The sequence below is a fragment of the Coffea arabica genome, chromosome 11c (assembly GCF_036785885.1).
Source record: "Coffea arabica cultivar ET-39 chromosome 11c, Coffea Arabica ET-39 HiFi, whole genome shotgun sequence".
NCBI lineage: Eukaryota > Viridiplantae > Streptophyta > Magnoliopsida > Gentianales > Rubiaceae > Coffea > Coffea arabica.
The window spans coordinates 44921621-44982568 of NC_092330.1; the positions used below are offsets into that span (position 1 = coordinate 44921621).

Genomic DNA, 60948 nt, shown 5'->3' on the forward strand with positions numbered 1-60948 from the left:
TCTCTTGCCAGCTTCTCGTGCATCCTCTTCTCTGCTTTTCATAACTTCCCTTCCCACCTTTCTGTGAACGACGATGAAGAACTGCATTTTCGTCTCTACTGGCATGCTCTGTATTGGTTGCCAAAGTTTGCTCTGCCTGCAACCTAATAATTTCTTTGATTTCCAAGACTTGTCTTGCCAGCTTCTCGTGCTCCTCTTCTCTGCTTTTCATAAATTCTCTATCCTGCATTCTCGTCCTTATTATTAGGCCTTTGGCCTTCTTTTTTTGGCATCTCTGCGGCATCTTTTTAGTCTTCTCTTTGCCATTGTATGTGACCTTCCTGCACTTTCTATTGCTCCTGCGTTGGTCTACCCCGTACTGATGTCCGTCCTTTGCTCGTGTTGGCGTCACCGTCGTAGCTGTTCTTTCAGTTTTCACTCTAAAAAAAACAAAAAAGGTACCTGTTGTGTTCTTTTTCCGCTTCTCTTTTAGTTCTTTTTTTACCTTTTTTTCCGCCGCTTGTATCTTGCATGCATTTTTTTATGTGTATCCGGTGCTTTTGAAATTGCTTTCCCCTCGTTTCTTTGCTATCTCTTTTTTGTTAGCTTCTCGTTTTCATTCCATACATATGCTTCTGGGTTGTGCCGGTGCCTTTTTTAAACTTAGCTTTTTCGCCACCTTCTGTTCCACCTAAAAAACTTTCTATAGCCGTTGTTGCTTAGCCCTTGTAAAGCTATTCACATTGTGCTAATGCCTTATTGGTGGATTCATATTCTGCCTTGTTGGGAAGCTCGTTGTATCTCTTGCAAGGCGATTGTGTTTTAAAGTGGTTGCCATTGTTTGCTTAGCGGTTTTGGGTTCCATGGATAGAAAATCAATCTGTCGCAAGCGCTACCAAGAAATGCCTCAACGATAGGGTTGCAAAAGGATGCTGGTTCTTATTTAGATGTACTGAGCCTGACCAGGTATTAAGATGTTTTAGCACTCTGCTGCTACTAGCATAGCTTGCCATCTGATATTGCTTCTCATGCGGCTTATATTTACATTTGAACTGCAGACTTTGGCTATTCAATTTCAAGCCCTTCTAATCAAACACCGATGTAGCCAGCTAACCATCAGAGAAGGATATAGAACATGGATTATCAAGCTTCATCGACAGTCATTTGCTGAAGGATGGCAAGAGTTTTGCCGCAGCAACATCATCAAGGAAAAATACTTTTTCTTGCTCCGACATGCTGGTCACCTAATCGTCGATGTCATCCATTTTTGCGAAGACAAAAAACAAGTATACATGCCATGGACAAATCCTCTGCCTAATATGCTACATTCACAGCTATCCCTTGAGTTAGAAAGTTAAGTGCTAACCATTTTTTTTTATCGGGCCATTTATACTTTTAAATTTGTTTCCCTCATGCAAGTGTCCTTTTAATTCCAGGTGATAAGGAGCTGAACATGATACGGCAGTGAGTGTCATCATCAATGAGGCATGATTTCGTACAAACCTTAACTGCAGGTGTGTGCTTCTATCAATTCACTGACAAACAGAATCGGCATAACTTTGTAAGTTTTATATATAGATTTATTCAATTTTTTACATCTATATATCATAGCACTCTTAGCTTTTGGTCCATGCAATGCTAGAAAGTCCCAAGGTTTGTTGCTCAGTTCGTCCATAGTAGAAAGACTCCTTCACTTACTCTGAGGACTGGAAACAAAACAATAACTGTTTCAATGCGTGAAAGGCAGTTTATGGCCAACTGGAACATCTTTGTGGCACAGCACCGATTACAGTTTCGAGAAATTTTGGTCTTTGTTCCTGAATCCATTACTACCTACACTGTTCTAATCTTTGATAGAAACGGTGCAGAAAAGCATTTCCCATGGTATGACAGCTTTCATGTGTGTTCTACCACGGGAGATGCGACAACTTAGTTTTATCCTAATGACTTTTCTAATGAACGTGTAGTTTGAAAACTCCAGCTATTACTTTGTTATCCATTTCTCCATGTACGTTGGTGGTGCACAGCATGCATTTCCCTTTAAATAAAAGTTACATATTTTACATTTATCCTTACAAATGTATTCCTTATTCATGAATGCACTTTATATAGCACCCTTTACGCTCTTTCCTATGCTGTGAATCATTAACATAATCTCTTAATTTAATCCGGCTAGAATATTCATTGCTCAATTTTAAACGCTGATTGCATAACAACAAATGTTATCTAGCATTTGATCCTGGGCATATATACAATTTACCACCGTGCGCAAGCACGGTGATCATCTCCTAGTAATAATAATGTTGAGAAGCAGAGGAGGTAAGTTGGGAAATTATGCATACTCGTTAATCTACATGTTGAGACAAAAAGGGGTAAAGGTAAGTTGAGAAATTATGTACAGCGGTTAATCTAATCTAATCTAATGCAAAAATACAAAGGGTGAGGAAACAACAACGTACTTTTTACAGGAGTGCATTTACTACTTGCAGACCTGCAGGTAGAATTATTATTGGACTCTAATGCCAAGAATAAAAAATGCTTCACAAATTCAAAACTCAAAGGTTGAAGCTTCAGAGGAGAGTGCATTGCTTGGCTGCTTGCTTGCTTACTAATAGAGAGAAGGTGTTTGATTTGATATATATATATATATATTCCACACACTTCCTTTTTCCATTACATAATTACATTCACATTCACACACACACACACAGAGGGACGGAGGTGTGTGCGTGTGTGTGCGCGGGAATGAGAATATATATGTGTTTTATTTCCTCAATTTTATCTGCTTACATCATCATTACAATTTTCAATACACCTTTTTATCTTCCCAATTATCTTTTTATCTCACACATATCACATCACAAAAAGTGCTACAGTAAAAATATTCCAAATAAAACACAATCCAAACAAACCTAGAGAGAGATGGTAGTCAGTATCATTTTTCGTTGTGGGGTGGGAACATATTTTGTACGTATAGTTTTGTATGTATGTTGAGGAGGGGGGCTTCAATCCTTATCCTGGGCCCGGTTAGGCTTTTTAGCTGAGAGAAAATTGGCTCCCATTGCTTAATGCTTAGGGGGCTTAGGGTGGTGGACAAGAGGAATCAATTCAAAACTGTTTTTTTCTTCTTCTTTGGCAGGAAAAGTGAAAAAGGCTTTTTGTTGTTGTAGTCTTTTTATTTTATGCATTCATTCTGTTGCAGTGCATGTGCATGACATAATCATGGCATAATGTAGCAGCAGTTCATATGATTTCCGGAAACCCCCATTTATTTACCCTTAACAAAGAAATTGTGCATCATTCATATTCATACTACTCAGTAAAACCCCTAATGATGCGTACTACATGCAAATTACGCAAGTTTTAACTAATAATTAATCAGGTTTAGAAAGCAAATTACGAAATCAGAGTGGAATATTTGTCCGACGATCGATGATCATACAGCATGCGAAAGAACGAGCTAATGATAGCCCACCTAAACCTAATCTTTCTTCATCTTTTTTTTTTTTCCTTTCTTTAAACAAAAAAAAAAAAATTCTTTTTGGTGACTATTAAATAGTACGTGGTAGCATACAAGAAGCACTCCCCAGATAAGAGAAGCGCTTTCATTTTGGGAATGAATGGGAGACACTCTTGTACTTTCACTTGCTGCTGCTGCTCTCTAGTACTAGTACCACATATCTTATCTTTCGTACCCAAATAAATATTCGATGATCTTCTGGTTCCCACCCACCACAATAAATAATAATAAATAATAAAAAAGAAGAACAGGGCTGATTTAATTAATTAACTCATAAGTATCGCCAGTAAAAAAAAAAAAAAGGAAAAAGAAAAAAAGGTGAATGGGTGTGGAGCTGTTAAGAAGAATATGTATGCTGCTGCCCTTGCCCAATAGATGGAAGAGGCCAATATATTTACAGGAAGCTCGGATGCTTGTGTGTGGGGGGGGGGGGGGGGGGGGGGGGGGGGGGGGGATTCTCAGTCTTTGCTTATCGATTTTCGGAACCAAACAAAGTGATACGGTCCCTTTTCAGTTACAGAAAAAGCAGGTAATATATTCACGCCCCCACCCCAGTTACCCCGGTATGAAGGATAGGGATTCTGATGGCGAAATCTCATGGGTTCTGTTCTTGTATTTGAGACGAGCGTTGGCTGGCATTTAAGCAGCCTCTGTCAGATGGCTTCGCTTAGAGAAGAAGTTAGATTGGTGATCCTCCCAAAAATTGCCCAGTTTTACAGCTCAAACGCAGGATATCACAAAAACCCACCCACTATTCCATTCTATTCTATTCTATTGAAAAACAAAAACACACACACACACAGACATATTTCAGCCTTCTTCAATTACGGCGGCCATCATTAATTTTCATCTCTCTGCTTGCCGCTAGTAGATGATGATGATGATGGTGATGATGATCAGCAGCAGTAAGATAATTACATTAAAGTTGGTGTCAAATTGGTAGGCTCTTAATCATAGTTCGAAGACTCGACCGAGACCGAGGCGACTCGGTCGAGTTCGAGACGAGATCGCAACGAAACGTTTCAGAAATACCTGACTCGTCGAGATGTCACAGTGAAGAGTTGAAACGGCCGAATTACACCGAATCATTTTGAGTCAATTTGAATTTTTATTATTTTTACTAATTTTTTTAATTATCATATTTTTTATAATTTTTAAAATATTAAATATTTCAAAAATTCGCGTCTTGCCGAGACCGCGATCGATATACCGAGACTGATGTGAAACGATTCAGGTCGCAACCGCAACCGCGACCGTGACTTTGAACCATGGTCTTAATGGCCTCCGCATCAACTTCAGCCCTCTATCACACTACTCAATTTATGTTTATGCACTTCCACTTAAATAAAGCACTCACTCCCCCCTTTTCGGTTTTGACGAGTCATACATACTAGTATGAGAATAACGTCTGGATGGACATCTTTTTCGGTTTAATTGTTCGACTAATAAAAGTTGCTCCCTCACGTAACGCAAGTCCTATATAGATATACAAATATAAATCTTGAAGGTGATTTTAAAAAAGTTTTCGAAAATTGATCCAATTCATGGATTCAATTGCTTGCTTCCGCACCTGGGGCATGCCACATCCCATTAATTCAAGAATCGAAACATTTCTTCCATTTCGCATTATTATCGTCTGTCTCAGTCTCCCCCATGTTTAAGTTTTAGTGCTGATCCTAACGACATTAGTTGCATCTCCAACCAACCAACCAACAAGTACGGCTTTAAATGGCCAAGCCTGCGAACCACTTCTTACTGTGCCCCTCTGCTTTCTTTGCCGATTTGGGATACCGAATAGTATTAATCATAGTGATGATAATTTAAAGAAGAATGAGTAGTGCATTGCTGGCACCCATCAGTAATCAGGTTTCTCTTTTTTATAATAGGACGGGACGAGGAGGAGACGAGGAGCAGCGGGGCTGGCTTGCTTGCATTTTCAATGCATTGCTTTTGCTGATGGGTTACTTATGGAGCGAGCAGGAAGCTCCCCAGACGCCCAAAACCACATTCTTCTGCAGATATCCCACACAATTCCTTTTACCTTTTCTTTTTAATCTATTACACAATTCCTCTTTTTTTTTTTTGGCTTTAGTCCTCAGTCCTTCTTGGTCAATCTCTCCCAGTCCCAGCTTCGGTCTTGACCAAAATTATTGGTCCAAAAAAGAACTGACCACCATATACCGGCAAAATAGAGTAGTGATTCTTGCTTTTCTTGGTCGGAGTACACGCACACAGTAGTGGTTTCAATGACGCACAAATACAACTGACCACCTAGGATTCCCCTTTTTCCCACTCTTCTGTAGTGTAATCTGGAGCCTGCAATAACATTCATTATTATTATTAACATATTCATTTGCCGATCGATCTTTGTTTTTGTTTGTGTTGCGGGGGGAAGGGGGGGGGTGTGATCTATATTCTACACCGGCTAACTTGTGCCGTTGCCTCAAAACTGACAATCAGTCAATTGTAAAAGTGAAGTTACTGATTACGAGCTGTCAAAGTCGAGAACTTTCAACTTCACTTTCTCTCGCGTTCAAGTTTTGGGCGGAACTTTTTCTTTCTCCAGACTTGGACTAGTAGCAGTAGCAGTAGTAGTAGTCTTTAGGTCTTTACCCTGCCTAAAGTTAAGTCATGGAAGATTACAACTGTTAACGTTAAGTGCTGTTACATTCTCTATTTGGTTATTCATCCGACTATCATCACCTAATTGATACTCTCTCTCTCTCTCTCTCTCTCTATATATATATATATATTTTCCTTCACTTTTAGAGGAAAAAATACAATTCATTCCAACAAGTTATTGTGCTAAAGATCTATGACCCACATTTCATGTGACACTACTGTCGAAGATTGGAGAAAGCGATAAAAGCCCAGCAAAACGAACAAACGCGAGATCATTTGGTCAGGAAAAGTTGGGGACATCAAGATTCAACCTTAGAACCACAAAAGCATCAATCATGTTACAAGCAATTTAACGGGTTGCAATTTAACGGGATTAATTATGGTTGAAATCTTTAAACTAAACTGAAGACATCCATTCATCCACTGTACTTACCACCACCCCCTCCCCCACCAAAAAAAAAAAAAAAAAAAAAAAAAAAAACAGAGAGAGAAAGAGAGAGCCGTCCATTTGAAACCAGACTCCGAACTTCGTTTACTCTATACACCCCAAAAAAAAACAAAAAAACATATTGCTGCGGAGTTCACCCAAAAAAATTGCCTATCTGTCCTCAATTTTCTTGCTCTGTAAAACATTTCCGTCAACCCCACCCTCATTTTTTCAGACTCACGTGCCGTTACCGTCACCTTCACAGTCGTCCTCCACTCACACCGTCGACTCATCTCCTAACTCTCCGCCATCACCACATCATCATCATTATCATAAACCTGGTTGCCACCTCCGTTGACCACCCCGTCGCCGTTATCATTTCCGTTTCCATTGCCGTTCCCTTCATTTTCTCCGTCCTCATCCAGCCACCTCTCGACCGGTGCACACTCCGCCTTGTGCCGCATCTTCCAATCAAGCGCTTGACAAGCGCGCGAGCAATAGTTGACAGCTCCGCAAACAGAGCACCTCCGGAACTCATGCCTTCGAGTCTCGGGTCGTCCGCAACCCGAATGCGAGCACAGTCTTAGACCCGGACCCGGACTCCCGCCCCGAGCTGCAAACCACTCCGTCAAGAACCGGCTGGCCGGATGAGCCTCCGGAGCCGGAACATTACATCCGAAATCGCTCAAGAGCGGACACCCTCCTGAGCCGGGGGAGTGGCGGTGGTGCGACAGGGGATTCCAGGTGAGCCAATTGCTGGAGGTTAATGCGGAGGCGGAGGGGGAGGTGGAGAGGACGGCGGCGAGCTCACGCGCGTTGGCTTGGACAAGAAACCGGCGGCCCTCGGAAACGTTTTGCTTGACGCCGTAGCCGTCCTGGAGGCAGTGACCGAGCTCCCGGAGGGCATCAATGTGGCCGAGGAAGGCAGCGCGGGCGCAGAGAGCAACGCCGGCTCGGAGATCCTTATCGGTCTTGGAGCCGCCGCTGCCGTTGAACTGAATGACGGAGAGGGAGTAAAGAGCGGGCGCGTGGGAGCTAATGGCAGCCTTGGCCATCAGCGAGGCTCCGCTCCCGCGGTTTTGCAAGCAATAGAACCGAATCTGTATCATCAAAAATATATGAGACTCCATTTGTTATTATTCATAAAATATCTGTTTTTTTTTTTTTTTTGGTTTTTTTTGGGGAGGAGTGGGAGGACGGTGGACATTAAGGTGTATAATTTGGTATGGGCGGTGTTGATTAATTCAGTAATTGGTCTGGTGGATAAGGAGGGAGGGACAGGGGACTGACCATGCCGAGAGTATAGCAAGCTTCGACGTTTCCGGAATCGGCACAGAGTTTGAGGAAGCGGTGGGCGGAGTCGGACCAGTTATTTGCTTTGACCGCTAACATTTTCTGGGAGGCCTTGGATAATACCATTGAATGAAGCCCTAATCCATTCAGTCTCTTGCATCTGTTTTTGTATTATATGGCTATTAGAAATTAGGAAACATGAGGAATTAGAAGGAAAGGGAAGGGGACACGTACGTGATCAAAGCGTTGATAAAATCAGAAGGGCAGGTAGCGGTGGAGCTGAGTTTGCAGAGAATAGAAACAAGTAGATCATCCGGTAAAGCGTCAAAAAAGTCGCAATCTCCTCCACCATTCAACACCGCTACCCTTCCTCCTCCTCGTTCTTGTTGTCGTCCGGTAGAGCACCACGACAACGAGGAGGAGGAGGAGGACGACGAAGACAACTTGATCTTCTTTCGACCATTGGTGGTTCCTTCTCCACCGTCTCTTCTCCTCTTGACCGCCGCTTTGGCCATGCTGCTGCTGCTGCTGCTGCCAGTATTAGTATTTGTATTAGTATTATTATTAGTATGGTGATTCACAACAACAACAACTCTGGGATAACAAAGCCCCCTTCTCGTTCTCATCCCTTTGGCTAAAAGCTCGGATTGGTATTAGTATGCGAGGGTGTGTGAGAGAGAGAGAGAGAGACTGACTCTGTCTGTCTCTGTATTTCTTCCCCAACGGAGAGTCTTTATTATCTATCTATCTAAAGAGATAAAAGAGAGGTTAGGCCTTCATATATAGATATAGACATAGATATAGATATAGATAGGCAACCCCAAATTCCCAAATGAAGATGACCAGAGATTATTATTTATTTATATGAAACAAAGAAAAGATAAAAGAAAAGCTGAGAGGAAAGGAAATGTGGCAAAGAAGCCAAGGGCCGCGCTGCAGCTACTAAGACCCGCACAGCCCAACTTTAAATAAGTAATATAAATAACTACTCGCTCAGCTATCACAATAATACGCAACCTCTTACCTCTACCCCTACATAAATCAATGAAATACTACTACGCCTACTAGTATGTATGTGTGTGTGTGTGTATATATATATATATATATACTACTATTCGCTTCTCTGTTTTTTTTTTCTTCTTCTTTTTCTATTTCTATTTACTTATTGACCAAAACGTCCTTTACCTCCTCCGTCCTTCCTCTTCCTCCCTGCAGACCATTTTTTTTTATACTGGAAAACATATTGGAGTATTATAGTATTTGCTTTGGTTGAAGAACACAGCTTGGTCAAACAGCGCTGACCAGATCCGCACGCTCGTCGTCCTCCACCCCGACCGACCCTTCCTTTGCTTTTTCTTCCATCTCCATCCGCCTTTGCCTTTTTCCCCCCATTCTGCTACTCTGCTCTGATCTACGTCCAACGTAGTAATAATGTTTTACCTTTACACACACTCCAATAGAATTAGCGAATTACTCTGCCAATTACTACTGTTAGGGAGGCCATGATTAATGGCTGATAATGGAAAGAAAATCAAGAAAGAATTGCAGCACTAGTTTTGTACCATCGAAAGAGGTTCCGATTAATAAATAATCTTCTTGTCATACAAATTGGCAAGAAAGCAGTTCCGCCGGAAATTTTAATCCCTAGAAATTGCAGGTGGAGAAGAGAGCGGGTCTGGTTGTGGCATTTGTACCTTAGCTGGTTCAGGTTGCTGCAGTTTCGTTTCTGTTTTTCAGCTATTGATTCTTCTTCTTCTTCTTATCTGTCCGTCTAAAAAATGCACTCTGCCGGGTTTGTTTTGAAAAGCAGTTACTAATTATTATTATTTTTTTTAAAAAAATAATAATAATAATTTCAAGCAACAAATATTTATTGTTGTGAGTTGCGGACTGCCAAGCAACAACTTTCAGTTAAGTTTTAGAGGATGAGTTTCGGTACAATCGTCAAAGCGTCATATCAAACGCTAAAATTTCGACAAATGATGAGATGCTTTGACTGCTACAAAAGATTTTGCCAATTTGGCAGAACGACACTACTCCATTCTCTCCGAATTTTAGAGTTACGGGTCATTTGAATTGTTATTTTATAAAATAAAATATACTGCAACAATTTAATATATATATATATAATAAAAAAGTATTTAATAAATATGTTTATGAAAAATTTAAAGAAAAATGGCAATTCAAACCAAGCCTAATAATAGTAGTAGTATATATTTCTCAATTAATTAGAGCGCACGGGATTTTAGTTAAGCTGATGTGATTTCCACAATATTAAAGATGAACAAATTTCTTCTTCCCTTTTTTTAAAAAAAAAAAAAAGATGCAAAAAATTCATTAGTTTTGACCCTCGCTGAAAAAAGATAAAAAGATTAATTATTTTGACATGTAGAAAGGCATTATAGTCATTTAGTTTTTTTTTTTTTTTATAGCCGGTGACGGCACGCGCGTTGGTGAGAAGTAATGGGAGTATTTATACTTGTAACAAATTCAGGTGGCGAATTCTCGCCGACCTGAAGGTCAAACGGGTGATTCAGCAGGAACAGAGGTTCAGTTACTTGAGTTTGTTTTGACGTGCCCCTTTTTTTTTCCCCCGAGTTCGAGTTTGCGTTTGTTTTTGTTCACCTGCCGTAAGCTGCTCTCATATTTTTTGCTTAAATTACCCTAACTAATTGGAATCACGGTTCGTGATTCTTCGTCTTTCCCCTCTTTTTTTTTTTGGTAACCTTCTTTCTACTATCTGGATCACTTTTCCTTTTTACACAGCTTTCTCCCCTTCCCACTGTTGTTTTCCCCTTTTTTTTTTTTTTTTTTCTCTCCTTTCTGCTACTAGCCACAATTTATGGGTCCTATCCGGTTTCTGTTTCCTGCAATAACTAAAAGAAGTAAAATTTGGCGCTTTGAATGGAGATGAACAGATGAGTACATTTAATGACTTTAAGCCTTTTTTCTTGAGAAATTCATTCATGACCAGGTGAGGATGAGCAAATAGTAGCAAAATTTCTTGCTTCGAAGCCATAAGATTCAGCCGAATTCCAAAAACGCCCAAAACCATGGACCCAAATTAAGAAGAAAGAAAGCAAGAGTCAAATGAAACTGATCATTTGCGTATGGAAGTGAGCTGTTGATTTTTGTAAACATGCTTTCCATTTCATCAACACAAGTGTAATGGAGTCGGAGTCGGACAGAACTTTCTTTCCTCCCAGAAATGATAACTTCTGGCATTGGATCGAAATAACTGGCCACTGTTCGGTTGGGTAATTAATTAATTTTTGTTTTTATCAGAGAAACTGTAGAAAGATTGACTCAGCAGCACAGCACAAAAAAAAAAAAACGACAACGAACTTGAAAGCAAGAATAAATGTGGGAAAACAGCATCATAAACTGACCCAAAAGGACGATGATGTTCCCAAAAAAAAAAAAAAAAAAGTGTGGTGTGGGCTAAAAGACTTATCTTAAAAGACATCGACCAGTTGAGGCTGAGAACGGTCGCAACACGTTTTCTAAACCCTCTCAATAATCCATTCATTTTGGACGACAAAATGGTATGCCAGTTCAGTTGGTTAATAGGAGGGATTACAAAGCGTTAATGACAGGCAAAGTGATGAATTATTGAGGTCAAACCTTTCGCTTTCCTTGGTTGAATACGAGTGCTACGTACTTGAGTAGATACTAATCAAAATGCGCCTCTGAAATCAGAGAGAATTACTGCTGCCGCCGCTACTCACTCCTCTGGCTGGGATCCGGGAGATCCAGAACACACATGCCGTTGAAAGCAAGAATTAAACAAAGTTCAAATTGAATCCGTCGCAGTCGCGTAAGATACGTAAAAACGCCGGCCGGATGTCACGTCGCCGTAAAATTAAAACAATTCCAGTCGCATCAGCTACTGACGTGGTTGACGCTACAATCCTCACCGCCACATCATTTCATTAGTTTTTCTCCTCCCTAATCAATGCAGTTGTAATTGAAAAAAGAAAAAAGAAAAAAAAATCAATCATCATTAATTACTCCATTGTTTATTCTCGCCTCAATGATCTCCTGCATCATGCTATGATCCACTCTCACACTCAGATAAACGGCTCCGCCCCAACAAATTTGGAGCAAAATGATTGATGTCAGTTTTTTTTTTTTTTTTTGCAATTAATTAATATATTTTTCATTCTAGCTTCTGGTCTTTATTAAAAATTAACGCTGTGTTTGGATTGCATTTTTCGTCATTTTTCATGGAAAAATTACTGTAGCGATTTGATATATACGAGGAAAAAAGGTGATAGGAAAATGTGATCACTGAAAACGACAATATTTTCCGACGAAAACAAGCAATTCAAGCATGACCTAAAAGTGTGGTTCCATTCCATACCCCGCCTTCGATTCCTATTAAGATGTTATTAGCAATTGAAGTACGTATTGATTTCAATGATATGAGGGTACGTACTTAACACTTATCAGCCGGTGTGGATTATAATCAAAAGTCAAAATATGAGTATTCAAAAATATAATTAAAAAAACCGATACTCATAAGAAGAGACAGCTTCTTAATGATAATGATAAATTTTTACATAGTGAATGGTGATTTATTTTCTACATTACTAAATCCTCCAGATAACAGGACTCTACTGGGATAACGTTTAATATTTTTTTCTTCTTTTTTTTTTTTTTTTTTTTTGCCTTCACAAACAAAAGTAAAATTGGAAAATGAGGTGGAAACCTAAACCTAGGGGCATCCTAGCATTTAACTTGCGAGGAATCTCTCTGCATTCTGACCTCTTTTGAGTGTATGAAACCAAGATCCATGTCTGAGAATCAGATATTTGACCAAGTTGTCCTGTAGTTGTACGATCCGGCGACTGGAGGGTTATTATTTTGATCCCAAATAGTGGTAAGAACAACATTGCCGTGAAGGCGTGAATAAACAAAGGGAAACTAAGAAGAGTCAGCAGCAATGGCGTGAATAAGTTGCCAGATGACGTGGATCTAAAGCCGCGATGTGCACCACTCACGTCAACCTATGTGGGACCTCCATGTCTCTCGCAGGTCTTCTGCCAAACAAACATGTAGGGCTGCTTCAGTGACGGGACCTACCACTCTCTGCTTTACAAAATATTTAAGGAATATATATATATATATATATCGAGCACTCACTATGTATTCATTAAAATTATTTCACATATTAAATTTTTTAAATCATAACATTAATTAGAGAAAGTATGTACATATATATATATATATTTATCGCTAATTAAAAGCATAATTATTGAATGCAGTTAAATCATAAATGTGCCTACTTGATTGGGCAATACTTGCTTAGATAGGATTTTAAAATCAAATTGGTGTTTCCAATTATTGCCGTAATAAAAAAAAAAAAAGTGTAAAGGAAACGCTCAGCAGCTATGCGGGCATGCTCGATCCGATCGGTAAATGTGTGCAAATAAAAGAAAATTCTGAAAGTAAACACTACTGCATACATAACCCTTTTTACATAAAATGGATCAAAAGTAATTTTACTATTACTAGCTTCATCTAGTCATGTGTTTAGTTACAAAATGAGTTGAGAAATGCAATTAATAATGACTTACGTATTTCTCAACCATAAATGCTATACTCATGCAGGAAATTGGTAAGATAATACACTAAAACTTACTCTATAATTTGAAGTTAATTACCAGACGAAAAACAACAAATAGGATATGCATGAAACAAATGGCAATAGGTACAAGTCTGTTGGGGGCCATGCACGCACTGAAGACGCAATACTTCATAATTTTCAGTACAGAAAGTAGTTCTAATTTGTTGAACATATTGATTGACCTTTGCGAGCCAAAATTCATCGTATAAACTACAGATGTCACCCTTGAAACTCTCCCTCCCGAGCGTTATTGATCTCTATTCAAGGTGTACGCACGTACCATCAAACCGCAAACAACGGAAAATGCTTGATCATTTTTTTCTTTCTATTTTTTCAAGTTCCATCCGAAAGTTTAGCAATTGTTTAGTTCCCAACCCCTCCCAACCAATGTCTGGACAGCCCTACTTTAGTTATAGTTAATGTAGACTAATTAAGGAGATTTGATTGACGAGCCTCTTAATCGATCAACAATTTAGGTTAAAACACCCATCAAATCACTTTCCAGTTGGTCGGCAATTTTTTGGCAAGCATGATTTTGACATAAAATATTATTCTGAAGCAACTGATTGGGCTAGAAAACTAAATTAATGAGGTTGACCACGTTTATGTGGTAATAATTCGCGGCTTAGTTTTTGGTAGTTGGTTCCTTATTAACTTAAAAGAAGGGGAGTTCCACTTCAACATGTCAATCCATGCAATGAGTCAAAGACGTACCACTACTAGGTTCCTTCGTTTTCTCTCTTCAAATGGTCTCTTATCTTCATCTGATGAGAAGAAAAAGGTATCTTTCTTCATTGTATTTTAGTTGTTTGTCTCCTTGATTGGATGGCTGTTCGTCTTGGTTCGTTAATTTATCAATTATTCTCGCCTCCCCACTGCTGCACCGATTTCTTTTCCTTTAATTTATTGATGTAATTTTTACCACAACAAATTAAGGGGAAATAAGAAGTTGGTGATGACGGGACAAAGTTGTCCTTGCCAACTTTGACTGGTCGATCGTCGCCCTTTTTACGAATAATAATGCAGTTGACTGTAGCATATTTCTTGCAATTATGGTAAAGTATATATCAATCCCCCCGCCCGCCCGCCCCCCCCCCCCCCCCCCCCCCCGGGGGCAAAAAACACAAAAAAAAAAAAAGAAGGAAGAAGAAAGCAAAGTGGACAGCGCCAAGCTGACTTCCCTTTAAAGAGCTAAAGTTAGTGACGAACGAATAATCTGAGTGTACGTTGCATCGTATCTTCATCCTTCAATTCTTTTTCCCTGTTTAAGCATATAATGCAAAAAAAAAAAGAAAAAAAAAGGGGGGGGGCCAATCCGGATTGGGTATTTTGACGTCACAACACGTGGAGGAGAAGCGTGAATCCTAATTGTTCTCTCCAAAGAAGAAGAGGATAGATAGATAGCTGGTAATTTTGGATTTGGAAGCAATGGTATGGAATAATGTCAAGTGGCTTCTTCCGGTGAAATTGTGATAGCTTCGTCACGCCAAAGAGATAATAAAGGTAGAATGAACGAATACATAGCGTCTCTACTTGTAGTATCTGTTTCTGCACAAAACATAAAATAATATTCCAAAAACACATTTCTCAACGCACCTTTTTATCTCACATACATCACATCAAAAAAAATATTACAGTAATTATTTCAGATAATACTCTATCCAAACAAACGTACAGTATTTACTAAGCAGCAACTTTAAAAAAAAAAGAAAAAAAAGAAAAAGAGGCTTATCCAGAGAATATATGCATCGAAAATTCAGCGGAGTGCTCATCGGCACATCCTTTTCATTTTGAAAGTTAACCAAAGACGCCTCTTGCATCTAGAAACTATTAAAATCTCCAATTGTGAAAAACATATGGCCTTTTCATTTCGCGGAGTAAAATTCACGTGCGGAGAGTTTAATACATAGAGCTAAATAGTCTTCCACTCAACATTGAGCCATATTCCTCCCGGTACAAGTAAAATTGCAATCAAAGTCTGCACACCATTGACCGACCGTGAATGGAACCTCGCTATGTGTTTGGATTGCCAGTTTTTCTTAAAAAAAAAAAATTTTGAAAAGGCTTTTCTTCCTATATTTCGATCACATTTTTAATTAATAGACATCAAATTATTAAAGTGTGGAGTATTATTTTTCAAAAAAAAAAAATTTTTGAACGGATCACAAATTTAAACGGGATCAGCTATGAGATGGGAAGAAATATTAAGTTGATGATCAAGACAATTTGCCATTAACTGGTAATTTATAAATGAATTTTTCTAAAAATAGGGAAAATTAAAAAGTTTAAGTTAGTTTTGGAATGAGGTCAGAGCTGAGACATTGGTATTCGTACAGTACGTCCGGACCGGATATACTAAATGTAGGAAAACGTAAAGAGGGTTTGTTATATGGGGTATAGTAGATGGGACCCACATTTTGTTGGAAGGTTTCCAGACAGGCGAGTCGTTCCCTGGGGTGTGTTTCGTGCTCGGACACATGGCAGACTTATGCGGCGCCCTCCCCATTGTGGATTGGTGCGGTGGCATGCACAGACGCCGTCCGCGTGAGACCTAAATGCTGAGACGGAGGGAGGGAACCCGGGAAGTCAAAACAAGCGTGCCGGCATCTTACTACCACTGCTATCGTTTTTTTTTTTTTTTTCCTTCTGAGAAATGGATTTCATTCGTTTGATTCTATCCTAAGACACGAACACGATACGTGCATTAATACAACCTTATGCGTGTTAGTAGTACTACTTTTTAATTTGCTTAGAATTCGTGTTCTAAAAACGTTACGTTTCGCCTGATACTCTTTGACATGTACGCTGCCCATCATACCATACCATACTATACAAAATTCATGTTAGACAAAACGAAACGTTACGTTTCGCCCGATGTTGTTCAGTTTTTGCTAAAGAGATGGGGTATTTTTCACTGTATGTAGCGAGTTAAGAGGGATGTTGTTTGACCAGACGCCAGACAGACTTTTCCTTTTTTTTTTTTTTTTCTTTTCTTTTCTTCTTGGGGTCCAATCGATACTCTATTGTAGAATTAATTGTTAATCAACCCGATCCTTTTTATAGAACGACCGTTCCCAGTTACTCATTTATAGATTTCCATGAGATTACCATATCGAAACTCAAAATATTCAAAAGGAACGAGCACACAAAAATCACATTCAAACACTTGACCTAGCACGTAAATACTATAATTAATCACTTTTATTGCATTTTTTTTTTTGGTATTTAGATACCTTTGTAATTAGCTACAGTTTTTTCAAAAGGCTAGCACCCAAGGTCCCTCCCTCCTCTCTTAATGATCGTCCATTGGACACCTGTTAGTCAAGCGCGCATATATATATATATACACAGACACACAAGAAGAAGAAGTATGAAATATTGCTCCAAATTAAAAGGAGTTTAATTTCATACGCTTGTGAAGCGCCATTGCCATAAGAAAGGATGGTAGTAGTCAATTCAATTGGGTGTAAATTAATTTGGAGTTAGCGTGGGGGAAGAGAAGGGCGATGGCAAGCAAGTGTTGGTTAACTTGCGCAGGACGGAGAGGCGGGAAGCAGGAGCTGCATCATAACACCTTGGCCGACGCGATGGATCCAATCCGACTCAATCTCAATGTTGTAGCTCATGCCAAGCAGTGTTGATGAAGCAAGCAAGTGCTTCACTTCGTAGATTGTTCAATGGCGAATTTCAATTTCTCAAAGATGCGTTAACTCAAAGTTTCCTTGCATTTTGACTACAAGCACTAATCAACAGCCAGCCAGCCAGCCACAAAATTGTTGTACGTGGCCAAGAAAGAACTTGTCGAATTGATCAGTTGAAAATGTACGCGTTGATAAAATTCAGAGGAGATGGCTTGGTTTGTCGTAGTATTTTGTTATGCATTGAATTAATTAATGCTTCCGTTTCGTTTTAGCAAAATTCAAAAAAAAAAAAGAAAAAAGGCAGTACAACGTGTAACATTTATTTATTTATTGACGTGGTACAATTTTCATGCGCATACTTTTCAGAGAGTATAAAAATAAATTATGAAGATGGAAAAGGTGTGGGGGACGTGGTTAGAGGGGTCAGTTTGACCGGACGTCGTCAAGAGAGAGACCGGCTAACTTACAAAGAGATCAACCACATTCCTTCCTTAATTCTTAGTATAGGACTCCTTGGGTTTGTCGGGATGCGAGGATTTAACTTGGATCTTTGCTTAATCACCAATTTAATCAGGAGAAGAAGGGAGTTGTTCATGGGGAATTGGAGTCAGATACGAGCACGCGACTGCGCACGTGATGCTGCCTTCAATTGAGTGTGTTTCAAGCCAGGTTTTTCTTGCTTTTAGTGACTTTTACTTAATTTAATGGGATTCTTGCTCCAAAAAACAAAAACTAACAATAACACTACTTACTACTGTGATTATTCCTCCTGTTCATTATTAAAGTTTAAACTAACCGATTTTTGCTGAAAATGGGCTGCACGATGATCTTGGATTTCAGTACAAGAGTCGCATTCTGGTCAAATCCGGCGAGTCGGTCGGTCGGTCCATACAATGTGATTGAGCTCAGCTGAGCTAACTCGCCGACGGATACACACACAGAATCCAAAGAATTCCATGCGAAATGTCATTAATGCCCCGGTGGTATGCCCTCGAGGATTTGTGGGTTATAATAATAATACATACTACAGTAGCATTTTGCTGCACATATGTACAATCTTATTAATCGTCCATCTCACTATTTCGTTGTTGACATGATGATTGCCTGCTGTGATGATGGGGGGGAAAGGTGAAAAGAGACGGCGCCTATTTTTGAATTTCATGTGAGACTAAAAAAAAAAAAATATTTGCGATAATGGGTTTTGCTTTTTGCAAGAGTGAAGTTTGGCACGCCAGGTCGCGCGAGCCACGCCGCCTGTGACTGCACTTGCACTTTGCGTTGCCTGCCCTCACAGTGCCCTGCTGTGAAGTTGTCCGTTTGACTCCTTAGTTTGCAAGTTTTTTTGTTTTGCTTGCCTTCTTCACCTCTGGCTTGACAATTATTGAGTGACCTAGAAACAATTGCTACATTTTCAAAGCGATTTTTGTCAAGTGATTAGCATTTTTCTTCTAAAATAACTAACTTAAGATTAATGTGTAATTTTTGTTTTTGTTTTTTTTTTCATAAGACACAATTTAATTACGAAATATTGCCACAGAGAAATATGCAAGGCCTCAATTGTTAGAAGAAGAAGAAGAAAAAAAAAAATTACAGAACGCGCTAAAGGTGACGAACGTAATGATTGTACGGCTTTTGTGGCCATTTTCACTGCTTGGCCGTGTAAGCGAGGGTGAGTTTGCTTTTTGCCTCCTCGTTCAGGGACAAATGGTAGCTTGACCGCTCAACTTTACGTGCATGGTAAGTGAGCTTCAAATTGACCGGGGGCTATTACGGTCATTACCGTTTAAACAGCTTGAGGTAAACCAAGATTATCGCAATCATCGCATCTCTCATCTCCTGTTTTGGTCAAGGCAATAGGTTTTGATCAGTCAATTCTCTCTATTGGATCTGCGTGTAGGAAGATGCCACTCCGGTGCTAAAGACCTCAAGTACATCTTGTTTATGTTCTAATGAACTCCCATGGATTGGGATGCATGCTGTTGATAAGGTTGAAACACGAAGAGGATATTAATTGCACCAATTAATGAGATAAGGTTGAAGATGTGGGAGTGGTTGGAAAACATATCTCTGCGGAGTTCCTCTCAACTTGAGCTGGTTTGGTAGAGCCTGGACTCGGGGAAAATCGATAAATATATTGTTGAGTGGGGGATGATAAGACTTTTGAGGATTATAAATGTTACTATTACTAGTTTAATTCGTCAAGGGAACAAGGAGATAGATATCTCAAGCTTTATTTCATTATTATTATTATTATTATTATTATTATTATTATTATTATTATCACTGGAACGAAAGAATGTGCCCAAACAACGCGTGCGTCCTTGGTTTTGAGCTTGCTTAAATGTCAAGTAACGAAAGAAAAGTATGCAGATCGACTCTGCTCGAAACCAATTTCATTCTTATCTCTATATTCCTCTCTGTCCTACCGCTTTGACAGGGGGCATTTAGGTTTATGATTTTGCCACAAAAGTTTTCCTTACAGCTCCACTGTAAAGTAATTTCCTTTTCTTTTTTCGATGAAGTGCTATCAATGGCGTTACAATGACAAGACAAGCATAACGATCAGCATGAAATGGTTAATTTTAGGCATTCAACTCTAGCTCATGGTTCCCAAGATATGTGTGTGTCTATATATATATATCTATAAAACAGTGAATACACTGTTACTATTGAATAATCGATGACACATGTGTAAAAATTGAATTTCAAATTCAGATTTTGCATAATTGTCATTTATTCAAAATTAATAGTGTATACACTATCAATGTAGTATATATATATACACACACATACATAGATACATACATATGTGTGTGTGTGTGTTAATATTATGTCCCTAAAACAAAAAAAAAAAAAAGTGTATATATTGTGTATATTTTTGAAGTAGAAGCGTCAGCAAGACAAACCAGAGGGCTATAAATGGATCCATGTTTTGGGTAGCTGCAACCTTACAAGTAGAAAGAATCTGATGTGACGAAGCATGAATCAACATGCATAGCATTGGTGCCAAGAAGGGGACATGGATTGTTGCTCTTCCTCGCCAACCTAGCTAACGCTTGAAGGGTTTTCAACACTGTATTACACTTAGAATCCTATTTTATGGATGCGACATTTATCCTTTGATTTCATTTAGTATCCAAAAAGTTTAAGGCCTACTAACTACCGATGAATATATTTACTGTGACACAAAGTGTAACGTTAAATATGTAACAGAAAATTCAAAGCCAACTTGAAGAAGTACTGAGGTCATACTTACTGGAACTTACTGTTATTTTTCACTTTTTCCAGAAAAAGGGAAAGCGATTATGAAACGGACTTTGGGTGGTGTGGACGAAAAGGAAAGGATAGGATAGGAGAGAATTTTTGAAAGCGGTAGTTTAAAGTTCTTGTAATTATGAGCAAATTTTCTTTGTCTTTTTGCCCCCCCCCCCCCCCCCCTCTCCCCACAAACACACAAAAAAAAAAAAAAAAAAAAAAAACTCTCGAGGGGGATCCGTAGAAAAAACTCATAAAATACAATAAACATGATCTCATATATTAAGACAAATTTAATGCTAATAGATAGAATCATAACAAAAAAAAAAATGCACATCCGCTATAGTGCTGCTGCTCCTTTTTGTCAGGTCAAACGGCTATTGCTGCTGGAAAATTTCCCAGCATTCTATCATTCAAGTCATCAACGTCGCGGCCTAAGAAGATGCAAGAAGCTGAAAATGCAGTTTTTTTTTTTTTTCCTGGAAGTTGAAAATGCAGTTTTGGCGCTGGGCTCTAAGATAGATGCAACAAGCTGCCGTTCCCGTCACTGAACTATTAACGATAAGAACGCAATCGAATTGGCCATAAGATTTTGACAAAAAAGGTGGGTGTTGAGAGTTGGTGCCGGCTACTAATTTAATTATGTAACTAGTTGATTTTTTTTTTTTTTCAAAAATCGTTGATTAAGGTTTAGCTCTTGGACTTTGCTGGTCTTAGATCTCCAAGTGACAAACACCAGAAAGTTGAAACAAATGATTCATGTGGGGTACGTACGTAGCTGGGTTGGCTTTTTTCATATATATATATATATAAATATGCAAAGCAAAATGTTGAGGTTCTCTGTGTTATTAATTACGTGTATGGTATTATTATGGTGACTAATTCAAGCTATCGCTCTCACGATGGCAAAACCTTAAATAAGTTCTCTCTCGCGGTCCACCGGGGTGATTGGCTCTTCCTAATATATAGTAAAGTTAATTAAAGATCGGTTTCACGAAAATTACAGAAAATACACTATTCAAGAAAATTACTTATACATGTCAGCTATATATATATATATATTGGTGTGGCGTGGAACAAACTGCCCCTTTGGTAATTACTCCATGTGTTTGCTTAGAATATTGTTACCATCAACCGTATACAGAACAAGCGGAAGTAATATCTATTTGGCAGCATTGAGATTTGAGAGAGAAAAGATTAACGTCCTTTCTTGTCGTTGGATGCTGCAGTTTAATTGTCTCTCTGAATCAATCATCTTCTTCGGCTTGTCAATTAGCCTGAGACACAAACTTCGATTGTTACTTCATATGTAGGAGTACATGCTATGTACAGGAGGGGGTGAATTGGTAAGATTAGTAATATTCTGAATGAGTCGTCCCTGCAATTGATGGACAAGTTTGAAGTGACAAAGTGGGATTTTCACGGCTAATGTCTGGATTAATCAGCCAAAAGAAAAAAAGGAGGGGACTTGGGGCAGCAAATGGTAACACGAGGAAGAGCGGATTTTGGTTACATGCATGCATGCGGGTATATTAATTATTGCATTGGCAAGCCTGCAATACTTTTCGTTTGTTTTCGCGTCAGCTGGCAATTATGTTTGTGAAATGGTCCTTTTAATGTTTCATTCTTAGTATTAAATTAACTCACTACCCTACATTTCGACCAAAAGATTGCGCAATCAGTAGTATACTTTGGATTCAGGCTACACGACCAATGTCTGAGCTAGCTTACTTTTAAGTGTCAGATTCGGGATCGCTTCCGCTGGCGCGTGGCTGCCTCCAAGATTTTGGAAATCCTTTGTAATATCCCTTGGGGATAATATCAGAAACCTCCCTGAAGTTTCTCTTAATATCACCCAGTATTTTTAAAGTTTTAAAAATATCACTTACTTCCCTTACTTTTATCATTTATATAACAAAATTTTTAAAAGCCCTAAATTTCCCTTCTACTTGCTAAATAAAAATGCTCCTAGATCACTTTGTTTACTTCAAGAAAATCATCATTTAAAAAATAATTTTTAGTGCGTGTTGAGATGGTCTGAGCGTCTGTTACAGGATTTGGAATTGTTGTGTATGTCCTTATTTTATTACCGGTCTCCAATTGAATTAGGATTTGCTCTTATCATTGAGGTCAGGTCTCACGGGTAAAGCAGGTGGATTACTATGAAATACGGCATCTACACAAGTTAATTGGGATTTTTTTTTTTTTTGCCCTTTTTGTTGTCGAAAGGACGGCAAGAAAACAAGTTGAATCAGTAAATTAGAACTACCGGATGAGAGTATAGTACAGTATTAATAATGAATGCAGCCAGTCAGAGGCAGGTAACGTAAAATTCCATCATTCTCATTCCCTGAAGCTGAATGGATATGTGTATATATGTAAATGTATATATATTGCATGGATTTATGGTTTGCCCAAGTGTAGAATTTTGATAAGCCTAATGAAGTTTAAAGATAGCGTAATGGGATGATTAGTGAATGGGGAACCGTGAGGATTAAGCCGCGTGACGAATCATAAATGAGGAGATAAAGAGATGAATGGATCGACAGAACAATGAGGATATGTTGCTCAACTCATTTGGCCTGAAATTGAACGGCTTTTATATACTTCCTCCGTCCCACTTTGATAGTCCTGTTTTCCTTTTTTGTCTGTCCCAAATTGCAGTCCACTTTCCAATTGAAGAATGTAGTTGTATTTTCATTTTCCTAAAATACCCTTATTCAATACAAGTTGTTGTTGCTATAAACCTACCCCATTTAATGAGAGTTGATTCTTTTTTTACCATCAATTCAAGTTCCCATAAAGTTGTACTCTATTTAATGTGAGGGTATTTTAGGAAAATAGCAATCTAAATTTACTTTTCTAACAAAGTTAACTACTTTTTCTTAAACTGTGTGAAAAAAGAAATATGACTATCAAAGTGGGACGGAGGGAGTAGTATTAATCTAAATTTGTGCAGCTGGTGACTGGCGTAGAATCCCAGTCCACGTGGTGAGTTGCTTAAGAAGCCATCCAACATTCTTTTGTACCTTATTATTCCGCTTTCTTGTTACGGCCTATATTTTCGAATTGGCGTAAAGCTTTTGGTCAGATCAAGAAGAAAGCGTAGAGCTCTTTCTTACGACCTTTGTACGGAAAACTCGGCAGACATGTTTCAGTCAAAAGTCAATTGTGCTTTTTTTTTTTTTTTAATAAATATCTTGATTTGCACTTGAATCTTCTTGTTTATGTTTATAAATTAGTGACACATCGAAACCCCTCCTTGACACATACGGTGCTTCCTATCTCAATTTTTTTTCCCCTTCCTTCTTTGCCATTTCTCTCTCAGGTGCTTGCTACTTGCTTCCCTTTGTTAATATTTCATATATCTAGAATGAAGTTTTTAATTTGTTCTAAACACATTTTTTTTACTTTTCCCTAACTTGTTGTATTTCAATGGTAATAACTCCTCACCAATATTATAATACAACAAATTATATGTTTCTTAATTACATTTTCAACCACAATAAAAATCCAGCATTCAATTATTTAAATGCATAGGATGTTGCAGCTTACACTAAACCAAACACGAATAGTAAAAATGCTAAATAAATTATGACAAAAATAAGTTCCAATCAATTAGTAATACTAAAAAATATAAAATAACCAAAATTTTTTTAGCCAATGTATCTTAGATGTATAAATATTCAACTTATGATCTAAGATTCACAGTACAAGCAATACAAAACATTATTCTAATTTATATTTTGTTATACATTTTTAACGAAGAAATTTTGCAAATAAACAAAGTATGCACTATAATAAAAGTATGAGTCAAGAGTGAATTAGAAGTTCATATTAAACATCTTTTATATATATATATATATATATATATATACGCGTAAAGGAGTTGGTGTTTAACTATTGGATGATTTTCATTTGACATTTTGAGGGGCAATTTAGCCAATGCATCAGGAGTTTACAACTGAATAAGGGTCCAGTATCACCATGGCATGCAGATTGGTCCATTCTTTACCCATCTTACCCTTAGTAGGTTGGTGTTTCAGATTTGCTCTTCAAAGTAGTCGTTAATGGTGCAGTTTAGACAACCATTAATGGTCATGCAAGTCATTAAGCTTGTGCGAAGAGTTCGAGGGGTTATGTTGAGTAACTGAAAACTTGATTAACCTAATATGAATGCATTTACAATAAGATTAATTCTCTGCTTGATAGTGGAAATGTAAGTGCAGGCTTTTTCGCTTCTAAAAATTTCACAAAATGAATTGAGTTGCAGCAAGGAGTTGGATGATTAGAGTGAACAATTATGGATTCTTTAATGCAATAGTAATGCATGGAAGATGAAGGACCTACTAGAAATTATGTCTGAATTGAAGCGGAAATCCTCTTGAGTTTCTGAAGCATTTGTTGACATACTCTACATGTTATTTTAGTACCATTTTTCAAGTCTTAGTTTCATCACATTTTTAAGTAAAAAATCAGTTCACTTCAGTTCTTCAGCCTCTTCTTGGTTTGCAGAAAGAGTTCAAATATGTATCTAACATGGTTTTTACGAGTATGTTTTAGTTTTTTTTTTTTAAAGTTGGTTGCAATGATGCATCATTTGTTGGATGTAAATTTTCCATGAACTTCTGCAGTAGAATTACAGGTCCATTCAGCTACCTGGTTGATTTTTTATCTATATGATTTCTTTCTTTCTTTTCATCTATGTGATTGGTTTTTTATCTATAAATATGATGATCGATTTGCTATAAATATGTGATTGGTTTTTTCTAGAAGATTGACTTAATTGAGTGTGAAGTAAAATAGGCGACAGCAATTGTTAATTTGCCTGTAAAAAATTTAGTACGATATGTTTTATAGATGAAAAATTATTGATTACATTTTCCACTTACAAACTATATCCCACACAGGTTAAAACTATTGCGCTGAGCGTGAATGCCACCCCTAGTACATATAATAAAACACAACAAAGGCAAAGCGGTTGTCAGTCGCATGCCAGAAAATAAGAAAAAGGAGAAGAGCACAAAAAAAAAAAAAAAAGCAAGGAAAAGAGCAAGAAAAACAACAATAATTAAGACAAAAGGGCATTATTGTCTACAACTATTAAAGAGGGAATAAAGTGCCTATGTAAAATAATTTAAAAAGGGTAAAATGTAATTGGGAGTGTCTATAGTTTTATGGGTATATAGTGCATTTAATCCTTTTTTCTGAGATGAAAGTATAAATTAATTTTCTTTTTTCTCTCTAAAAGCGTCCTTATATACGACTTAGCATGTGATGTCCATCATGATCGTTTGAGTGGAACACCCAAGCCCAAACTATCTTTCTCCCTCGAAAAAAAAAAAAAAAGAAAGAAAAAGAAAAGAGGCCCCTGCGTCTCTCAATCCTCCATTCTCTTGCCGTGACTGAAAACTACCGGCCTTTCCAATTTCCATCTCTCGCAATTGCGAGATGTAAATAAAAATCCACAGGCTAATATTGCATAAAATATCTGTATTCTTTCATTCATCAAGAAAGATTAGCGAGGACCAAACTTGTCTGTTTAGACACAATCAAATTATCTATCCTCTAATGGAGTAACATTTATCTCATAGATTCCTTTAACATGTGTAATTCAATCCCTTGTGCACTAGCCATCAACAACTGGATTTAGACTCTTTAAATTAAGTATGTGTTAGGAAATTGGCTTAATTTCTTTTTAGGTAGGATTCCTATTTGGTGTGGGAAGTAACTAGTTTCCTAATTGGATTTAGTTTCCTAAGGGGCCTCATATAGCCTTATACATGGGGTGTGAGAGAGGGTTCTTGGGAGATGAGAGATGGTATACAAGGGTTGGGTTTGGGTTCAAATTGTATTCTTGTATAGGGTTTTTCTCTCATAATAAAGAACATGTTTCTCTCAGTGGATGTAGGCCCGAACCACGTTAAATATTGTGTGTCGTTTATCTTTCATACTTATGGCCTGTTTCTCATTAAATTATTGTGCATTTGATATTTCAATAGTTGTTTATTCTGCATCTGGATCCTAACAGTATGTAACTTCTAAAAAATTTATCTGAACTTAAATGATGAAGTCCAGGGCCAATCACCTTCATCTGGTATTAAGAGGCAGTTTCTGAACTCGCACAAATGGGAAAAAAAAAAAAAAAGTCTTTCGTTTCTTTTTCATAATTTTGTTCTGTATTTCATCCGTATTTGAATATAAAAGTAAAACAAGTTATGTGTTTACAGAAACTGTAGAAATCTTTTTGGAAAAAAGTTGGAATCCGAACAACCCCTCCCTGTATCCTCCACGATTCACACTTTTGTGTTCTTTTAAGGCTTCCCTGCTGACTGTAATTTCGGAGACATGAGTGGCCTCCTCAGACTTAAATCCGTCAGAGAGAACCGTTCGAATCTGCGTGCGACGACTCCTGCTTCAGCCTCCAACCAACACATTAAAAGAAATTAAAATTGGTGCCTTGTTTGTTAAGAATTGGTGAGAATTAACAGGTACAAGCATGCGCAACCAGCTCTTAGTAACCTAAGATTAAAAGATTTTAGAAGCTTGTCTCCTTCACCAATATTCTTCTGTTGATACCATGTTCTTTTTACAAGATACTGATGCGACGGCTTCTAGAAATGAGTTTTTTTTCCCCCCCTTACATACCATTGTTGGCCAAGCAAGCTAGCGTCATTGTTTTATCAATCTAATTAAACACGCATAAGCTTGAAATCACTTGTATGTTTTTTTTTTGTAGTTTATAGTAGGATAGAAAAGCTGAAAAAGTACAGAAACGTAACACTTGGCTGGTTTATTTTGCATGTATATATAGGTGGTCAACATCCGAACCTGATTTAGCCCAGCTAAATCCATGACATTCTTGTTCATTCTTATTGCTATTAATTAACAAGATTTTAAATGCAAGACGGAAGGTTTGATACAGCAGAAGAAAATGATATATAGAGTAATTTCAGCCAGAGAAAGATATATATAGGGACTAAGGTTGAATAAAGATTGTGAATCAATTTCTTAATAATTAGCTTGATGGACTTTGAATATTTTTGGACAAAATCAATCTTGAGTAATATTTTAATTGTGTCGTCTAAGATTACAAGTGGCAATTACACGACATCACGCCTTTTTTTTTTGGTAAGTGAGAGGTTTTGTATTCAAGATCTCGTACTTATAATTCTTCTCATCTTATCATCCAACCCAACTTTCTTCCTTTGATAACACGCCTTCAACGTATATATATTAGCTAGTAAAATAAATATATGAGCATTAATTAATTAATTTATAAAGGTATCTGTGCGTGCATGGGGGGGGGGTGTTTGACCGGCCGGCGAGTGGTGAGATGGATGTCATTGTTGAGAGCTCCTCCTTGCCTTATCTACCTTCAATTTGTTTGAATATTGTGGTTGACATGGAAATTCAGGGAGTAGCAAAGTAGCAATCACGAAATGCCTTGCGAACCTGCTTCTGATCACAATAATAGCAGCAATGATATGAACATCAACCAATAATTTTAATCTTAAGTGTTGACTCTGATGGAACAAATTAAGCATGGCAATGAATTCTAAATGGCCGTCCATAATACCGACATGCAATGTTGATGGGGTTGTGAAAAAGGCGGAAAGAGCCTGAGATTAGTTGGTAGGATTAGCAAGCAACACTAGCATCATTACCTGTATTTATCATGTTTTAAAACAAACATCCTGATGTTAGGTCGGTGTCTAACCCAATTTAACATCGCTTTAGATGATGTCTCTTTTTGTTATCTGCTTTTAATTTTTCTTATCCATTTTGACCTAATCTACCAGGCAGGGAGGGGGGGGGGGGGAAGAAGGGTCATCTATTGTTAAGAGTTTTCGAGGTCTCATTAATTAGTCTTCGCAATTGTACTTCTCCTCCATTTTAAAAAAAAAAAAACTAGAAATTAATCAATCGAAGAAAATAGAAATAGTTCTACTTGTCAACCGGGAAATAGTATTCAAAAGGGAGATCCGCTGCAGCTTTTTTTTTTTTTAATTTTATTTTATTTTATCGGTGCATATGTACTTTAGCATCAATTTGAAATCCAACAAACTAATCAACTGTACGTACGTGTCGAAAATATTAATGTTTGTGGATCCATCGGTGTACGTGATTGAGCTAATTATGTACGTAGCAGTTAGACATGCAAAATAATTTCTTAGAAAACTGTCTGAGAATTCATCAATTTATGTACAAAGAGCGTTACGAGAGCTGTTTTTGAACTGATACGACAGCGTATTTCAATATATATAATAGAGGTGTCAAAATGAGTGACTTGGGCGGGTTTGGGTTGGGTAAAATGGGTAATGGGTATAAGTGAGTCAACTCATTTATACCCATTTAATTAGATGGGTATAAATGGGTAAGTCAAAAAAATGAATTGGGTAACCCAATTACCCATTTATAACTCATTTATTTTAACTTTTTGCAAACTCATTTAAATTCATTTTTGCAAACTAAGTTATCAATTTATACCACTCTTTGTACTCATCATTAGTTTTAAATATTTACTTATAATGTTCAATAAACTTAATTACCAATTTTTTTCATTTATACTCTATGTCACAAAATTACCTATTATTTAATAATTGAATAATACGAATATAAAAATTTGAATTAAGTACTATAAAAATTAATATAAAAACTTAATCCAAAAATTTTGAACCCCTAACATTTTTTTCATATATAAATTTAAAATTTCATTTTATAAAGATAAGAAAATAGGCTAAAATTTATCATAAATTGGTAATGCTAAAAAATGAGCAAGTTAACAAACTAAGAAAAAAATAAAATAATAAGATAAAACCAACAAATAATAATAATAATAATGTTAACATCATGACAAAATGAAAAATTTGGAAAAAAAAAAAGGTAGGGGAAAAGAAGAGACTTGGGAGAAGAGAATTTTAAATGAGTTTGATAGGTTACCCAATAATACCCATTTAATAAATGGGTATTATTGGGTAACTCATTTATACCCATATACAAAAATTTAAACTACTCATACCCATCTATTCATGGACGGGTATGGATAAATCTAGTTAAGTGGGTTGATTTGCCACCTCTAATATATATATATATTTCAACCCCATTTACTCTAAAGCCATTGGATTGCTTCATTGCACCGCATGCAATTATGACGGGGTTACCCACATGCAACTGGGTACTAGAAAGCAGCTGAATTAGCCTTCCTGGAGCTGTAGGTATGATGTTAAACATTTCAAAGATCGAGCTGGAATCAAAAGTTTCAAAAATTTGTTCGAAAAGATCATTTATTCCAGCGGTCAAACTCTTTGGTTAGTTCATAAGATAGTTAATCAGGCTTCGCTTCTTCTTTTTTTTAAAAAAAAAAAAAAAAAAAAGAACAGGAAAAAAAGATTCAAAATTCACAATTAAACTCACACTTGAACTCGATACGATCTGGGGAGCTGAGATTAATTAACTTTGAAGGAAGTTTAGGGACCAAAATCAACGTAGTTAACTTAAACGCAACAATTTTTGATTTTCCACATAGTTAGCTTGCAACCTACTCAACGGAGGACGGGGGGTCATTGAAGGCATTATTAGGATATTTGTACAGCCTACAGTCCAATGGCAATAAAACGGTGATAAATCCTGCTTGCGATGCAATTGCATGTGAAACACATTATTGATTGGACTCATCTGTGCTTAGGTAAACACAAACAAATGAACACGGGCATGGGGCCAGATTTGATGGAGCAAAGAAATAGATCAGCAAACCCGGCCACATGATACATAATCTTTTGTCTTTAGAAGCAGCCGTAGTTTTACTTTTATTTGAGCCATGACTCTGCCATCATAACAACCCCAAATGCCTGGCTGCACTACTAGTCTACAACTTTCATTTCATGAGACCGAAAGGGAGATGCGAGCATGAGGAGCGTTCATACTTCTTATAATTCTCGTTCACACAATCCAATCCAATCCAATTATGTCAATGGCTGCCCATTCGCTTGTTGACTCCGCAACTACGGAAACATGATGGAAAAAGAAACATGATGGACCAGATCATATGGGTAGACTACGTTTTATGGTGGGTAACATTTATGCTGCTGAAAAGGAATACAAGCAAGCAGATGAAAAAGAGAGAAGAAATTCCAATGCTTTTCATTGCGAGCGACTGTGGGACAAATCAGAAATACGAATTTCATGAATTCCTTTTATTTATGGATGTTTAAGGGAGGCTACGAATGCTTTTTTTTTTTTTCGACACAAGAGTGTCCGGGTCAATTCTTATGGGTCCGATTAATCTCCTGCGGTCCGAATGCGACGACGCTCCAATCCAATTCAAACACGTTAAGTGCGCGGAGGAGCATACACTTGAAGTTCTGATCTCAAGAAATGCCTTTCGTTCTCGCAAGACTTTTAAATTCTATATATGTCTGCTTCCTTTACCTCATAATAATTACGGCAGTCACAGACGGCACATGCCTGCAGGCACACAAAAGCTAAGTGGGGAGAGAAGAAATTAAAGCAAGCAGCCTGTTAAGGAAGGGCAGGTGCATGATTTGACCAAATTGTTAACATCAGAATTATCAATACATGTCCCAGAAAGGACTAAGGAGTCGTGTCGTGCTTGATTTGAGCCTACCCACGTAGTATCAGACATGCTTAGCTATTGCTAATGAATCTCGGACCATTAGCCTCAGTGTTTCGAGAGAAGTGACCATCTCATCCACTTTTGTCCGTCATTTATTTTTATTTGGCATGATGATTGACGAATTTGAAGTACAACAAATTCTTACTCAATATGTCGTCTTGAAATCATACAAAATGCATTCATATGTTGTTCTGACCTTGAAATCAGTACTGCAATTTACTCGTATCTTTAACCTGTTTACATTTTTTTTTTCTTTTTCAATTGGACCATGGCTGAATTAGAAAACACTCGTCAACCGGCTGTGGAGGTAAGAGCACGGTTTATTTTCTTGAAGTGCCTCTAATCATATGTATGATTTCATCCATAAGATGGAGCTTCTGATATTATATTAATGTGTTTTTACTCTTTGACTTGCAATTTCACAAGCCAACCATATCATTACAACTCAATCGAATTGCCTGGTCCAACTTCATTATGATCTTTTCCTTGCAATGATCTGGACCCAGTTCTTTCTTTCTTTCTTTTTTTTTTTTCCAAAAAAAAAAAAAAAAAAGGTTAAGAACGGATGATATATACAGAATGGGCAATTATAGCGCGCAGTACAAGCGAAGCATGCACCGAGATTAATTAGGTGTGTACATACTTGATATGTACGGAAGCTACATCTAAATGCGGCGGATGGAGCTGCAGGCAACATACATAATTAAGGCGAGAAAATGAAGTACCTAGTAATAGACCAGTATTTCTAAAGTTGCAGCGTATGGATGGAGTAGATTGCATGGTGTGAAAGCAAGCTCATTTTTAGAATTCTTTCTTTCATGGGGTCGAGAGTCGCAATTAGGCAGTGCAAATTGATGGATAAGAGGACAATGGACCGTTAGTGTAAGTGGGGTATGGCCTTTAGAATCTAGCATATGGCTAAAATGATTATTTGCCTTGAGAAGCATGACATCCGACCTTAAGGCCCGGGCAAGTAGAAAGAATTTGAAGATTGAACGAGATAAGATCAAAGTCGTGAATGGGGTTTTGTCCTTTCATTATGGTTTTGGTCTCTCACCAAACGAAGGAGGCTGGCTGCTGCTGCTGCGGCTGCTTGTTTTCATATTATCATCATCAATCTTACCAAACCCTTTCTCGACTCCCCCTTCTTCTTCTACTTCTTCTTCTACTTCTACTTCAACTTTTTTTTTTTTCTTTTTCGCCTGGAATGGAAGCAGCAGAATCAGGGGCCCAAGCGCCCACCACCTTTCTTCTTGTTTTTTTTGATCTATGGCGCGGTCAACTAGTTCTGCTACTTGCCTTCCAATCATTAGGTATATTGCACTTGATGTCTCTAAAACTAAACAAACGGTTTTCCATCGTGTTCTGAAAAAAATACATACAAAAGAAATACATACATACAAAAAAAAGAGAGAATATGCACTCTAAAAAGAGAGAAATAAATCATTATTGCAGTACTTTACGGGACCGTAGCGATCTTGGCACTTCTGTTGTCGTCGTCGTGATGTTATCTAAACTTCATTGCATTAGCAATACGTAATTGGCGGTCATCAACCAAACAAGCTTCTTTGGATGGTATTTAGTTAGACGCATGCTCTGTTGTGTAAGCATACTCTTGATTTTGAAGACTAGGAGAAAGGGAGGAACATTTTCAACTCGCAAAATTTTTTTTTTTTTTTAAAATAAAACTAAAAATAAAATTCTGATCGCCCATCATTCAACAATCAACCGCATTCTCAGATATTAGATGTGTGGGCGCTTTCCGGGGAGAGGCCTAAACAGAATTGTGAATTCTCTGTGGGAAGCACGCACTGTTGAGATATTGTCCGGCTTTATACTCCTGCCCAATGGATAGAAATAGGTGACCCAACTAGATAGTGTTTGAGAATGAAGTCCAAAGATTATCAAAAGCCCATAAAAGCCCAATAGGCCGTAACATCTACAAGTTGAAACACGTACGTATATATATGTATATAGTCCAATCATTCCTCAATTTTCCAATGAGGTCGAATTTTTATGTTTCCTATTATTTATTCTCTTCTAAAAATATTTCAACTAAAAAAAAAAAAAAATCTAAACAGAACATCCTGCAGATATCTTATTTCTCTATATGTTATACCTTACCTTATTTATAACATAAAAATTAAAAAAAAAAAAAAAAGCCTCCTCGTTTCTGAATGTTAGTATTTCTCAACCCAAGGCGTAGTCCAGTCCAGCCCAGTGTAGTTAAAAACATAGGCAGTAGGCGTGCTAAGCTGGGGAGTGTCCACCGCCACTAGATTCAGATGATTCCAGCTAAGCCCAGACGACTGAAGGCTGTGAGCTAAGTTTTAGATTCCGGGAGCCACATGGCAGCCTCAGCAGCCAATCACCCATTCAACTTCCTATCCTTCAAGATAAAGCTCCTCGCTACATTTACAGGTTCCTATATGTCCATACTTTCTGCGCGACTCCAGTCACACGTCAAATAGATTGAAGAGATATTTGCCGACATGGCCTCAGCCTGTGCTTCCTCCGCGATTGCTGCCGTCGCCTTCTCTTCTTCCCCAAGGCAAGTGCACTCCAATCCCTCTGCATTTCAAGAATTATTATGAGACATAGTAGTAAAGTAACGTAGATCACAGCTCGTGCAAAACAACTGGTAGGATACACTTGATATACAGAAGCAGACATGTTTTGAAAGTACTTGACATCAACATGATTGGTATGGTATCAGATTCTTTTTATTTTTCTGGATGAAACCAGACAACCAAAAACTACAGGAAACCATACATGTACTTAGATATATAGATTGTGCAGTGTTTGTAACTAATGTCAGTAGTACGTTATACGCATACAGCCCTCAGAAGAATGGATCCATCCTGGGAGCAACGAAAGCTTCTTTCCTTAGTGGGAGGAAACTGAGAGTAAGCCAGTACACTTCTCCTCCTGCTGGAGCACGATCACTGACCATCTGTGCTGCAGCTGCTGACCTCGAGAGACCCATCTGGTTCCCCGGCAGCACACCACCCCCATGGCTTGATGGCAGGTTTGATGGAAAGCATATATGTATATATATTTTCATCATCCTGCTCCTGCAGCCTATGAATAGTTTGCAGTGTTCTAATAATTATATTCTTATAAACACTGTGATGCAGCCTCCCAGGAGACTTTGGCTTTGATCCTCTGGGTCTGGGTAAGTCATTCTCCATTCTCCTGCGACTGAATTAAGTGGTTCTTTTGCTTGGAAAGCAAGACTCGCTTTTTCCCCCATTACTTAAAATACGTTCAAGGGCTTGTTGACAGGATCTGACCCAGAGACCTTGAGGTGGAATGTGCAGTCGGAGATCGTGCATTGCAGATGGGCCATGTTGGGTGCAGCGGGTATTTTTATCCCTGAATTCTTGACAAAGATTGGGATCCTGAATACGCCATCATGGTACTCTGCTGGAGAACTAGAATACTTCACCGACACCACAACACTCTTCGTCGTTGAGATGATCCTCATCGGTTGGGCCGAGGGAAGACGGTGGGCGGACATCATCAAGCCTGGATGTGTGAACACTGACCCCATCTTCCCAAACAACAAGCTTACTGGAACTGATGTTGGCTACCCAGGCGGCCTGTGGTTTGACCCTCTTGGCTGGGGAACCGGCTCTCCTGAGAAAGTCAAGGAATTGAGGACAAAAGAGATCAAGAATGGGAGGTTGGCGATGTTGGCTGTAATGGGTGCATGGTTCCAACACATCTACACTGGTACAGGACCAATTGACAACCTCTTTGCTCACCTTGCTGATCCTGGGCATAACAACGTTTTTGCTGTAAGTACAATTCCCAAATTTCAATTAGTACCTTCACCTGAAATTATGTCCAAATTGCATGGTTAAGCAAGAAACTATTGGACTGATGAGAATAGAGAGTATCATTTTCCAATGCTCGAGAGATCCATAAAAAAAATTTACGCACCGAAGTTCACTTAAACGAGTGCCACACACAGCACAAGTCCATAAACTTGGTTACTGTCACATTCACGCTAGGACGAAATTAACTAATGAGTGTTGCTTTTGTCACCCTCCAGGCTTTCACCAACAAGTGAGGGAAGGAGGCAGCAGCTCAAAAGATTCAAGTGCTGAAGACACGGGGGACAGCATCATGATGGAAAACATTTTAGAACTGTGTTTTCTAAGTGATGATGTATTATTTGAAATCTTGTATTCTCTCTGTCTCTGTCTGCTGTAGAGAATACCTAATGCAGTGTACAAATACCTCAAAACAAACTCCACCCCATTATTTTGAACCCATGTTCTCCAGAAAAGTAACAATAGATCCACCCATATGCATAACAGGGAAATTCCCAGAGTGACTCGGTGGACTAACTAATACAGCGGGTACATATAAGCCTCCAGATAGATAAGCATGAAGCACCAAATCTTAGGATTGATGGTGTTTACAAGCAGCAAACAACATAGCGGGTATGAATGAAGACAATTTAACGTCAACTACCGGATCGGTTTTCTTGGTCTGAACTTTGTAGGAGCCTACTAAGATAATGAATTCATAGTCATGCATGAGCAGATGGAAAAGTTTTTCTGCCACAACACAAGTTCTTAGACCAAGCCCCAAAAAAACAAACACACACACACACACAATTTTTTCATGTTTCGTAATTTCTTCCTCTGTGTTATCGACAAATGGTGATTCAAACTTAAAACTAGACAATCATACGACCCATCATGCTTTGGCTCTCATCCAACCTACAAAGCGTTCGACCTGAACTTCTTCTAGCATCCCCCGAGTATATGAAAATGATTACTACTGGCATAACGGAAGCAAGCAGATTGATCCCACGCCTCTCCTGCAGATTGATCAAATAGCTCAATTCTTAAATTTAAAAAAAAAAAAAAAAAATCACCATCAGTGAGCTCCCTTACTAATAAACTAAAATGCTTTTTATTTTGCATTCTTAATCATAAGAGATGCCTAAAAAGAAAATTCTTGAACATTTCAGGAAGAATTAAACTTAGGTTTGCCAGCAAAGCTAATGATCAAGGGACATCTAAGACAAGCATGTTAGGTAAATGTTCCCTCTTATCTTAATGCTTTATATTCTTAAGATGTCATCTCCTATTCTTCATGTAACTGTGCTAGTTAGTTATTTACTATGTACTGGATGTGGTTTCCAAAGGTTCAAAATCAACTGACACCCAAATTTAGATAATAAAAAGGGCGTAGTAATTTTATTCTGCAAATTTTCCCATTTTGTTTGCAATAAGAAGAGCCTACACGATTGCACAGCTAGACTTCGAGCAAAAGGCAACCATTGAATCCTTCCGATATTTAGAAATGCAACGAGCTCGTCTGGTTATTATACTTGCTGAACTTCCTTATCATAAAGATTGCAACTTTTACGTCTTAAATGGAGCAAATTTTTAGGACTTGCCCTAAATTTTAGAGGCTATTAACTTGTAAATCTTGGACCAAAATCAATCGCAGAAACGCGCTTCCTTGAAGCAATTGATAATTTGCCACAAAGCAAGGCAATTCAATTCATTTTTTGCTGGAAGAACCCTCCTTGCCGACCTTCTGTCTCAACAAAATTTGAGCAAAAGAGAACCACTGTATCCTTCACAAAACATCTACGACTTCTCAGCCTCTCAAGTCTTCAGGAAATGCACAATTATCAGCTTTCCAATAAAACTGGTGATACATGCCAGAGAGATGGGACTCATTACTTAACAGCTTGGACAATTTTCAATATTGAAATCAATAGGTATTAGGAAGAACATAAAGCTTCTCATGTTCAAAGGCAAACTTTGATCCCAAATATACGGCTTCTGTAATTTCATTTGAAGCTTCCATAACCAACATAATGGACTAACGGAGTGCAGCAGAAGTTAAATTAGCCTTTCAGTCAATTTAATTGCATAAAATGTTAGCGTATATCAGTCCTATTTTCTGTCTCCTGTGATTTTGCTTTCTAACTCCTGCTGTATTTGTATTCCTATACGATATAATTAGTCTTGCATTCCCGTACGACGAGGATAGAGCTAGTTTTTTTTGTCATAAAGCAAGAAGTTTTCAACATTCAACAATGGAAACTAGACGTGTGCGTGCGGGGCAGAGGTGGAGAGGATGCCAAAAAGAACGAGAAGAAGAATCTAACTTTAGAAGCAGAAGAACCAAACGACCACCAAAGTTGAATTCCAAAGTTGAATTCCTGCAGTTATCCAAACAAATAATCAAATCTATTATATTTCAGACATAAATTTAGGCTGCAAGCAAGCGCCATTCAACCATTTGCGAGCATGTGCCAGAACACATTCGATGCACCATTTTTTTTTTTTTCTTTTTAAGGAAAGATGAATAATCAAATATTGCGTAGCATTCAGCAAACACCAGAACCTGCCATCATTGAACCGAACCGCTATCCATCTATTGACTCAAAAAACTAGCGTTCATTTCCTCGTTACATTTTTACCTATAAGCACCCAAAAAATTTTACCATTTCGGCTGCCAAAACAATCAACAATAAGCCACTCGTCACAGACGTGTAGGTTGTACCAGTAGACACGGTCCAACCATAAAATGTCACAGCAAATTAATTACATTACAACCTACTAAAAATTTCAGCTTTCCTCCCCCTTTCACAAGTATCAATGAGAGATGATAGTACATCGTACGTATAACTTTTCATTTCCTTTAAAAAAATAATAATAAAAAGAAGTTACTCCATGTCGTACTGGTACACAAATACAAACCGGAGTAAATGCGATTGCATTATACATCTTAGATAGCTAATCCGGAGTATATACTGCAAACCGGTTTTCAAGAAGAAGGCTGGTTGCGAGGAGGACCAGCAGAGAGCTGAACCGGAATAGGGCGACCGGTCCCTGAACCACCACAGCTAGTGCAAGACCTACGACCCGACCCAGCACATGTTCGACAGCCAATGTCCCCGTCCGACCAGCGAGAGCATAGGCAGGCGACCCGGCCCGTGCCGTTGCACGTTGGGCATCTGGGAAACTGGCCCGGCCCGAACATGGTCTTAGAATCCATTACTGACTTCACCACAACGGCCCCGGCCAGAACGCTCAACCCCGTTGCTAGTTGAGTCAATACGATTGGACCCATTTCGGATGATTCCCCGGATTTGCCTGTGAATGCTGAGATGCAGGGAGTTTTCTCCCTCTTTATTTCGTGTAAATTTCTGCTACTTTCCTCCCTCTTTATTTCGTGTTTCTTTGATTGTATGGAACGGTGTAAAAATTGATCTTTTCGTGTTCAAGTGGTGGTGGTGGAATTGTACACGTAAATTGGAGTTAATTTGGTGGTGTGGAGGTCGGAGGCTTTGGAGTTTAGTGTGAGATGCTTTTTCTTGGAAGTCTGGGGAAGGCAATCGTTTGTCGTGGTGCGGTTGTGGGCACCGTTGTTGCTCCCAAGTTGAGCCTTGACGGTCTTCTTCTAACCCATCCTCTAATTTTTGCGGTTTAAGATTTCTCTAGAAGCTCTTTTCCATCCCCCCTCTCTTTCCACAATTTCTTTTGCAGCCCTTTTTGAGTTTTTGTTAATCCGAGCATAATGTGTAAGTTTTTGTTTTTTGTCTTTCCCCACTAGCAGTGCATAATGCATATAAGGAGGAGAAGGGAGTCTTGCTTGAGCGTATATGATTAGCTCGATTGGTTATTAGTTCTAAAGCTCTCCACCAGGTTAGCATGTTATTTTTGTTTTCTTAAGATTTTTTTTTTTTTTTTACAAATTTTGTTGCTAGGCGCATGATAGCATGTAATTTTTTTCAATAACAATTTGAAAAACATCCGTCAAGGGTATTACATATGCTTAAATATTAGATATCATTTACGAATGTTTGGATATCAAAAGCACTCAAGATTCAAAGATAATATACTAAAATTGCATGTTACTCTTTCTTTTTGAGCCCTTTAGAGTTTTTGCCATTTCGAGTTTAAAGTGCAATTCAGCCAATATTTTCTTACAATTTATTTTTGTAATTGGGAGTTCTTGAGCAAGTGATAATTTTAGCGGTCAAACATGTAAGGTATCATTTGGATTGTCACTTTTCAAAAAATTTTTTTAAAAAAATATTTCATCTACACATTTTCTAACGAGTACTTTGTTATCGCAGATGCATTACATCTCTACAATAATTTTTTTATAAAAATTCCAAAGAGTTGTAATCCAAACAAACTCTAAATATTTCTTGTGCGATCTCAAAGAAGCCTTTTTTTCATCTTTTATTTATTAAATAATTAATCCCTACCTCAAGTTACGAAGAATGTTCCAAAAATGTTGAGCGAAAACGAAGGAATTCAACTGGCAAAAAAAACGAAAGGTCACGGTTGTGGAGAGTGGGATTTGAACCCACGCCCTTTCGGACCAGAACCTTAATCTGGCGCCTTAGACCAACTCGGCCATCTCCACTTTGTTGATTCTGCATTTGTTTAAACTGAAATTTAATATCAATTATTTATTTGTGTTTTTGAAGAATACAGCATTTTTGGGCTGTCTTTAAAAAGTTACACGCATATGCTTACTCAGACATTATTTTGACTTGTTTTTATAGATTCAGGTACCATCCCGCTTTCAAAAAACTCAACTTTCTTTTTGTTGAGTTTGGTCAATCAATTTCGGCAGCGGGGTGACGGCAAATTGTGCGTACCAGTTCTGAGAAGTTCTCTTTGGTTTCTGTCCAAACCAAGGCCAGAAAAAATTGAAAAAAAAAAATGGAAGATGAAAGAAAGATCATATAGAAATGGATTAATTTTCTGTACACTGATAACGTATATATTGTCATGTTTAAATGAATGTCACATATAGTAAATTTGAATTTCAAATCTAAATTTTACTTACATGACATTCATCTAATCATGATAATAGATATAACATTTACTCAATAGAAATATGGCCAAAGAAAAGAAACTATGCTATGAAAATCTCACTCGGGACAAAAATGTTCATCATTGCCGCTAATCCAGGATGCCTACAAATCGATACCATCGCACCATCTCTCGCAAGTTCTTCGGGGGGTTTATTTGCGTTCACATCATAAAAAATGCCACTACGATCGGACCCCTTACCCAAGGGTTTCTCTAAGAACAAATTTTGCCGTCAAGGAGGGGCAAAATTCAAAATTTCCAATTGTATGACAGGAAAGAATAAAGGACTTGAAAAGTCTCCAAGTAACCGAGTCAGAAAACTTGTCTAATATTGATGTTGATCCTTGAAGATCTAACATAATCAAGGAAAGGAAAAGAATCTTCTCTTGAAAATTGTGATTCCAAATCAACTATTTCAGCACTTTCTGTGTCAGTGAAGATCCTAGGAACACCTGCAGAATAAGCAACTGATTCAGCAGGGGAATGCTTCAAAAGACCAATAAACACTGTAAACTCTCTGGAGAAGAGTGCATCAACTGACTCTTTACATTTAAGAGGAGACGCACTCAAGCACCAAAATTTGAAGTATGAAGTTACCACATTTAAAGAAAAAAAATGTAAGATGAGACTGCAATTGACATGGTAATTGCTGTTCACCTGAAAACCGAAGGTAAAACAGACAAGAATAGCACTGAAAAGTCAGAAGAATTGGGATGATAAAAAGCGGGCATAACCTTATACTTGCAAGTCATCAATGAATCCTCATCCATGAAAGAGACTACACACTCCCTCCCATTTCCCACTCAAACAGCGAATTATAAGACAATCTTTATGCAGGTGCCTTTTGAAACCAGTCACAACAAAAACACCAGAAGTCAATCTACAAGTATTGCTTCCATCACGACAGTAACAAGTGTGATAAATTTGGTCATGAAAATGATAACAGCAACACCCAAGAAGACTCTTGAAGATATCTGCCCTAATTCCATAAACACGAAGCATAAGATGATAGACTCCACCAGATGAATCTCATGATTAATGAAAATGAATCCTCCTGAGGTAATTTAAGGAGCTTTGAGGCAAGCAGAACAATTGGTCCATGTAGTTCAGGATTTACAGGACCTCAGCCCATTGAGCTGAGGATTCTCTCAAAAGTAGTGAACTTCAAATGGTCAGATCAAGGAAACAAAATAATGGGAGTCACCAAAATATGTGGACAATCTTCATTTATGACTAACTAACCTAATTATTATGTGTGGCAAAATTTGACAACTTGAAAGACAATATCAAGCATTACTCAAGAGTTTATGTATATCAATTATAAGAAAAGCAAAAGAGAAACGTATGGATCTTGTATGAAAAAAAAAATTCCAATATTCACAACCAACAAAGAAGAATGCATAACAGAAGCTGTATGCTTTTCACTACCATGAAAGCACTCCCTCGCTTCTCCAGCCATAAGTACAACATCGCCACTTCTAAGGAACATTGCAAGTGGTGGATCCTCCCTAGACTTTCCCCCAAGAAGAAAAATAGCTTTGCAACCCAAGCTGAAAGAGAAAAATTGATTGTTAGGTACTAACATTTTAGCATTCTCACATCCAGATTAAACAAAGAAAAAGAATAATTTCAAAAATGAACAAAACAAAAGCATAAAACCTTATGCTGACAATCGGTTTACTCCAATCTTTTTCCATGTCATCGAGGTGCCCACCCAGCATATCTCCTGTAGAGTATGGAAAAGCTATTGTTAATGGTTGAACAAGATAGATTTTTGTAGTATAAGGTTATACAAAGAGAGTGATAAAGTACATGCTTAAGTACGGTAAGAATAGATATATCACACAAGATCTAGGTCAGACTTGTGCTGCAGTATACCCATTTATGAGCAGACGACAAGGAAGCCCTCAGGAAACTGATGAATTCATAATACCTAGAGCAAAGTAGTTCACTATTGCAGCTTCTGGCTGGAAATCTTGACCAGGAGGCATTGCAGGCTTGGCCAACCTTTTAGCAAGGCAACAAAGAGCCTCAGGTATCTTAATGTGAGGGAGGGAAACATTATAGCTCCTCTAGAACATAAAACAAACCAAAAGGAAACAAGAAATCAGCAATTAGAGTGCTAAAGAAAAGGTGAGGCTCAATTGTCCATGAGTAGTCAATAGACAAGTTACATGCAATTGTGAAACGGTTAAGCAATTCAAAATCATCACCTATATGCAAGAGATGCTATTTCAAAATCAACAATCTAGATGAGAAACTGCATAGAGAAAACCAAAATAATTAGCCTCACATGTCTACAGTTCTTATACATCTCCCCCTCCCTTTTTCATTTGGTAAGTGGTCATACACTTACAGATACTGCCTCAAGTAATAATATCATATAGTAGAAAACTACAGGACATTCTTTTCTCTAGTTTCTCGTTTTCATGTTCTTTGCTCATAATAAAAAAAAAATTATGCTCAAGCAAAAAACATAAGCAAGCCAAATGAAGTCAACCATATTTAAGACAAATGACACAAGCAAACAGAAAAGTTAAACTTAAATGACTTGTTTGGGAAAAAAGATCTCTAAGGCCTTGTACAATTGAAAAACTATTCAGGACATCAAATTGAGGGACAGCTCGAATGACGGGTATAAAACCTCTTTACAGGAGCAAAGAGTATCAGAACACATGATGATGTCCCGCTATGAGCATCACAGAAAACTAACTACACCCAGGAAATCTGAACATATGCAAGTTATCTAAGAAAAAATCCACGCCAAACCTGAAGCTATGACCAACATTCTGCTTTGAGAATAGACTTAGCAGACACTGATTGCCAAGTTTCAAAGAAACAGCGAAAACCATACAAGTCCATGTACAAGAACACAATGGGGAGAAGAAAGCAAATGGACCTTAGACCAGTCAAATTGCAGGCCAAGAGTGCACCAACGCAACTTCCGCAGCAAGACAGAGGCAGACACTGATTTACATGCATCTCCTCTGCATGATTTATCTAACTCGCCAGAGAATTTCCACCTCGGAGTAATTTGGGCATCATGCACAGAATCAATCTCGGAAACTATATCCCTTGGCTGCTCAATTTCAACCAAGACCCTTTCTTCTTTGGCAGCAGCAAACAAGTTCTCTAGAGGCCCGTAAATAGCATTATGATTCGTCCTGTTAGGTGGGTGAGGAAAACTTGCTAAACTCTCTCTTATCCACTGGCATTGCTCCTCAACGCTCAAAGCTCCCGGAATGAAGTAAAACCCTGAATATATAAGCAGCAGCTCAGAGCATCTTTCAACCATCAGAGGCACACAACAACAATACAGACTACAGAGAGTGTCACTTCACGAAGATCCTTCATGAAAGAAATTTGCATACCAGGCCGACTATCCAAGCCGAATACAGGCGTGCCGAAACTGGATGTAAGCTTGAAAACTCCAGCTGGAAGTTCATTATTCTGATTATAGGATTCTAAAATACACTTGAAATCAATGACCTCCGACAAATCTACCGCTCTCGGCTTCTTTTTCCTAAATTCGAGGAACGTAAACACAAATGCTCGAGAATTTTTCAGCAAACCAGAGGAAAGAAAATTCGATGAAATGATAATCTAAAGTGGAATTAATACCTCTTGTTGTTAGTATTATCGTAGTAAAGTTTGTATTTCTTTTCTGCTTTCCTGAAAGCTGTACGCTCCGAATCGTCGACGGCTTTATCCGACCCGTACATATTTCAGTGCCCTGCTAGTGCGACCTCCCTAGCTTTCGAAATTCGAATTGGCTGATGGATGCTATTGCTCGCCCAAAACAAAGAAAATTGCTCTAAAAAGATTTGGAATTAGATTGAAAAGAAAGAAATAACTACTACTACTCCTCGTCCAAAAATTAGGTCCCCTTTGGTAAATTAGGTCTGCTGCTTAAGCGGATCAGCCAAAAAATAGAAAAAATGATTTCCGCTTTGGTAAATTGGTGATCAGCTGTACCTCAGAGTGCCATGCGGCGAAGGTTTGCAGTTGGCCAAGTTACAGACTTGCAGGCCAACACTCCCGTTCCGAATGTTTTACCCATCTTGCCCTTCAAGATAAAGGAATGTAGGACTCTATTTTTTTTTTTTTTTTTTTTTGGGTAATAGAAACTATAGGAAGGGTACAAAGTGCAGTTTAAGATTAAGAAGACGTAATGGAATACAGCCTATAATTTATACTTTTAAAGTGAAAAACTTTTTCTTCTTTCTCTTACATTTTAATTTGCACACACGAATCATTCAAATTAATATATTTCTAATCAAGCAATCATGAACAACATCTTCTAAACGAGAGGAAAATAGATTGTAATAAAATATTTAATTGAGAAATTGAATATCACTTTGTCTTTATACGTTTTATTGTTATTAGAAATACATAATAATTCAAAATGATACGCTACCATGATATTGAACTTCAAATTTTATATTATATATCATATATTACTATCTATATATTATTACAAACAAAAAATCAATTTAGATTTGAAGCGAATACTTAAGGGTTACTTTTTTACATACCATTTGTTTTCAATACATTTTATTATTGACGATCAAATATTTTTTATTAAAGTTAAAGTTAGGCAACTTTTAATTGCAGTATTTTAGTATTCCAAAATCTCAAATTCTAGTATGAACTACATGTTACTCACAAAATTAAAAAAAAAAAAAAAAAAAAGGCCCCACACACAACAATAACAAGGGCAGCTTTGTCTTTTAGAGACGGAGGACAGTGATGCGCAGCCACGTTGCGAACTGAAAATAAAAATCAGCATCCTAATAAAATAAACCGTTTCATAATGCTTGTGGCATAGAAGAAAGAATCGCCTCATTTTTCCCTTAATCTCGGGAACTTTTCAGATTGAGGCACACATAAATCAGCAAATCCGAAAAAATAATAATAATAACGACCGGAAGAATTCAGTCAAATTTGGAAATGGCGTGCAGGACTGTGTTCAGAACTGTATTGACAGAAGCATGGCGACCTTTGCCTGGAAAATTAACATCTTTTTCCTTTCCAGCCCAAAAAATTCCAACGACTAATTTGAGATGTGGCTGTAATGTTCCCAAGACTCGAAATTTATGCATTGGGAGGAGAACCCGTCATCCCAATTGCTCCGATAATGGAAACCCGTCACCTTCATCTGCAGATGACCAAGACCAAGACCCCCCTCAAGAAGCTGTTCTCAAGGCTATTTCAGGTACAGCTATGAACTTCCTTCTTGTTCCCCCGATAGTCATGTCCTTTTTAGATTATCGTATTTAGTGGGCAAATTTTCCATGGTGATTTATCCATGTGAAACTGTAAGTGATATTATTGTTGTGCAATAAAGATCAAAATTTGCGTATTACGAGCTAAGCTGAGCCTTGTTATGGAGAGTAGCATGTGTGTTCAATCTGAGAGCTTTTATTGAACACCATATCTGGCTAGAGAATATAGTCATGAATATATGTTTGTATGTGTGTTGTGGGAGTTGTTAATTGGGATATTATCTGGAGGGTCTACAACTTTCATTGTCTTATAAGCATAGGAAAAAATGTGCTCCCCTTTGCTTGGGATGGTGTTTAAGGACCGGCCTTCACTTCAATTTGCAGTTTGCCTCAATATCGTTTTCACGTATAATAATGAATCATTTACTGTAAGACTGAAGCGGGCTTTCCCTATACGAGCTGAGTGCTTCTTTAGATAAGTTTTTAGGGGACTGGTAGGCTTTCCTATTTTACTCAATTCTCAACTGCACTTTCCTCCACTTACCGAAATCCCAAGGCATTATTGAATACCTACAAGTTGTTAGAAGATTACATAGTGTGTGAAGAATATCTTGCTAAGTTTCATCCAATTCTATTCAGAAGTTTCGAGGGCAGAAGGGAGGGTAGGACAAACGACAAATGTGGTCATTGGAGGTACAGTAACAGATGATTCAACTAATGAGTGGCTTGCTCTGGATAAGAAGGTATGTTAACCTGAGTGCTCTTCTCATGTACTGTATCAACTTGTGCATTTGAGTTGCAAAAGATAAATTTTCTCAATTTTCGATGAATACCTTTCCAACAAGCTGATGGATTTTAGCTAAGATACAAGTCCATTAAGCTCATTCTTAAGTAATGCAAGGATTTTTAGATGTAGACAGTAGAGGATTTGTAGTTTCACTAGCTTTTTTTCTAACATAAAGAATTTTAAAATGCTTGGCCATTGATGCTCATTGAACTTGAAAATTAGGTTCAGCGCTGGTATCCTGCTTGTGGCTATTTCTGGAGATGAGCATGATGCTATTTTCCTACTTTACAGGTGAATTCCTACCCAACTGTCCGAGGGTTCACAGCTATTGGAACTGGAGGTGATGATTTTGTACAGGCTATGGTTGTTGCTGTAGAATCAGTAATTCAACAGCCAATACCTGAGGTAATAGAATGTTTCATCTGCTAGACATCATATAGCATGAGGTTCTGTGGTTATCTATTCAAGCTTTGTGTTTAGGATGAGGAGCAGACATGAATACTGTGGCTTACAGTAGCTGGATTATGCTGCAAATGGCATTTTAATGGTTTGAATGGAAAACCAATTTAAGACAATCGTGAGGATACCGTTTAAAATCGTTGACTGAAATCTGCATACTGTTTTATGAACTGCATCTAATGTGCAGTGGGTTCAACTCCTCCCATAGTCCAATTTGATGAAGGACATTATTTGCTCGACTTCAGTAATTATTGTGTCATGTTCAAAGTATGAAGACAATGATCTATACGATAAGTGATAAAAATACTATTCATTTAATTTGAAACTTTACTAATTTTATTCTTTTCTTGGTGTATCAAAATGTGTCTTCTTCTATTTGAATGTTTGATGGATTTGGAGTCAGGTTTTGGCAGACATAACTTGATAAATCAGAGCCTGGGTTGGTTCTTCATATATTCAACAAAATCAGAACATTGAAAAAAGGGTCCCATATGGTTGAATGGATATGCTTGCTTGCACTACTCGTGCAAAATTTCTAGTAAAGAGATGTAATTCTTGAAATACTCTGAGGGAATTGCACTTTAAGCTTTGATTTTTCCTAATTTGAGGTTGGCACAAATGTGAGAAGGTTAGGTAGCATCCTGTAAGCTGAATAGCTGAAATGCTTATTTCATGCTTAAAGTGGTGTGCCATCTCTTTGCTTATCAAAATTGATAAACTGTCTACCATATGATTAAATTTTGAGTGTTAGGAGGTGTGTGTTGGCAATCTGAGCTGTTGATTTTTTTAGACTGTTGCAGCTGGCGCATTACTCACAAGTTAGTGAAGTATTACCTATTACCTCTGATGATGCCATTTTTCTCATTATATGTATGTCTGCAGTGATTCTGTTTCCTGTGATTTTCCTGTTCTGACTAGAAGGTGATTGTACTATGGTATGAGAACCTGGAAGCTTAAGAATAGAAAAGTAACAAGAAGTATGAAAGGTGGTTTGCAATTTTTTCAACTCATAAAATTACTCTGAACTTGCATGCTGAAGTATAAGAGAGATTAGGATGGTGTTTCTCTAACTGAACAAGGTCTTGAATATGGTTGAAGGGTCTGCTGAAAAATTATGAAAATTTTATACTACTACTTGTTTATCTGGGAATAAGCTCATTAGATGTTAGTCCCGAAATATCTGGTTGCCAAAAAATAACTAAAGTGACTGTATGAAGGGAGAGAATCAGATATTTATGCAGAATTTGGTTCACTTTTAAAGATCTCGCGGAATGTTTGATAGAAAAATTTATTTTTCTTAGTTACGTTGATTTTTTTTGGTTTTGAGATGAACCTTTTCAAAAGTAATGAGACACACTAACTAAATTATAAGTACACTAGGTCCTTGGTACAATGTTTACTTAGTCATTTCTGCTTTGTGACATGGATAATTAATTTCTGCTAGTACATATTCTTCGGATCTTGTATAAAATGAACCCTTCCATGTATGCCTTAATGTGCCAGTTCTTTCTTTCTCTTTACTGTTATTTGTTCATTTTGCACTTTGGCCTTTGGAATTTGACTGCAAGCTAGATTTCAAGATTAGCAAAATCAAATAAACGAAAGGTAAAGGCAAAGAAATGCTTATTACTGTTTAAGTTTAGCTGTCAGATGTCAGAATTAATCATCTTTCCCAAGTGCAATATCCTTTCCTTTCTGCTGTTTTTTTTTTTTTTCTATTTTTGGTTTCAATTAGAAGGTAGGACTTTTGTTTTATTTTGAGAGTTTTCAAAAGGATAGTCCAGCATTTCCATTCTTCTTTGGTAGTTTTTTGGGCTAGTTTTCCGTCTTTCTTGTGAAGCCCCTTACAATGACTACCAATTTATTTTGTTCGATTAGAAGGCATTAGGCCAAAATAACCAAGATTGAGTAATCTTTTTTTTTTTTTTAAATGCTTGGACTGTGAACTTTCCACATGCTTTTACTTTTTAACAAAGAATTTTGCTAAAATTTTCTGGTTATTTCTTGTTATCAACTGTTTCTGCCTGCTGCATCCAGGGTCAGGTGAAGCAGAAACTATCCTCTAGAGGCAAATACGTGTCGGTAAATATTGGACCTGTCCAAGTTGTTTCAAGTGAGCAGGTCACTCTCTCTCTCTCTCTTTATCTACCAACATACATAAATACGTACGTATGTATGTGTGCATGCGCAGCATATGTGTTTAAATTTTCTTTGTGCAGTGAAATAAACTATTCTTTGATTCAAAAATGTTGGTGGATACACCTTCTTGCTGTGTCTGAGCAATGAGGATTGGTCAATGACTTTGAAGGCTTTCAGACGCGTAGGTTTTTTTTTTTTTTGGGTTATTGTAGATGTAGAATCTAGTAACTTCGTAATGGTTAATCAACTGGTATGTGTACTCTACTGCCTGAAAAAAGCACATGTTGCTTTGTACTCTTAATAATCAACAGCAGTTGGCTAAAGAAAGAACCTGGCAGTTGTTATTTGCGATGATATGTGTAATGTTACGTGCTCACGCACTAATCAGCGACATGACTTGATTCGATTTGATTGTGCATCCAGGTCCAAGCTGTATACAACGCCATGAGGAGAGATGACAGGATGAAATACTTTTTGTAGATTGGATTCAAATTAACCTCTGTATCGCGTATAGTGCACTAATTCTCTCATTAATCTCTACCTTCGCCCTTATTTTTCCTTTCCATGCTGATTATTGCTCGGCTTACAGAAATGGAATCATTTGGTCCATAAGATGTAAAATTGATAAACAGAACCCAAATTTTGGATTGAAGTCGCGTGTTTAAGAACATGAAAAAAAAAAAAAAATTGGGTAAAAGGAACAAGAAAAGATCAAAGAAGTCGGGTGTGCGAGGTGCTTGAAACTTCTTCAGTATTGGCGTCTGGTTTTTGGCGTTCTGATGATAAAAGCATGCATGCTCAATTTAATATTGTATTCTTCTTCTTCCCAAGCGTTTGTGAAACGACAATTTGGCATGGCATGCAAGAGTAGTAAATGCGTCGCGGTCAAAATTGTCATTTTGGTGTAAAGGTGCTTCGCTTTCGTGGTGGTCTTCACATAAATATCATAAGGCAAGGCACGAAAATCTAATTAATGGCCCAGATTTACCTTTTCTTTTCTTTTTTTTTTCTTTTGGCTTTTCTTGAGACCTGAAGACGGGACAGCAGATATGAAGTTTCAGAATGGCATCCGAACCAACAAGTCCATTGCCATTTCTTTCTTCTTTTTTTTTTTAATAATATAATAGTTTTCGTGATAAGTCTAATATAATAGTGATAGTAGTATAAATTATCCAATTGATAATATTAATGTTGTTTTTTTTTTAATTGCCAAATCTGGTTCATGCAAAGCGACCTGGAAAATTGTCGTCAGCATCAAAAGATTCCGACCTGCTCCCACCAAGTAGGACCTGTCCATCGTTATGCCTGCTAACGTATTGAAATGCTCCAATGGTCACTATCGCTTCAATGTTAATTTATTGTTGGTCGCTTATCTTCTTCAATATGAAATTAATTTCCCTATTATTATATGTAAATTGGTGGAGAATTTTGGCGCCTGGTCTAGATCAATGATTTGTGATGAATTCGATCCTTTTTTTTTTTTTTTTATTCTAATCCGTCCATTCAAGCATGACTAGATTCATACTTACGAAGGTCTAATTCTGCGAACATTGCAAAAGTACCTTCACCATTCAATCCCAATTGTCAAAAAAGAAGGGTGCATCAAATAATCGTTTAATTTGTCTTGCTTGCATTAGTTTGGTTTAAAAACAAAAATGAGATGATGCAAGGAAATCATTTTTTGAGCTTGAAAGAAATGTAAAGCAGAGGTTTGATCTCTTAAAGATGTCAACTCTTAGTTGCGAAGGATGATCTTAAATCTTATGTAATCTGATGTGCCAAGACTCTTAGTGGTTTGGCTCATTCTTAGCAATAATTTGTGAACAAAACACTAAACAAATTTAACGTTCAATCACTGTTTCATGTACATTTCCAAGTCATGTGGTCACTGTTGTCGTCAGTGTCGGCTTTTCTCTATTTGTCGCGTGCTCTGTGAATATCATTAGGACCAATTGAGCATCAGGTGATGTCTGTGCAGAGATAAAAACTTGTTGGTTATTTTGCTTCCCTTCCTTTTCTTCCCTGTTATTAACTTCCTTTTGATTTTCTAATGCATGTTGAGCAAATTAAACATGGGAAGCTTTGAAGATCAGGGAACTCCATGTCGTTTAAGTGGAGAGTACAAGGTAGAATTACTTCTTTCTCATTTTCCAAAACAAACTTTCAAAAAATTGTTTGGATTCTGATTCATAGATTGTTTTGTACAATGCTATAGGATGTGTTAGACAATGAATTTGGAGAAACAAGGTCACCAAATCAAAGCAGACCAGCCAGCATGGTGATCAAGGCAAGTTAAGGGCTTATTCTTTCTTTCCATATTCCATATAGATTAAGTGCTTTTCCCGGGGTTTTATTGTTAGATGTTCCGGTGTTGGATTCTCACTTTGATAAAATGATGATTCTTGATTGTGCGTCCAATGATAAAACAGAAAGCACATGCAGTAATTCCAGCTCACTTGGTAGCCGAAGCAATTTCCACACTCCATGGCCTTGATCTAAGATGGTCAGGACCAATTACGCCCAGCGAAATGCAATATGTACAGCAATATGTCTTTGCAAAGTATCCTGAGTACTCCAATGGCCTCGTGGAAGAAGGAGACGAGATTGATCCGTACAAAATCTGCGTCAACGAAGAGTCTTCAGAGAACATGCTTGAGGACGGCAGGGGAAAGTCCCCCAAGAACATCGGCGCAAGGGACTCATCTTCGCCTTCTTTTGGCAGTTCTACCACTGATTTGGACAGAAAGCAACTGGAGCCCTCAAGATTACTTGACATCCTCAACAAGAAGACTTCTCTTCAGGGGAATTTTATTTCAATCCCTGAAATACAAGTTCGTAATCGAGCCTTGCAGCAGTGTGGGCTAAAAGAAGAAGAATACTTGGTTCTTTTCGCTCCTACCGTCAAAGAAGCCACCATGCTGATAGGAGAGTCGTACCCTTTCTTCAGAGGGAACTACTATATGACCATCCTTGGAGAAGAAACTGATTCCATAAGGACATATGTCGCATCCAAGGACTCTAAGACTATCGCAGCACCAGAGACTTGGTTGGACTTGAGGATTAAGGGTTCACAGCTTAGCCAGTACTTCAGGAGAAAGTGCAAATACAATCCAAAAGGTCTTTTTGCTTACCCTGCTTATGTTAACGACACCCGTCACTCGATGCATTGGATCTCGGAAGCACATAGGAATTCTTGGCATGTACTTTTTGATGCAACTGCATTGGATTTTGGGAAAGATCGGCTAACCCTTGCGCTACACAGGCCTGATTTTGTGTTATGTACAGTTGAGAGTACACATCCTCAGCCGTCCAGAATCACTTGCCTCTTAGTAAGAAGAAAATCATTCGACACCTCAGCACCTTCAGCTTAGCAGCAGCTCCTGGATGACTTTTTGTAAGTGGTGCGAGGAAGAAACCAGCTGTGTACCATTTTACTTATTTCCGAGAACGAGGAGTCGTTGTAAAATGATTAGACTATCCGCTCTTTCTATGAGGGGCGAAACAAAGAGCAGTTTCTTGTTATCATTGCCTGCCTTATTTCCAGATGCGTTAAATAAACAGTTGCTTGCAACATAAACAGTTTCTTGTTATGTTATCCCATGAATCCAGAGGTCCTTCAAACTTTGAGACCGTGATGATCAATCCCTTTTTTGAGTTGTTATCAAGTTCCTCGTAGTTATATATACATGATCCCTGCTGTCTTGAAACCATGATCTAATTTGTGAACAGCAGTCCCCTTGTTTTGTAGGATTACCAAAGTCCAAAAATGCTTGAGCTCGTCATGACTGCCAAAAGGGGCAGATCGAGGTGCACAAACAGCGGGATTTGGTATTGGAGCAGCGTATTGGTTCAAGCTATTGGAAAGTATTGCGGCGCCCATTCTGAATATTCAATTCCCGTCCCAGTAACTTCCCCTCCGGATCATGCAGCTTATTGGCTGTCACGTTCTTTAGAGTCAGTCCACGTTACGTGTAATAAGCATGGTTCAAGGTCGCGGTCGCGGTCTGGACCGTTCTACATCAATGTGAATTTTTGAAATATTTAATATTTAAAAAATTATAAAAAAATATGATAAATAAAAATAATTTAAAAATTAGTAAAAATAATAAAATTTTAAGTTGACTCGGAATGACTCGAAGTGACTCGGTATGACTCGACCATTTCAACTCTTCACGGTGACGTCTCGACGAGTTAAGTATCTCGGTATCGTTTCGTCGCAGTCTCGTCTCGGACTAGACCGAGACGGTGATGACTCGACCGAGTCTTCGAACCATAGTTGTAAGACATATTTTCAATAGTACCCGATAAGATCGTTGTTCGCTAGAAAAAACTCCCATCATAGACATGGTTCAAAGCCATGGTAGCGGTTGCGATCATGGCCCGAACCATTTCACATCGATCTCGATATATTAATCGCGATTTTGGCGAGACGCAAAATTTTGAAATATTTAATATTCTAAAAATTATTTAAAAATGATAATTAAAAATAATTAAAAAATTAGCAAAAATAATAAAATTCGAGTTGATTCGGAACGACTCGACTGTTTCTATCCATTTTGAAAATGTCTCAGTCGAATTTTCAGCGATTTATTATTTTGAAATCATCTCGTCCCGATCGACCAAATCGTATCAGTCTCAGCTGAGTCTTTGAAACATTCAGAGAGGGAGAACCAAAACGTGCGCTTTGCTTTCACAGGCTGTATTCTCTTACTGACATTTTATGTCTGAACTTTAAAGTATAATGTTGTACGGTCTACCAGCACATTTAATATGCGAACTTCCTCGATCACTCAGTGGATTAGTATTTCCGCATTGGACTTTGACTTTAAGCAACCCTGATACGCTTGTAAGATTTGGACAAATAAACCCTTTTTCCTTTCTCTTCTTTTGTTTTTCCTCTACCATGTACTCCAATTTTTTGGGAATTTTGTGCTGCAGCTGCCCCGACTCTGGACCAAAAGCAGTAAAACCTTGGAACCTGTATCTTATATTTTAGTAAATGCTCTGGCACCAAGAAGACAATTAGCACCTATGAAACCAAATTATTTTGACTTGGACTACAGAATTTTCCATTCGTCTTCCTCTAAAAACATAACAAATTTTCAATCTCTTCGGAGTTCTTAATCACAGAGCAGAAACAACCTAACAAAAGATGGTTTTTACGAGCGGCTTATTCAGGTACATAGGCATATTAAAGTTAAAAGTGGTGAACAACTGGTGAAGGCAGCAATTTTGCACGCTTATAAAGCGTTGATCAGCAGCAAGGCCACTGGTCTCTGTCTAGCAGGAACAAGTCGCTGTATTGCAGCTATATTTTATTTAATGACACTTTGCCCCTAGAACCGGTGCCTTATCTCAAATTTATTGCGTCAGATCAAAATATGCATCACGTTTTTGAATAGTCGAAAATGATCATCTCGCGACAAGCAAATTGAAAGCTACTCCGACAGAAATTGCCACAAATTTCTACGTGTTCTTGTATCCCTTTCGAATTTTTCCTTCGGATGGTCAATAGTTTCGAAAATTTTGATGAGTTCCAATTTCCAGCTAAACCAACACCATCCTTGATTCCTCTCTCTCTCTCTCTCCCTCTCTCTCTCTCTATTTTTTTTTAAGCTATTCAAACCAAAACTATTCTTAGTCGTTGTATAATGTTTTTAAACTCGCACCGGAGAGTGAATCAGAAAACCTTCCGATTTGCAATTCAATTAGTTCAACCCCGATTCAAAGGTTTAATAAATTTTTAATTTATTTTAGTATTAAAAATTTTGAATCAAACTAAAATATTTAGGTTAGAAAATAAAAACTTAATAAAAATTGGTTGAACCTCCCAGTTTTTACCGGTTCAACCGATTCTTAATCGAGTTTAACCGATTCAATAAATTCTTTGAATTTTTTTTATTGAATTTGACTGGAAACATGGTCGATTCGAGGTTCAACCGATTGAACCGATCAATCCAATCCAATATTCAAAACATTGCACATATAGATGAGGACTACTAGGGACTTTTCATAGATACAATCCGAGATTACAAACTATTCTTGTTGTATCTTAGAGTAGAAGACATGTACTAAGGGTGCTGTCAAGTTGAGTTAACCTCAAGTAGCACCATACTCAAGATCGAACTCAAAAAGTATAAGTACTACTCGAGTTCAAACTCGAATTCGAATAAGTCAGGGAGCCCAAACTTAAACTTGACTCGATAAGGATTCAGAAACAATGCCGAGTCTTATCGAACTCGAAAAACTCGACTCAAGATCAAACACTAAGTTCAAAAAATGTCAAGCATATATTAGTCATTTCGTGTATGTGTGCATGTGTATGTATTATCATAATTTATGTTTTAATTATTTAATACAATACTTGACAGTACTTTCAATACAGCATCACCCCTAACGTGTACTGTAAGCCTTTGTCCACCTATTTGAGGTTGGACTTTATTTCACTCTATCATTTCGACAGTTAATAGCAGGAGGTGCAGTCGACAAAAATTACAACTAAGAGTAGCTTCTTATACAAGACCGAGTGACGTCATGTTTTTACAAATTATTACCTCAACAAGATTCATCTTGAGATATGCATCCCTGTTTGGATTGTCATTTTCTGCCGAAAAATTGCGTCATTTTTTGTGATCACATTTTCCTATTACCTTTTTCCCTCACATATATCAAATCGCTACAGTAATTTTTTCATGGAAAGTCATGGAAAATGCAATCCAAACGGGGCAATTGGATAGGAGATTATTTGAAATAATTGCTGTAACATTTTTTGTGATGTGATACATGTGAAATAAAATTGTAATTAAAAATTGTGTGTATGATGCAAGCAAAACAAAATTTGAATTTTTTTCTTGAAAATCATGTTATCCAAACACGCCCAATTCTATAAAATGTCAATATTGAAATGATACACTAATACAGGTGACTTGTACGCCATAAATGCACTTGAGGGCACTTGAGGGAAAATGACAATAGCATCTATTTAAGTTTAAGGGATAATTTCAAAAACCTACCCTGAGGTTTTCGACAATTTCACTCGACTCCTTGGAGGTTTACATAATTACAAAAACCTCCTTTGGCGTGATAAAAAGGCAAGAATGCCCTTCATTAATTGTCAACTCATTGAAAAACTCTATCAAATATTAAAGCTCTCTCATATATTATCAAACAATAATTCAACCTATCTTTCCCATTTAACTATCTATCATTTTCTTCTTACATTTATTTTCCTTTTAAACTCATTTTATTTATTATTATCAACCAAATGTGTATCGTCACCATTAAAAAAATTACCATACATACCAAACCACCAATGCTTACATATCTGGTATCTATTTCTCAATTTTTTATTATTATTAAATAGTTTCCTTTCCGCCATTTTTGTTTCTAATTTTGATAACCATTAGCAAATTGAAATTGTTCAATGGCAAATTGAGTGCTACTTTATTAACAAATTAGATGAAGATGAAAATAGTGACAGTGATAAAAATAATAAAAATTAAGGATAGGAAGTGAAAAAAGAACTAAATATAGGTTATACTGTTATAGTTACCATGAAAAAAAGTGTTATTGGTATATATTTATAATTGTATTGTGTTTCTATTTTTGATTTACAATTATTAATTTTATTCCTATAAAGAGAATTTGATTTATTTTGAACTCCGTGCCAATAGAGTATATTGGATATTGATATTAGTAGTAATGATTTAGATTATTTTGTATTAAAAAGGTGGCAGCCATGGAATTGAAATTTAGGAATATTGATGAATATTGTTATATATTAAATAAAATATGATATTAATATGAGATTTATAAGTAAACTTTTGGGTATCTAATGTAGCGTTTATAATTAATACAATAGTTTGCATTAGAAATTTTTAGGTAAAAAATGAATATTATAACAAAGATAAGTGTTTATTTAATGATGTTTTTGATATTGATGGGTAAATAATAGTAATAGCAAGTAAAGATAAATGAAATAGAGACTATGAACCTTTCTTTTTTCCTTTACATTTTCGTTGTGAATCATAACTTAAGGGCACTATAGAAATTTTGAGAAAAAGTATAGCTTTTTGGGTCTAGAATGTTTCTTAAATAGTGAAAATAGGGGAGGTAGGTGTAATTTTTAGAACTTGAAGGGAACTTTCTGCTATTGTCAAAAGCCTCAGGGGAGGTATGTGAAATTAACGCTAAGTTTAATGTTCAAATAAGCAAAAAACCAAAGCGATTCTTGAGCTAGAAAAGGTGGAGCATCGATCATTGAATTGAGGAAGAAAAGCACCTGTGTCAATGACGATGCTATTAGGATTGATTTCCATGTGAATATAACGTTGCTTCTTTTTCTTTCTCTCTTTTTTTTTCAGTAAATTTACCATCATACTTCTTACTTCTACTGTTTGGTGTCCTAAGCCTCCCGTCTACCTACCATATTACCAACTAATTAGTCTACTGCGTTAAAACAGCTCATAAAATCAGCCCCAATATTTGACATTTTGTGGTTGAACATTGGTAACTCGGTCAACAATTAATTAGTGCTTTAATTAATGGAAGAAAATTTAGCTTCACTTTCAGTCTTATTAATCTCCATCAAGTCTCAAGACTCTCGACAGGCCATGCATGACTCACGGCGGAGGATGTGATCCGACACTTCTTTATCGTAATTTGCGTGAACAATAACCCCGATAACATGCAGTTCCTACTAGAATCTTAGACGCACGAGCAAGAAGCGAAACACCAAACAGTAAATGAGAAGAGCCCAAAAGGTCATTGAACGTGAATAAGATGACGATTTCCACCAGATTTAATCACCTTCTCAAAGACCCTTTTTATTTAAGGAAAAAAAACAAAACAAAACAAAGTATCAGCACTCGATACCATAAGTTCTTCAAAAATTAAAAAACCAGATGGGATAAACAAAAAGTTCGCTAAATATCAATTACTATATGTATTGCATGCCAAATCTACATATCTAACTTAATTTGATTGAGATTATCACCACAACTAACTGGTGGAATTCTTGTTTTATTAAATTATTAGGCGTAATTATCCAATGCGAACTTGATCCAGTATATTCTAGCAAAACTGTGGGTTGGAATCTGTGGCGGGAGGTATCTCAAAATGCCAAAGCCTTCCGACGGACTTGACACGATTTTTACGACACAGAAACGTTTCTGCATAAACTTTCTCCACCTTTCGATCTACGTCGTGCAAGAACACATGCGTCACTCCCGATCCCTTCCTATTCCTTGCCATAACAGCCGCTGAATATATCGCGGCCATCCGCCCCGGCGCCTCCGCAAAATACCCTCTCGGGGCATCAATCATGATCAGGTCCCACTCCTTGTTATAAACTTCCCACGGCAACATATTCAGCGCCAACTTGCACTTCGTGTTTCCGCGGAGGAACGGTTTCTCAGCAGAACACTCCGGTTGGGACGGGTACTGTTTCAGGAGATCATCGGCCTCGGAGAGTTTAGTCCGGTACTTGACCGTGTGGGCACGAAGATACGGTGCGTCCTTGAGAACTGTGTCGACCCACTTGGGATCTTCTTCTAGGAATAACGTTGTACCACCCGGATTGAGTGAAGCCCACATGAGGGAATCGTGGCCGAGTCCGAAGACTAGGAAGTTGCATGGGGACTTAGCTTTGAGGACGTCAAAGGAAACTCGGATCTCGTCCAGTGATTGTTGCGGGACTACGCGAGATGTGGCGTAGTGGACAATAGCGTTGCGCTGGAGCGTCTCATCCGAGTATGAACCTTTTGCCAAGAAGCCCGGCATGGATTTGCAGAAAAGGGGAGTCTCCGGTATGCTTACATAAGCCGCAAGAAACAGCGCTCCACCAAATAAGCAGACAACTGTTGTGCCCAGTAACCATCGTTTCTCAGGACTAAAATGGCGCTTAATAGACATATTACCAGATTTTTCCATGATCTGTGTTAATATATATGAACGGAGAAATTTAGTGTATAAAAAGAAAGAGCTGAAGAGACGGATATATGCTTCGCATGGACCTCGCTCTCTACTGTGACTCAGCGATGTTTGAGCTGTGGAATTTAGAGTTCGTTTTGGGGTTAATGACGTTTAAGGCCATGCGATTTGTCTAAACTATTGTTACACCCCTTGAAGGCTTCAAAATTTGGAAAACTATTTGACCTCAAAGTCTAACAAAAACGCATCCATTATTAATCCCCGTACAAATCTCCATCACAAGAAGATTTTTTTTTTTTTTTTTTTTTGCCTTGGGTTTTCTGCCCCACTTTGGTTTTATAATCAGTCGTTTACTTTTCTTAATGAGGGTCGTATAGCTTAGGTACCAGTGAAAATAGCACAACTTAATGTTTGTGCTAATTAAAATAGACAGATGTACGGTATTGATGGTGGTGGCTTTATTAGGCTTGTACATGTGATTTTTTTTGTTTCCAGTAGTGGTACTATCTTGCACTTTGTTGGAGATGGAAAAGGGAAAGAAATTATAGAAAGTGACCCAAAAAAAAAAGTTTGATTATCAAGAAATCGTCGTGTTAATGTTGATTTGGCTAAACCAAAATGTTTGTTCGTATAATTTTAAGCGATGGGTTCACGAAAAATAAAATATCAAAGTCAATCAACGACAACACGAAATTGTGGAAAATTTTTTGGGCGGGTAGACTCTATAGTCGTAGGCTAGCAACAAGTGAGCAGCTTGCACGTCTTCTACGATGGAGCCAGGGTGACTCTAGCAGCGGATGGTTTGACATGGCCGTATAGACTCAACTTTGATGGATTAATTCGAGTCTTTGCTCTTATTTTCTTCCGCGTACTAAATATCAGGGAAGTGCAGGGCCTGAAATTCCTTTTGAAGTTGGCGTTGCCTACTTGATGTTGAACTATAAACACAAAACTAGTTAATAAGAGTAACTAATTAGATGGGACCCCTACTTCGTTTGTGCATGTCGTTGATATTTAGGTGACTTGAAGCATCTTCCTGACAGATTTGAGCCAAAAAAAGAAACAAACATAAAGTTCAAAGCGCAATACCTCCTCCTCGTACGTTTGCTACACCTTAATTAGATGTTGTTAAAATTCAGCCAATAATGTTGTCATCACAAAAGTTTGATCAATAATGACAGAGATACGGGAGAAGATAGAGTTGCTGGAGCTTGGAGGGAAATAAACATCCATTCTCCCTAGTGGATACCTTTACTTGTAAACAAACCTAATACCACCTCCTTGGTGCATCTGCAACACCTTAGATCGATGTTGCTGAAATTCAGCCAATGGTTTTGTTTGATACCTTTTACATGTATCACGTCCAAGTTGTAGAGGCAAAAGAATGACAAAGAAATTAAAAACTGCATCACGTACGGGCAATTTTACTAGTAATATTTGTTAAACAGAATTCAGATATTCTTTCCATGAGATCTACATTTTAGTTATGACTGCAAATCTGAGCTTCAAATAACAAATATGATTCATCAAAACTAGTAGATGGATACTAAAAGAACATGGTCGTGGTCTATCAATTTGCGGGTCGGCTAGCCGAGAATCTGTGGTTATGAGTATAACAAAATATGATCAGCGTATGGATCAATTTAAGAACACGGTCTACGGCTGGCAGTACTGGAATCACTCTCTAGGTTTAGCTCAGTCGACTAGCACTCGAATCAATCTCTAGGTTTAAGAGAAGCGAGTTCATTCTCCTTTCATCTATCTTGTTGTTCCATTAATTAGTTAAATTCCTTAGCATCGGCCATCATCAGAAACAAAGAAAAAAAGTGCGACTCTGGACTCCTAAATCAGTAACCGGTTCATTAGTTGTACAAGAGATATCGACCTTCTGTTATCCTAAAAAACGTTTTAATCATGTACCGTAATTTTTTCCATTTGGTTCACCCGAACAGATGGGAGGAGTGTAAAAAAAAAAAATTTTTTTGAAGGATTGGACTGACTGGAACCTCAAAGAAGACAGAATTGCATTGGTATCTAGCATGGGCACCTAGGAATCAATTCTGCCTTTCAGGTAGCCGAGAGAAGTTGGGGACCGCTGTTAATGCCATGCTAGCACAGGCTGAATTTGCGCAGAAAGCAATTGGCCGCCAGCAGAGTCAATCAGCTAAAGAAACTGTAATGATATCTTGGTGTAAACCCCCTGAAGGGTGGGTAAAACTTAACATGGATGGAGCTGCAAGTGGCAACCCGGGAAGAGCTGGTGCTGGAGGTTTGTTAAGAAATGACCAAGAAAGATGGATTAAAGGTTTTTCTATTAGCCCTGGCCTATCTAGCAATGTCACGACAGAATTATGGGCGATTTGGTTTGGGATACAGGATGCAGGAATTTTATTCTTGATTAGGACTCCAAGGCAAGCTTGACCCCCATTGAAATTTGAAAGCGAACATGCAGACAGCCCCCATCTAAGCCTAATCCTGCTGATCAAAGAAATGTTGAGACGCGAATGGAGTTGCTAGGGAAGGGAATGTTTGTGCT

The 60948-nt window shown here is 37.7% G+C and overlaps 7 protein-coding genes and 1 non-coding gene across 10 annotated transcripts; 3 read left to right on the plus strand and 5 right to left on the minus strand.

The window, feature by feature from the left end:
- Positions 1 to 6457: 6457 nt before the first annotated feature.
- Positions 6458 to 8842, minus strand: LOC113719481 (F-box protein At1g67340-like). Its single transcript, XM_027244679.2, has 3 exons — positions 8076 to 8842; positions 7839 to 8001; positions 6458 to 7648 (listed from the first exon to the last, which is right to left on the minus strand). Exons 1-3 carry the CDS (start codon positions 8465 to 8467, stop codon positions 6845 to 6847), a joined length of 1359 nt encoding a protein of 452 aa, XP_027100480.1. The 5' UTR covers positions 8468 to 8842; the 3' UTR covers positions 6458 to 6844.
- Positions 8843 to 33397: 24555 nt separating this feature from the next.
- On the plus strand, positions 33398 to 35278 carry LOC113716585 (chlorophyll a-b binding protein, chloroplastic). Its single transcript, XM_027240976.2, has 5 exons — positions 33398 to 33553; positions 33842 to 34030; positions 34140 to 34177; positions 34288 to 34802; positions 35060 to 35278. The coding sequence occupies exons 1-5, from the start codon at positions 33495 to 33497 to the stop codon at positions 35075 to 35077; spliced, it is 819 nt and encodes a 272-aa protein (XP_027096777.1). The 5' UTR covers positions 33398 to 33494; the 3' UTR covers positions 35078 to 35278.
- A 2114-nt stretch (positions 35279 to 37392) lies between these two features.
- On the minus strand, positions 37393 to 38596 carry LOC113717260 (uncharacterized). Its single transcript, XM_027242007.2, has one exon. It carries the CDS (start codon positions 38110 to 38112, stop codon positions 37807 to 37809), a length of 306 nt encoding a protein of 101 aa, XP_027097808.1. The 5' UTR covers positions 38113 to 38596; the 3' UTR covers positions 37393 to 37806.
- Positions 38597 to 39336: 740 nt separating this feature from the next.
- TRNAL-AAG (transfer RNA leucine (anticodon AAG)) lies at positions 39337 to 39417 on the minus strand. The gene has a single exon. It is a non-coding gene; the product is annotated as a tRNA-Leu (tRNA).
- A 303-nt stretch (positions 39418 to 39720) lies between these two features.
- LOC113717259 (DNA N(6)-methyladenine demethylase ALKBH1A-like) lies at positions 39721 to 43961 on the minus strand. Its single transcript, XM_027242006.2, has 7 exons — positions 43494 to 43961; positions 43244 to 43395; positions 42772 to 43127; positions 41806 to 41944; positions 41532 to 41598; positions 41301 to 41422; positions 39721 to 40324 (listed from the first exon to the last, which is right to left on the minus strand). The coding sequence occupies exons 1-7, from the start codon at positions 43592 to 43594 to the stop codon at positions 40185 to 40187; spliced, it is 1077 nt and encodes a 358-aa protein (XP_027097807.1). The 5' UTR covers positions 43595 to 43961; the 3' UTR covers positions 39721 to 40184.
- Positions 43962 to 44674: 713 nt separating this feature from the next.
- On the plus strand, positions 44675 to 49045 carry LOC113715759 (uncharacterized). Of its 3 annotated transcripts, none has more exons than XM_027240053.2 (5): positions 44675 to 45087; positions 45740 to 45840; positions 46176 to 46289; positions 48381 to 48464; positions 48906 to 49045. In XM_027240053.2, the coding sequence occupies exons 1-5, from the start codon at positions 44823 to 44825 to the stop codon at positions 48960 to 48962; spliced, it is 621 nt and encodes a 206-aa protein (XP_027095854.1). In that variant the 5' UTR covers positions 44675 to 44822; the 3' UTR covers positions 48963 to 49045. The 3 variants fall into 3 exon arrangements, with proteins under 3 accessions (XP_027095854.1, XP_027095855.1, XP_027095853.1); XM_027240054.2 differs by having other exon boundaries at positions 44676 to 45087; positions 45737 to 45840; positions 48563 to 48950; XM_027240052.2 differs by having other exon boundaries at positions 44677 to 45087; positions 45737 to 45840.
- A 1123-nt stretch (positions 49046 to 50168) lies between these two features.
- Positions 50169 to 52077, plus strand: LOC113715619 (uncharacterized). Its single transcript, XM_072070197.1, has 2 exons — positions 50169 to 50608; positions 50698 to 52077. Exon 2 carries the CDS (start codon positions 50900 to 50902, stop codon positions 51851 to 51853), a length of 954 nt encoding a protein of 317 aa, XP_071926298.1. The 5' UTR covers positions 50169 to 50608; positions 50698 to 50899; the 3' UTR covers positions 51854 to 52077.
- A 5193-nt stretch (positions 52078 to 57270) lies between these two features.
- On the minus strand, positions 57271 to 58576 carry LOC113716608 (arabinogalactan O-methyltransferase 1). Its single transcript, XM_027241007.2, has one exon. The coding sequence runs from the start codon at positions 58410 to 58412 to the stop codon at positions 57555 to 57557; it is 858 nt and encodes a 285-aa protein (XP_027096808.2). The 5' UTR covers positions 58413 to 58576; the 3' UTR covers positions 57271 to 57554.
- Between the last annotated feature and the right edge of the window lie 2372 nt (positions 58577 to 60948).

Bases quoted from the DNA above. Each gene is read 5' to 3' on its own strand.
- LOC113719481 (XM_027244679.2), bottom strand. From the start codon at position 8,467: ATGAGAACGAGAAGGGGGCTTTGTTATCCCAGAGTTGTTGTTGTTGTG. The intron at 8,002-8,075 runs GTACGTGTCCCC...ATACAAAAACAG, and splicing joins TTTATCAACGCTTTGATCAC to ATGCAAGAGACTGAATGGAT. The intron at 7,649-7,838 runs GTCAGTCCCCTG...TTGATGATACAG, and splicing joins CTTGCTATACTCTCGGCATG to ATTCGGTTCTATTGCTTGCA.
- LOC113716585 (XM_027240976.2), top strand. From the start codon at position 33,495: ATGGCCTCAGCCTGTGCTTCCTCCGCGATTGCTGCCGTCGCCTTCTCT. The intron at 33,554-33,841 runs GCAAGTGCACTC...ATACGCATACAG, and splicing joins GCCTTCTCTTCTTCCCCAAG to CCCTCAGAAGAATGGATCCA. The intron at 34,178-34,287 runs GTAAGTCATTCT...GCTTGTTGACAG, and splicing joins CTTTGATCCTCTGGGTCTGG to GATCTGACCCAGAGACCTTG.
- LOC113717260 (XM_027242007.2), bottom strand. From the start codon at position 38,112: ATGGGTCCAATCGTATTGACTCAACTAGCAACGGGGTTGAGCGTTCTG.
- LOC113717259 (XM_027242006.2), bottom strand. From the start codon at position 43,594: ATGTACGGGTCGGATAAAGCCGTCGACGATTCGGAGCGTACAGCTTTC. The intron at 43,128-43,243 runs GTATGCAAATTT...TTATATATTCAG, and splicing joins CGGCTTGGATAGTCGGCCTG to GGTTTTACTTCATTCCGGGA. The intron at 41,945-42,771 runs GTCCATTTGCTT...TTTATGTTCTAG, and splicing joins TGCAATTTGACTGGTCTAAG to AGGAGCTATAATGTTTCCCT.
- LOC113715759 (XM_027240052.2), top strand. From the start codon at position 44,823: ATGGCGTGCAGGACTGTGTTCAGAACTGTATTGACAGAAGCATGGCGA. The intron at 45,841-46,175 runs GTATGTTAACCT...CCTACTTTACAG, and splicing joins GGCTTGCTCTGGATAAGAAG to GTGAATTCCTACCCAACTGT. The intron at 48,465-48,905 runs GTCACTCTCTCT...TTGTGCATCCAG, and splicing joins AAGTTGTTTCAAGTGAGCAG to GTCCAAGCTGTATACAACGC.
- LOC113715619 (XM_072070197.1), top strand. From the start codon at position 50,900: ATGATAAAACAGAAAGCACATGCAGTAATTCCAGCTCACTTGGTAGCC.
- LOC113716608 (XM_027241007.2), bottom strand. From the start codon at position 58,412: ATGGAAAAATCTGGTAATATGTCTATTAAGCGCCATTTTAGTCCTGAG.